Source organism: Malania oleifera, chromosome 5 (assembly GCF_029873635.1).
Source record: "Malania oleifera isolate guangnan ecotype guangnan chromosome 5, ASM2987363v1, whole genome shotgun sequence".
Taxonomy (NCBI): Eukaryota; Viridiplantae; Streptophyta; class Magnoliopsida; order Santalales; family Ximeniaceae; genus Malania; species Malania oleifera.
In genome coordinates this window covers 534,298-606,386 of record NC_080421.1, presented here as the reverse complement: position 1 = coordinate 606,386, position 72,089 = coordinate 534,298, and the positions used below count along the sequence as shown (strand labels likewise).

Here is a 72,089-nt window from a genome sequence, read left to right as displayed (position 1 = left end):
ATTCAAAATGATTTGTGCAAACATAATATAGTTTTCCTTCCAAAAAAGATGCTAAGGTATCATCATTGGCCGCAATTAAAAACAAAAAGAAACAAAGTTATGCTAAAATAAAGCATACTTTTATAAGGCAAATGATAAAAATGCCAAAGGGATGGGCAAAGAGAACTACCGTTATCATGAAAAGAAAGCTTGATTTATTTGATCAGTTGTTTCCAGGAGGCAAATGAACAGACACAATTGCAACTTGTAAAACGTTAAAAACGAGTCTTCAGATTAACTAAAATTAAGAAGTCTAGACCTAAGCCATACAGCACCAAATATAACGGTTCAAATTATTCATATTATATATATTTTATCTTTTAGAGTTATCAGTATAGACTATGAAGCAACTTCTTGAATGAAAATTGAATTCCTATATTCCCCATACTATACAAATTTTAAAAAATATTCCATATCAATGCCCAACTCAAACACAACAATAATGCAAATCAACATGTAAATGAAAAACAACACAAAAACAACAAAAATTTATGTTGTCTACTTTGAAAGCTTACACCCAGGGAAGAGGGAAGGGAATTTTATTATCAATCAAATGAAAGGTATAATGAATATCAGAATTACAAAAATGATCAAACCAAAATCCCAAACACAGTCAATCTAGTGCAGATGATGAGAAAAGCATCCAAATGTTACAGACATAACATATTCAGCATGGACAAAAATGGACATGTCAACAATTTTTAACAGAAGCTTCACTTCAATTCAGCAATGAATGTTTATGCATGGGATCTAGTCAATTTGGGCATGCACTTATGCTCCATGTTTCATACATTAGCATGCCTACAGCCCATAAGGTCAGACACCATGCGGACTCAAACACAAGGAGACGGTGCCATTAGAAGTTTTAAATGGCTCAAACAAATATACTAGACCTGTAATTGAGCACAATAAAGTTAGTTTCAATTATGCACGACCAACAGGCTTTATAATACACCTTTTAAAAGCTAACTACTCAGCATGTTAACATATAACCCACTTTTCCTCCACTATTGCAGTGTTTGGGTTGGAGTGTCTGCCTGTAAAGGCAGGTTATAATGTCTAGAAGCCACGCATTTCTCATTTGTTTGTCTAGGATAGCGTTGATAAGAAAAGAAGACTATATTAAAAAATATCTACTTAGATAAAGTAACATGGCTTTTGGTCACCAACCCTCTAAAATAAAGTTGCACTTGGTGTTTTCTAGCAAGTAAATTTTGAAGGAAAATGCAAGTGAAAATTTTTGTTCACTATATAACAAAATGCCCCAAATAAGTATGTATTCTATTTGTTGATAGACAGCCATGGGAGTAATTCTAAATAAACTTGACTTCAGTTCATTTCTTTAACTTTAAGCTGCCCCAGTGGTCCTCAAACTTCAGATGTGAACTTCCAAGCTTTTTTCCAATATATCAAAAAACAATCAACTGCCAGAACCCTCGTGAACTTCCTTATCAAAATAGGAATCAAAGATTAAAGTATACCCCATAAGTAATGGACTCACTCTTTGAGACTAAAAATGGCAGCTTGGTGCCCAAAGCTCCCACGTATGTGGGGTCAGGGGAAGGGCAGACCACAATGGGTATAACTAGATAAAAATACAGAACTGCTCCAAAAAAAATATTGAATGGATAATTATGCATATACATTAAGTTATTCAGTAAGGAAGTTGAATAAAAATATTGAATGAGGCTAGATTTTGGAGGTCAGTGGTACACGCATGCATATCTCACATTGCATGAAGCTAGGTTAAAAAGTTTGCATTTTTAAAGTCTCATCAGTAATTGTCAGATTTTCCCATCAGATATTCGGTCAGTAGCACACTGATTAGAAATAAAAGGGAGCAAAAATAAAAATCCACACATTGACTTGCCTTCAACTTTGCATCGCTTGAGAAAACACATCTTGATGTGATAGCATGCCCACTATCTAACATCCATCCCACCTCACCACATGTTTCACCACCAACCGCTTCATTTAATGAACACCACAATTGCTTCGGCAGAAATATGATATCACGTTCATCTCTTACCAACTTCTGCACACTCTCATCTGTAAATTCTTGAAATATATTCTGGGGTAATCAAGGTTAGTCCAGAATAGAGAGAGACCAAACAATGCACTTAAAAATTATTTGCATCAGATATTCAAAATTCATGTTCATCAGTTGCTGGTGGTGACTTGAGGCAATTTTACACAGAAGATTAAACACTACATTCAAAAAGAAACAACGAAACTATCATTGTTTAGGAATGAATTGTCCAATAAATGAACCAATGAAGTGTAAATCTTCCAGGCTAGATTAAAAGTCAGATAATCCTTGAAACTCAGCATGCAATTCTTCCTCATTTATATGTGAACACTAACTAGTTCATTGCAAACTTTCATAGTCTTCACTTGATTTATAATTCTTTTAATTCGTCAGATAATTTCATTCAAGTTAACTAGCAGGGTCATGATAAATTTGACGCAGTAAGATGTGTAATTTGATTTTCATAACCTCAAAGCTTGATAAAGAAACTGAAATTCAGAAATGAAAAATTAAAGAGAAAACAGAAAAATTATATTTGGAAATGAAAAATTATTTCTACTCAAGTCACTGATTTCTAAAGAAGGAAGAAAGAAAAAGAAGGAAGAAGTTTGAACTTTGAACTATAGGACATGTGCCATGGACCCCCAAGTTAAACTCAATCAAGGGGCCACGTGGCACTCGTCGAGGCTCTCCCTCAACAGAGTCAGCCAACAACTAACCGTTCCAACCTGCATTCATGAGCACCAGAGAGGTTACGAAAGCCATTCGTAATCACGAAATATTAGTTCCAACAATATTGAATCATGAAGGCAAGCGACATTCATACTCAATGACAAGTGGAACTGTTTGTTTTGTTCAATCAACAAAACAACCACACAAGACATCATCAGAGTAATTTGACACCCAGTATAAAAATCCCTAGCGAGGATAGGTGAAGCCATCTCACCTTCCCATTTAACCGAGATCAAACTGCCAGCCCCTAACTCCCCCACTCACTCTATTGACGTCCTCATTGATGTACTGTAAGAAGTCTTCCCACTATTGTCGTTGACAACTTTCGTCATTGACTACTTGTCTACAGGGCAACATATTTAGTCTCTACTCTGTATGACTCATTCACTGTGTGAGGGAACTACGACTACCGACTTGTAAAGAGCTGAAAATGGATACGACTCATCCACGGTGTGAGATCACTACGACTACTGACTTGCAAAGAGCTGAAAAGATATACAACTCATCAACTGTGTGAGCTAACAACGACTACTAACTGGTAAAGAGCTGAAAAGGGATACGACTCATCCACTGTGTAAGGTCACTGCGACTACAGACCGGTAAAGAGCTGAAAAAGATAATACAACTCATCCACTGCATGAGGTAACTACGACTGCTGATTGGTAAATAGCTGAAAAAGGGACTCGACTCATCCACTGTAGTTGGTTGTCTTTTGGGAATGAATAATCTGAGTAATTCGACACCCAGTATAAAAATCCCTGGCAAGGACAGGTGAAGCCATCGCACCTTCCCATTTAACCAAGATCAAACTGTCAGCCCCTAACAACATGCTCTAAAAATAACTATAATATCTGGATTCTCATCAACAAAAAGAATACCATATGATGGAGGACAAGAAGACCGACCTTGGGAAGAGCCATGTTGGAGAATAATTAAGAAGAATTGGGTTAAGGGATTGTTGGGTTTAATTAGTAGTTTATTATGTATTTAGTTTAATTAGTGTAATATTATGTGTATTTTGGGGGCTTGTTTGTAATATTTGTGTAAAGTATGAGTTTGTTCGTCCTCTCTCCTCCCTTCCCTTTCCCACCTCTCCTCTTTCTCCCATGGTTGCAGAACCTTGATGCTGTCCCTGCATCATTTGGTATCAGAGCCCAACTTCGATCTCCAATATTCCATTTCAATCCCACCATTGTCCCCTTCTCTCTTCTCTTCTGCCTTGTTCTTCTCCCCACTCTCTTCTTCTTCTCTTCTAATTTTCTCTCCTAATTCTCTCTATTTCTGATTTCTTCTCTTCTTCTCCTCCTCTCTTCTCTGTTCTGATCTACTATTCTGTCCCTAATCCTCTGCTGCCCAGCAACCTTCTGCCCTCTTTCTTCTTCTCTGTTTCTCTTTTCTTTCTTCTTCTTCTTCTTCTCTTTAATTATCTCCCATGATCCGATCAACTCTCTTCCAACCTTCCATTTTCTTCTTTTCTCTCTCCTTCAGTTTTTTAACTCTCTCTCTCTCTCTCTCTCTGAATTTCAGTTTTTAAAAATAAAAAAAAAAATGAAAAGTTGCTCTGCAGTTTCTGAACATTTTCTGAAATTCCATCCATGTCTCCATTTTTCACAAACCACCTTCTAGACCGCTTCCTGCAACACCATCCATCCCGTTGAAAGCAAACCCCACCCCCACAAAAAACCCTCACCCTTAAGTTTTCATTGCCAACCAACCACCAGAAGAACCCCCAAGCCCCAGCTAAAACATCTCCAGCTGTTGGCTCTTTGAAAGCCCTATCCTCCTGTGCATTTCTCATCACACCACCAACACCATTGTACTCCCCATTCATTGATCTCCCTTCGCCACAAAAATAATTGCTGGAAAGTTTCCACCGGCGACTCATGCGCCCCACGCGCCGGTGACTCTGAGTGGGGTCCTGCCAGACTCCCCCCCTGCTGCCAGAATCACCAGAAATTGGTTCCCAACTATGCGAATTGGTGTTTTCTCTACGATATTTTGATGTGCAGCATGGTATTTTGATCGCGGACACAACATAATGCAAGCAGGTGCAATAATTTTACACAGAACACTAGAAATTGAAGAATTGAACCATCAGCACTTTGGAGCATGGAGTTGTCACTGCCAACAATAACAAATAAGTTTGCATAGCTGTGTTTGTGAGTTTTCTTTGTGAATTTGTTTCATTTCAGCACCATAATCAATATCAAAGGTGAATTGAAGATAGTTTTTGAGAAATTAAGACCAAGGGTTGTGGGCAATTGTGTTAAGGCTTTAGGTGATATATAGTTGCAGTATATATGAATAAATCCAGCAATATGGTGACAGCTTACTAGAAAAATGAAGGGCTTTTGTCATACTCTAAGAATAATATAAGCCATTCCATACCTTTCTTAAGTATGGGGAAAAAGTATGCAAATTCATTTTTGATGGAAGATGCCCTATGAATGTGATTTCTAGAAACGGAGTTACTCATTTGCAACTTCATTTGAATCCCCATCCAAAACCTTATGAAATATCTTGGATTGATAACTCTACATATATGTTTGTGAAAGATGTTTGGTTCCTACCCAAATGGGTGACTATTTTGATAATGTTTGGTGTGACATCATACATATGATGATTGGCCATGTACTTCTTGGTTCTCCTTGGTTGGATGATTTGGGTGGACATGAGAACACATATGTCTTTCATTATAATGGAAAGAAAATCACTTTAAAGCCTGCTCTACCAACCAACCAAGACAAAGCTTGAAGACACTACAAGCAAGGCAATGAATGTGTATGAAGACATCCAAAGTCCTTCAAACATTCATGTTGTAGAGTTTGTGATCCCCGACGAGTTCATTGATTCCAATTCTCAAGTCAAGTTTATGGTACTACCAATGGAACCTAGTTTCTTGTCTCATTCAAGTGCTAGCTTTCAAAGAGTCCAAGTTTGCTTCCCCTTTCCAACATTTCAAAATTCAAGGCCAATTTTTTCCTAATTGGGGGAGAGTTGATGTAGGACAAGAAGCAAGACCTTGGGAAGAGCCATGTTGGAGAATAATTAAGAAGAATTGGGTTAAGGGATCTTTGGGTTCAATAAGTAGTTTATTATGTATTTTGTTTAATTTGTGTAATATTATGTGTATTTTGGGGACTTGCTTGTAATATTTGTGTAAAGTATTAGTTTGTTTGTAATTCATGTAGTTTTAGGGGAATGTGTGTAATTATATGTGTTTAGGCTTTCTTATAAATAGTGTGTGAAAGACATGTTGTAAGTTAGTTGGAATTGAACATGAGTTTCCCCTTGGTATCTCCTCTCTCCTCCCTTCCTTTTCCTTCCTCTCTTCTTTCTCCTATGGCTGCAGAACCTTAATGTTGCCACATCACCATATAGCTTTTCCCTTCAAATCTGTAGACCATGAGAATGTACATGCACAACAGATTTCTTTCATGGATACTGAAGTTGTCGCATGGAAACTAGAACAAAGAAAGATGTTTAGGGTTGATGATGTACAAAATATCTACAATAGATGAAAAGTCGCTTAAGGTGTGACTTGAGGGGGTTAAAGAATATGTTATTGAAGGGCCTTTAACTCATGAATAAAGGGGGAATAAAGAGAGTAATTCTCATAACCCCCTTTACATTCAGGCACCCGATATTGACTACCAAAGAGGGTTCTTGCTACTATAAAAGGGAACCATAGGGAAGAGGTAATATATCTCACAATTTGACAATTACATACTCTCTATACTACTTTCTCAATTATGCACTCTCCATGTTATTCCCCATTTCTTATTCCTTGATTTTGACTTGAGCATCAAGGAAGGCCCCCGAAGACAACTAAGGGTCTCCCCAGCTCCCTTTTTTTATTGGTTGCAAGTGATCATCACATACTACGGATGTGAAGATTAAGTTCGGTTTTTGACATCAACAGTTTAGCGCCGCCTGTGAGAACTTTGCTTCCCTTATGAGGATCCTTGTAACAAGAGGGAGAAAAAAAAAAAAAGTGGAACGGGGGACAACTTGACCAGTCCCAAATTGGGAGTACCTTAACCCCAAGGCTTGAAGAGGCCAAATAACCAAGGACCTAAAGCTATCAACTATTTGTAAGTACCTTGAATTATCCAAGGAACTTGAAGTCTTCCTCTAATTTATTTATTGGCTTGCAAAAAATATATATTTTAATATGAAAAAATAAATTGAATAGTCATTTAGTCATGCTAACATGGATGTCACATTAGGTAACCTGATTTTAAATAATGGGTATCCTCTTTTTAGTGATGTTTGAATGCAAGAAAATACATTTCAAAGAATTTCTAAAAAAGGTTGCAAGATTAGTTCAACGGGCCAAATAGGCTTCTTGGGTGGAAAAACCAAGGACAAATAAGCTTTACTCAGAGACAGATAAACCTTGTTCATACCGGTAGATGAGCTTTACTCATAAAACAGATGAGGTTTAGTGATAAGACAAATTAACTCTACTAATAGACAGATAAGGACTGCTCAAATTGACATATGAATCATGCCTATTAAATAGATGAGCGATGCTCATACTAACAAATGAACTCTGCTCATAGACAGATGAGCCTTGCTCATATCTACAGATGAGCCCTACTAATAAGACAGATGAGCCCTGCTCATAACAACACATGAGCTTTGCTTATGGACAGATGAACCCTATTCAACAGCAATCAACAGAAAATGAGGCCTAGTCGACAGATTTCAACGAAAAAAGAAGTGAAAAAAAAAAAAAAATCAAAACAAAAAATATATAGGGACCTTCTTGTTGGCTAGAAGGAAGGGAGCCAAACTTCTTAGTCAACATGGAGAGAAGGCTGCTTGGTTTCAAAAAAACAACAGGCTGCTTGGCTTGAAGAGAAAGACCCTACTTTGGCAATTGTATGCTCTGCACAACTCAATTACAAAGAAAAAAAAAGGGGGGAACCAGCAAATATTCAGCTTGGTAACAATCTTGAGATTGGCTGACAGGTGAACCTGGTACATGCTTGGGTAATGATCGTGCATGATTATGTGGTGGCACAAAGTATCATGAATTTTTAGATTCAAAATTATCATGTGTTGCCACTCTTCATCCATGTCATAGGCAAATGTTGACCCCACAAAAGCATGTTTTGTTAACCTATTTTTCCATTAACTTATATCAAAGTTGATATTTAAGTGATCCTAACGTTTACGTGTTAGCTTAATGATTGCTCAACTTACTATGTGAGAAAGTTGATGATTCTAAAATACTCTTGGTCTTGAAAATTAATGTCAATACCTAGGAGTGGGGTTCAACAGATGAGAGATAAAATATCTATAAGGAAGAGATGAAAAGTCCCTTAAGGTGTAACATAAGGGGATTAAAGAATAGGTTACTAAAGGACCTATAATTCATGAATAAAGGGGGAATAAAGAGAAAGTAACTCTTATAACTCCCTTTACATAGGCACCCAATATTGATTACGAAAGAGGGTTCTTGCTACTCTAAAAGGGAATCCTAGGAAAAATATAAGACATCTCACAATTTGACAATCACGCACTCTTTAATAGTCCCTATACTAATCTCTCAATTACATACTCTCCATGTTATTACCCATTTCTTAATCCTTGGCCTTGATTGAAGCGTCAGAGAAGGCCCCTAGAGACCACCAGGGGTCTCCCATGCTTCCTTTTTCTAATTGGTTGCAAGTGACCGTCACATACAGCGGGCGCAGAGATTAGGTTTGATTTTTGTCGTCAACATAACTTCTGCACCAAACTACAGTGAACAAAATGGTACTTGAAGGGTGAGCATGCAATCATTTTGAAGAAACAAATTCACATAGAAAGACATCATGTTAGAGAAAATAAATAATATATTCACATTGCACAACATCATCTCAGAGAAAGTAACAATAAAAAATTTATTTCCAAAACTCACAGCTTCAGAACTTTGGAATCTGGCAACAGAAACAGGGCCCTGCCAAACACCATTAATTTCTGAACCTTTCATTGTGTCTGTTGAAGCAAATCCAGATTCATGAACAGCACATCCACCAAGCTGTTCCCCATTCCGGAAAGGCCCATACCACTGCTCACGAAAAACTTTGACATTCTGCAGCACCATCTTTGTGTTATCAACACGAACAGACTGAATTATCCTCACGCGCGACTCACGATTTTTAGGATCCACCAAACAGTGCTCTAACTCCAGTAAACTAGATGTCCCATCAATTTGTGGATTCTCCATCAGCCACACAGCCACATAACATCCGCTAGATTGATATGCAAAGGCAGAAATTCTATTATCACTACCTCCAATTTTCCTTTCATCAATGCTATATTGTGTGGCAGCATCAGCTTCACAACCAACAGTAGGAAGCAGCTTTATCAGTTTGTATGTAACTAGAAGCTCCTCCGGTTGCGCAAGAGTTGGGCACTGAGTCTGCCAATCAAACACCTTAACTTCCCACTCCCTGAAAGCTTCGGGAACAACAGATTCTGGAAGTTCAATTGGCTTACCATCGGTTGAGAAATATGCTCCATAGCCATCCCATTCACCAGACACATTTCTAGAAAATTCGGACCATCCTTAACAAAAGAAAGAGAAAATGAATCATAAGAAAACCAGCTAAAACTGAACTTGAAGAACCCCATTTTTGGCTTCACTTAGAAGTGGGGAAAAAAGAAAGGCAAAACCTTTTTTTTATTTTCAGGTTCCACAAAATCAAAACAGAAAACAATAGAAGGTCCTTCAAGAAATGGGGTAATGAAATTCAAGCATAATGGAGGCTTAAGCATTGCTAAAGTCTATTTGAAATTGGAGGAAAGTTGTCATTTTGACTGGGTTGCTGGAGTTGGGTTTAATGCAACACTAGCATACAATTAATCCTGTGGCAAGTTCTAAAAAAAAAAAAAAAAGTCATAAGCGGAAAATGTAGACCATACTTGATTTACTCTGCCTAGTTAAAGAACCAAATTATAGAAGCACTTCACCACCAATGGAAATGATTGTCAAATTGACCTACAATATTACCAAAGCACCATCCCAAAACACTAATTTACCATTAGCTTGCAAGACAGAAGCACAGATATAAAAAATTTAAAAGAAAAAGCAAACTAGGAAGAACTGAAACTAAATATATGGAAGTACATAGCTTTCCTATCAAATTTTATAGCACTTATAATGGGAATGGAAAAGTTTAGTTCATAGAAAATAATAACGAGAACAATAATGGAACATCTCAAAAATAAGAATGATATTGTTTTTGCAACATTGTACACAGCCCAAACCCTCCTCAACCTCTCCATTAGGTTGCTCAAGCGCCTTCTGCATTTAATTTGCTCTTCTCAACTCCCAAGTCTTTTGCACTTGACCAGTTGTCACATGTGAATTGTTCTATAATTGTCTTTCTCATTGGCCCCACTTTCATATGGTATCCTTTTATTGATCAGTGACAATTGGACACATGCTACAATTCTTGTAGTACCCCTTTTCATACTAATTTGCTCTTCTTAACTCCTAATTATTGTGTGCTTGGCCATTTCTCACACGCAAACTGGGTCTATAATTGTCTTTTTCATTGGCCACGCTAGTATGTAAAATGTTTTCATTGATCAGTGACAACTGAACCCTTGCTACAACTCCTCTAAATACCCCTTCTCATCTCTCATTTAGGTGTTCCTGGCATCCTTGTTATCCCTCTCACTCTCTTTCTCAAGAATTCTTCCCTACCACGTGGAACTCTCCCAGCTCTGCAGCTACAAGAAACACTCTCAGAAACCACTTTTTCACACTTGAACTTCTTGAAGATTGCTTAGTCCTCCTCTCTCTATTACATCCCTTGCTTGTCTACAAAGCAATCTCTCCTCTCATCTCAAGAGCCCCCCCTTACAATAGGGACACAAGACCAAAACTTGCTAAACGAAAATTGATAGAAGAGAGGTTTGAGAATGAAAGGTTTCCTTTGTTTTGGTTGTATCTGTGAAAGTAAAGCCCCTTTATTTTAATAATAAATGTGGGTTGATGAAGCAGGTTTGAGGGCAGCCCATGTGAAGACCTGCATGCACAGGAGCCCATATCCTGCATGCCCATCCTCTCTTGGAGACCTACAGCAATAAATAAATGCTGCCCATCCCATGTCATATGCTCCATACCATCCAAGTGAAATTGCAGCCGCACCATACCATTCCTGCATGTGAAGCCATTTTGTTTTATGCAATAAATGTGTCACAGGAGCCCATGCCCATCTCCAGCCCACGCCAATCTATGTTGCGGATGAGAAGCCCGCGTGAAGTACTTTGAGTATGTCCAAATGCCTATTTAAAGGGCATGTTTGTTGTTCAAATACATAACCCGAAGCATCTCCAATTTTGTGTAGTTTCTCCTATTATAATTAGAGAGATTAGTGTACTCCAAATTCAAGAAAGAGATATCATTGTTCTCTTCTTGCAATTAGAGAGAAATTGTATCATCCCAATTTTATAGTGAATTCCTTCTAGCCTTACTCGTGGTTTTTCCCTCAATTTGTTTGGGAGTTTTTCATGTAAATCTTGGCGTCAATTCTTATTTTCTAATTTCTTATTTTAGCTGTACAATATTGTTCCTACCCATTCAATTTCCTAACAGTGGTATCAAAGCCTTAGGTTACGGCCTTTGGGTTGGGGTTACTATTCACACGTGTCACCGGATACTTTTACAGGATTATGAACGTATACGAGATTTGTTCAAGTATATAGTTCCATTCATTTATGATACTATTCACGTATACGGTATTGATCACGGTGAAAAAGCGGGAGCCGATTTAATAGAGAAACAAATCTTATCTACTACAATGGCAGCAAAGTACGTAATTGAGAAGTTCAATGAGGGTAATTTCTCCCTTTGGAAATTGAAGATGAAGGCAATCTTGAGAAAGGATAATTGCTTAGCGGCAATTAGAGACACACCAACAGGGATAACTAATGAAAAATGAAATGAGATGGATAACAATGTTATGACCAATCTTCATCTAGTATTGGAAAATTCAATGTTATCAAGCATTGCGGAGAAGAAGTCAGCAAAAGAAATTTGGGATGCGCTGAAAGAACTCTATGAGATTAAGTCACTTCACAATAAAATCTTATTAAAGAGGCGAATCTACACTCTTCGAATGAGTGAGTCCACATCGGTCACTGATCACATCAACAATCTTAATACGTTGTTCTCCCAACTGACAACATTACACCATAAGATTGAGCCAACCGAATGAGTGGAGCTTCTACTCCAAAGTCTACCAGATTCGTATGATCAACTCATCATCAACATAATAAATAATATTCAGTAAGATAATCTAGTCTTCGATAATGTTGCAGCGGCTGTTCTAGAAGAGGAATCCAGATGCAAAAACAAGAAAGACAGATCGTTTAGTTCTCAACAAGTTGAGGCACTACCGATGACGAAAGGAAGATCAACAAAATGTGGCTCTAGAGGGAGTCAAAATCTTGGTAGATCAAAGTCAGGGAGTAAGAAAAATTTTAAATGCTACAATTTTGGCAAAAGGGGGCACATCTCAAAGGATTGTCGACACAAAAAGAAGAATGTAGGGAAAGCTCCTGAGGAGAAAACTTCTCAAGGATGCGCTGCGAGTACCTTTAGTGATGGCGAAATCCTGTACAGCGAAGCAGAAACTATCTCTAAAGGTGGTAAGAAACTCACTGATGTATGGATCATGGATTCGGGAGCAACCTGGCACATGACCTCTCGCCGAGATTGGTTCCATTCATTGTTTCAGGGGGATCTGTGTTCATGGGTAATGATCATGCCTTAAAGATCACTGGTGTTGGTAATATCAAACTAGAGATGTACGACGGTACAATTCGCAAAATTCAAGGGGTACAACATCAGAAGGGCTTGAAGAAAAATTTATTGTCTCTTGGACAGTTGGATGACCTCGGCTGCAAGACCCATATTGAAAAGGGATCTTGAAGGTTATCATCAAGGGCGTACTTGTAGTGATGGGCAAAAAAGATCGTGGCAAATCCATACACACTACTGGGAAATATTGTACAACAAGGAGACGCATTAGTTGCATCAACCCAGGAAGAATCAACAATAATGTGTCATCGCAGACTTGGCCACATGTCTGAACGTGGTTCGAAGATCCTTTCAAATCGTAATCTTCTTCCCGGGCTCAAATCAGTAAGTCTACCTTTCTGTGAGCACTGTATTACAAGTAAGCAGCATAAATTAAAATTTGATAGATCTACTGCCAGGAGCAAACATATTTTAGACTTAATTCACTCAGATGTTGGGGAATCACCAATTGCATCCCTAGGAGGAGCAAATTATTTTGTGTCATTTATTGATGGTTATTCCAGGAAGTTATGGGTATTTCCAATTAAGAAGAAGTCTAATATGTTTCTAGTATTTAAAGAATTCAAAGTTCGGATGAAACTTGAATCTGAAAAAAGAATCAAGTATTTAAGGACAGATAATGGAGGAGAATATACAGACGACAATTTTATTTCATTTTGCAAGCAAAAAGGTATTCAAAGGCAGTTCACTATTGCACATACACCTCAGCAAAATGGTGTAGCAAAGCGGATGAAAAAAACCCTATTGGAGAGAACTAGAGTGATGTTGAAGACTAGAGATCTAGCCAAGTCATTTTGGACTGAAGTAGTCAAAACCGCTTGTTATGTGATAAATCGGTCACCGTCAACAGCAATTGGTTTGAAGACACCAATGGAGGTGTGGACCGGTAAGCCAGCCCAGTATTCTTCTCTTCACATATTTGGATGTTCTACATATGTAATGTATAATACCCAGGAAAGAACTAAACTGGACCCAAAGTCCAAGAAATGCATATTCTTCGGTTATGCTGACGGAGTCAAGGGGTATCGCCTGTGGGATCCCACTGCCCGCAAGTTCGTAGTCAGCAGGGGTGTGATATTTACAGAAAATGAACTACAAAATAAAGAAAACAACAACACTTCGGAAACGACTATTATTGTTCAAATAGAAGAAAAGAAAGATTCTTTTGAAGCCGCACCAGAGCGTGAGGAACAAGAACCAAATGAGACAAATGATACAGAAATTCGACATTCAGTAAGTGCGACAAAGAAACCATCATGGCACTCAGATTATGTCATGATAAACAATATTGCATATTGTCTTCTAACAGAAGATGGAGAGTCATCAACTTTCCATGAGGCTATTAGTAGCACTAATGTTTCTTTGTGGATGACAGCAATGCAGGAAGAAATTGAAGCCCTGTACAAAAATAATACATGAGGCGATTAGTAGCACTGATGTTTCTTTGTGGATGACAGCAATGTAGGAAGAAATTGAAGCCCTGTACAAAAATAATACATGGGAGCTTGTTCCATTACCACACGGACGTAAAGCCATTGGAAATAAATGGGTTATAAGATCAAGCGTGATGGCAATGATCAAGTGGAGTGATATCACGCAAGACTGGTAGTGAAAGGGTATGCTCAAAAAGAAGGTATTGATTTTAATGAGATATTTTCTCCAGTTGTTAGACTTACTACTATCAGAACTGTATTGGCTATGTGTGTTGTGTTTAATTTAGATTTAGAGTAGTTAGATGTGAAAACTGTCTTTCTTCATGGAGAAATTGAAGAAGAGATTTTCATGCTCCAACCAGAAGGTTTTGAAGAAAAAGAAAAAGAAAATTTGGTTTGCAGGTTAACTAAATCTCTGTACGACTTAAAGCAGGCACCAAGATGTTGGTACAAAGATTTGATTCCTTCATAATTAGCCTCAGATACAACAGACTCAGTTTAGACCATTGTACGTACTACAAAAGGTTTGGTAATAATGATTTCATTATTTTGTTGTTGTATGTGGATGATATGTTGGTTGTAGGTCCCAACAAAGAAAGAGACCAAGAATTGAAGGCACAATTGGCTAGAGAGTTTGATATGAAGAATTTGGGAACAGCAAACAAGATTTTAGGGATGCAAACTAACCAAGACAGAAAAGAAAAAAAGATTTGGCTTTCTCAAAAGAATTATTTGAAAAAATTCTTGCGATGCTTCAACATGCAAGATTATAAGCCAATTTCTACCCCACTTCCTGTCAATTATAAATTATCCTCATATATGTGTCATAACAATGAAGCAGAGAGGATGGAAATGTCTCGAGTGCCATACACATCAGCAGTGTAAAACCTAATGTATGCTATGATATGTACGAGACTAGATATTGCTCAGGAAATCAGTGCAGTCAGTCGGTTCATGGCAAATCCTGGTAGAGAGCATTGGAATGTTGTGCAGAGGGTCCTAAGATACATCAAAGGGACCTTAGATGCTGCATTATGTTACGAAGGATCAAAATTCACTATTAGGGAATATGTTGATTTAGATTTTGCAGGTGATTTTGACAAAAGAAAATCCACTATAGGTTATGCATTTACTCTTGTAGGAGGCGCAGTAAGCCGGGTATCAAAGTTGCATATTGTTGTGGCATTGTCAACAACTGAAGCCGAATACATGGCAGCTACTCAGGCTTGCAAGGAGACAATCTGGATTAAAAGGTTAATGGAAGAACTCGGGCACACGCAAGAGAGGACTCTTTTGTATTGTGACAATCAGAATGCCTTGCATATTGCAAGGAATTTAGCTTTTCATTCCATGACAAAATACATCGGAGTACAGTATCACTTCGTTCGAGAAGTTGTGGAGGAAGGAAATGTTAACTTGCAAAAGATTCACACCAAAGACAACCTAGCATATGTTATGACAAAACCAATGAACGCTGACAAGTTCATATGGTGTAGATCCTCTTATTGCCTTACAAAAAAGTAAGTGACATAAAACTGGCAAGACTCAAAATGATGAAAATATGTTTGAAAGTGGCTTTAAGTGGGAGAATGTGAAAGAAAAGCCCCTTTATTTTAATAATAAATGTGGGTTGATGGAGCAGGTCTGAGGGCGGCCCATGTGAAGGCCTGCATGCACAGGAGCCCATGTACTGCATGCCCATCCTCTCTTGGAGACTTGCAGCAATAAATAAATGTTGCCCATCCTATGTCATATGCTCCATACCATCCAAGTGAAATTGCAGCCGCACCATACCATTCCTGCATGTGAAGCCGTTTTGTTTTATGCAATAAATGTGTCACAAGAGCCCATGCCGATCTCCAGCCCAAGCCAACCTATGCTGTGGATGAGAAGCCCACATGAAGTACTTTGAGTATGCCCGAATGCCTATTTAAAGGACATGCTTGTTGTTCAAATACATAACCCGATGTATCTCCAATTTTATGCAGTTTCTCCTATTATAATTAGAGAGATTTGTATACTCCTAATTCAAGAAAGAGATATCATTGTTCTCTTCTTGTAATTAAAGAGAAGTTGTATCATCCCAATTTTATAGTGAATTCCTTCTAGCCTTATCCGTGATTTTTTCCTCAATTTTTTTGGAAATTTTTCACCTAAATCTTGGTGCCGATTCCTATTTTCTAAATTTTTATTTTAGCTGTACAATATTGTTCCTACCCATTCAATTTCCTAACAGTATCTTGGTTTGCATGCTTGTCCGCTCTAAGAATTAGTATCATGGCCCTTGGTTATTTCTAATAAACTGTACTCACTCAAGCCTCTCACGATCTCACCCCCATCACCTCCTCTCCCCACTCCCCCCCCCCCCCAATTCTCAAAACAAACACGAGGCAGGGCAGAGGGGGGCGGGGGTGTAACAGAGGCAAAAATGGGGGAAAAGCTATAGCGAAGGGTTTCCAGTTTATGATTATCAAGCAGTATGCAAACAAAGAAGAAACATTTAAAAAAAGACAAAAAACAAAAGAAAGAGAGAATCATATGGGAATGGGGGCAGGGAAGGACTCACTAGCGGTGGCGGCTGAAGGTAAGCCGTTATTGGGGTCGCCGACTTGCAGATGCGGAAGGGTCTCGGTTGTGGAGGACGAAGAGGCAGAGATGATGATGACGCGAGGATGCGAGAGAGAATAAGAGGGGGAGCAGTAAGGAAGAAGGCGCTTGGAGGATGGGAAAGTAGGAGCAAATAGGATGGTTCCATTCGCTGACAATAAGAAAGCCATTTGCCCCCTCTCTGCTTCACTACCCAAAGTCCAAAGATTGCTGCATTTCGCGGGAGAATAGATAAAGAGATATCATCTGTCCTTCCCCACCCCTGCAAATTAGTGTGCCTTTTTTATAAATAAATAAATTTGTACATAATGCAATTAAAAAAAAATTCCTTAACATTTTTTAGTTTATTCCTTAAGAATCAAATATTTTGATTTCCCATACCCTTAGATTTCATTTGGAACTCGAAAACATAAGAAAGCAAAGCAAAGGAAAACATCAAATAAAAAATATATCAAATCTATAATATATATTATTAATATTTGAATTTTTCATATTTTTTATCATATTAAAATAAATTTTCATTTTTAATAGTATTTAATATAAGAAAAAAATATAATGAAAAATGAGTTTCCTCCTCCTTTTCATTGTCCTTTCTTTTCTCAAGTAAAATCTTTAATCCAAACATACCCTTAGGGTCGGTTTGGATTAAGCATTTTATTTGAAAAAAAGAAAAAAAAGAAAAGGAAAAATATTATTTTTTATTATATTTTCTTTCTATATGTAATAAACATTATGTAAAAATTCATATTATAGTGAAGTGACAAATTTTACACAGGCTTACAGCTATCTAACGCAACCCTTCTCTTTTTAAAAATAAAAGTTTGTTTTAATATGATTAAAAATTAGAAAAAATTAAATATTAATGATTTGTAAAATCAAATTTTTGTTTATAAATTTAATATATTTTTACTTTTCTTAATAACTAAATATGAAAATGTGAATATCTTGATATTTTGCAAGTTTCAAATTGGGCCTTAGGGTTCCTTTAGATCGAGAATTTTGATGGGAAAAAGGAAAAGAAAGGAAAATAAGTAGGAAATTTATTTTCAATTATATGTAAACCAAATATACTAAAATTGAAATTTTATTTTAATATGTTCAAAATTAAGAAAAAGTAAATATTAATGATGTATAAAATTAATTTTTTATTTATAGATTTATTATATTTTATAATCATATATAAAAATGTGAACTCTTTGATATTTTTCTTTGCTTTCCGTAATATTTTCCAAATTTAGGGACTTAGGGTTTGCTTGGATTAAGGATTTTACTTGGAAAAAAAAAATGAAAGAAAAGGAAAATAAGAAAATTCATATTCCCTTGTATTTTCTTTATTCATTAAATGCTATTAAAAATGAAAGTTTGTGTTAATATGACTAAATATTAAGAAAAAAGAAATATTAATGATGCGTAAAATTAAATTTTAGTCCATAAATTTTGTATATTTTTTATTTTCTTTATCATTTTTCTTAATATAATCAAATGTGAAAATGTAAATTTCTTGACATTTTCTTCTTTTTTTTCCTAATATTTTTTGAGTTCCACATAGAATATTAATAATTACTTATAAGAGAAACAAAAAATTTAAAAGATCTCTCATGATTTTTGAGGTCTTTTTCATTGTGTATCTGTGTTATACGGAGTTCTTTTTTATTTTTTATTCTATGTTTTGGAAGACATTAGATTTAGAATTGTAGTAATTTAAATAAGATGTAAAATTATGCTTAAATTTGTTCAAATTTAAAGCTAATATCTAAAATCTATACTTCAAAATATAGTCATAGTTTATGTTTTTTATAAACCCGATAAGGTTGCTCCCCAAGCTTGATCTTCATGGTCCTAAACAGTCCCTTTGAGCTTAGTCTGCATGGCCTAGTAGGTTACTTATTAATCTTTAATTTTTTACTAGTATGGCTACTCTTTAGAGCTTGGTCCATCAGAAACTACTAGGGTTCTCCCAAACTCTTTTTTTTTTTTTATTATTATGATTCAATTGTTGGTATTAACGAGTCCATGCTTCTATATCTTATGACATATTTAAGACAAATAATAATTCATTTTTAGCAAATTTCTTTTGTCTAATAAATATCATAACCATAAAAAATAAAATTTTCACATAATATTGTACAGTGTTATTAATTAATTCAGTGAAATCTTAAGTTAGCTATTGTACTATTATCTAAAACTTATTTTAAATAAAATATGTTTAATTAGTAGAATTGAAGGCTTGTACTTACTAATTTGACATAATTATATTAATTATCATCCAAAAATTAAGTTTGATGGTATAAGGTAAACTTGTTAAGGTGTACACAAAATATTAATTTGACATTATATTATTGTACTTTGCTAAATATTTGCTACAAGTAATTGTGGCAAATAAAATATAACTCAAAAATATCTATATCAATCTAAGTAATTTTAGAAATAATATTAAAATTTTTACCATGACAATTGTAGTTACATTGTATAAAATAAAGTAATTGTTCTAATTAAAGAAAATGTATGGGAATTAAAATGGGTCTCACTGAATAAAAACACCATTAACTCATCTTGAGTTACTTTTACATCCATCATTTGTAAGTGTTAAATTTTGATAGCAACTTTCAATATTGAGGATGCATTTTAGAAATAATGTGCATGGAATGAAAAGAAATAATAATAATAATAATAATAATAATAATAATAATAATAATAATAATAATATCCGCGCTATTAAAATTTCCCGAAATTCAAGAATAAATGAATCCAATTCATGGAAACTCAGTATATAGGAGACAGTTGAAAATCAGCATATACGTACGTGCAAGTACAAATCTATAAACAATATTATTAGAATATGGAAAGAATTGAACAAACAAAATTAAGATTTTATCAAAGAAAACTCAAACACTGACATCAAAACAATAATTCTCTCTCTACAGATAAAGAATGACCATGATGATCTAATTCTCTCTATGCATATATAGAATGACTATGATGATCCACCACAGGCAGTAGTCTTTCCAAGCTCTTCTGAACATTATTAATTCTGGGGGCGACGGTGATGATGATCACGATCAATCTTCAACTGGATTCAATTCTATATATATATCCCCTCTCGGAAAACGTACAGTACCACATTGAAAGAAGTGGATGGCGCAAAAAATAGACAAGCAATGCATTAATGATAGGAGAAAGTAATAAATTTAATTGAGAACGTAGTAGTAATATTCAAATGTAGCTTATCTAATTTGATGAGATGGATGCAGTGATCGTGGGTGACCAGGGTACTCCAGGATCGAACAGGGAGACGGGCTGCACGGCAGGGGGTTAGTTTAGTTTGGAACGGACAGAGGGAGGCGATGGTGAGAATTGGGAGAAGAAGAACTGAAAAGAGTGGTGAGGTGAGAGCTGATCAGGTTGTGGAAGGCGTGCAGTCTCAGTGTCCAGCACCCACGAAGACGTCCCGTGGGCGGCGCCACCCTTCGTTCTACTTGATGATCACACTCGGCGTTCATGGACGACGACGATGTCATCATCATCTCCAGATCTACTACTTTGGGGAATAATAATGATGATGCGGAATGCTGCTGCTGCTGGATCCAGCCCCGCACCCATTCCCACCATTTCCCCATCATATTGGTGGATCTGGATCTAATTGGAAATAATATTGCGTATATTGGAAATCGTAGTACTGCGGAGGAGACCCCCTTCCACGAATTAGAAGATGATGAAGCAGCTGCAGTAGTAGTATTAGTAGCGGTACTATTCGCTGACGGCTGAGAGAACAGTCTTCGGCGCAGGCTACCGGCCTCCTGCTGCTGCCCTGATGATGATGATGATGCTGATGAGATGGAGAGAGGGAGACGTAATTGATCATCTTTGGAATGTTTATTAATATAATAAGCCGGAAACAAGGAACGTCGTTTCTGCTGTATGCTGCTCTGCTCATTGATGATCATTACGGATTCAGCCATTGATTCAGATCTGATGGATCGATCAATTGAAGAAGAATGATCTGATGGGTCACGAACGATGATATATATGACCGAGGAGCGGATGATGAAAGAAACTGAGAACCAATTGAGCTGAGGCCGGAAGGAGAATTGAAGAAATTAATTAACAGAGAAGCTAGGCAGGTATCACGCGCCAAGAGGGAATTGAAGGTGGCCGGGGACGGTAGACCAGATTGAATTAATTAAGATGGAGATAGAGATGGAGGTGGAGACGGTGAGCAGCAGTTGTACGTACGTAGTAGTAGTGATAGGCGTAGACGTAGATCGAATGTGGTCAGTGGTCGGAGTCTCACTGCTAGCTAGTGGTTAGCTAGCAACACACACACACACACACACACATACATTCATTGATTCCAGGTTGTCTTAATATTGCCGAGTCCAGGTTGGACAGCGTATATCGGACGGAGGGAGGTTGGGGTTGTGGCCTGGTGGGAATAAATTACAGCTAGATAGCAAGCAGACAGCTCCAGCTGGAGGGCCACATCTGACTCTGATGGTCTCACCTTCCCAGCTCAGTTTCCCTTACCTTCGGCCACCGACACGCGCTTTGTACCGCTGTACGCTAACACGCCGGTTATTTAATTTATTTAACATTACTGTGTGCGTCTCTCTCTCTCTCCCTCTCTCTCTCTATATATACTACCCCCCACCTTCAAAGATTATACAAGAAATAAGAAATTAATTCACTGAACAACCAAAAAACAATTCCAACTTTCCTATATAAGTTTAAAAATTTTGAAACCAAGTTGACATTTCTTTAATTATTTGAAAAATGAAAAAACATTTTTTTGCAAGCCAATACTATCAAATTTTAAATTGTTTTAAAATTTATTGTACAATTTCTTTTACAAAAACTAAAAAATAATTGATTTTTTTTTTTATAAATTTTCCATAACTACCCAAACATGCCCTTACCAATGAATAAGACGTTGATTAAGAAACAAGACAGAGATTACTTTCAAAACAAAACACATGATTAATTCAATTAATCAAGCATGCATCTATAAATTCTAATCTTTCCAAGGCAAGATCACTCTAGTTCAAAACCTATAGCTACCTACATTAACTTCTGGTATTATTTTTTTAACCTTTTAAATCCCTTTGCTTTAGTGAAATTTGAGTCCAGTTTTTGGTTTTATAAGGTGAGTTTGCATTATCACATAAATAAATTTTTCATCTCATATAACGTTATTTTGTGTTATCTTAATTTGTGTGTCTCCTTATAGTATGATGACAATTGGCCAGTTAAGGTGTATGAATTGCAATAGGAAGTCTCCTTATAGTACATTGTGCGAATTACAATAATAAATTATTTATATCTCAAAATCACAAAATTGTCAAATTTTATTTGATCGCCTAACATCTTCCAGCCCTAACATGTTGTTACGTTGCTATTAGTTTTGTTACTATTATCGGCGTCAACAATGCTCACTCAAAAAACGACTATTTTTTCTTTACTTTTTGAAACATATTATCTAGTAAGGGTTGTAATCATTTTTTAAAAAAAGGCCTTTAGGGCTAGAATTGTAGTTCTTATTGGTAAGGGTCGAGATCACCATTTCTTTTCTTTTCTTTTTTAATAAACTTAATAAATTTGTTAAACCCATGTTATATATATTTTTAATGGCTATGATGAGATTTACGAAAGTTGAATTAGAAGCATACATATATTAATTAATAATTATAATTAGTAAGATTAAGTCATCATAAAATTATTCAACTACAAAAATAGAGGTCAATGGCACTCTCTACAAATGTTAGCAAGAATGAACACTCAAATGGGTGGATACTTATAGCTCTAAATTATGCTTTTGTTATACTAATTGGCCGCTTCTTTTATTTTATTCGTCTATTAATAGAAGCTAGATAGAAGTTTATTTCTCGATTTAGCTCATGGATGAAGAGCTTTCTATAACAGATATAAAGCTTTACACAAGTATCAATCTAGATGAACTTAGGGATATATCAAATGAAGATCAATTAAATATTGAAGGTAAATATCTTTTGGAAGAAAGCAATATTGCAATAAAGATTGATAGGGATCACCATGCCTTGTCTATCTCTTTTGTCGACATGGTGACACGTGTATGACCTCTTGATGTCCACTCCTTTGTTGATATGGTGACATGTGGACGACCTCTAGATGTCCACTATTGTTCATATCTATTTTGTAGGAACACATGTGATTAATTGAAGATCATACTTGAAGATCTTCTACTTCTTTGTTATGGAAGACTTTGCTATTGTGTTGATTTCATACTATGTTTGGATATGTTATTACACGACTATTAGGTGCTTGAAGATTCAAAGTGAAGTGTTGAAGTAAGAAGATGTTGACTTTTTGAGTTTGATCCCTCTTTTGATGCTGACAAAGCACTCACACACATAAGGGAAAGAACATGGAAATTTGAAGGACTTAAAGCTCATACTCTTAGCGTATTCCACGGGAAAATGAAGAGCAAAGAAAAGAAAACATGTATTTTTAATTTGTAATGCATTTAGGTTTTTAGTCTGTAATAATGTAGTTCTTGCATGATATGAATAAAAGCTCAAAAGACCATAGACTAACCTTAGGGGACCTAACCTTTCATCAAAAACCATTTTCATAAAAGCTAAAATCAAAAAAAAAATTTGGACTTGTTTTAGGGTTAAAATGAGGGCAAAATGTAGAGACCCGAAGAATTATAGAAATTTAAAAAAGAAAAGGATTTTTCAAAAAGATGATTCAGCAGGGCCTCATCGATGAGTGCAACAAATAGGCTTCTTGGGCTCGTCAACGTGGACTCGTGTCTCGTCGATGAAAACTTACTGAGATAGGGTTTGGCAGAGCCTGAAGTTTGTCGACGAGGGTTACTAGTTTGTTGATGAACTCCTTTCACGGATTTGTTGAAGAGGTGACGTGACTTGTTGATGAATCTGCATTTTATAAATATACCAACCTCGAGATTTCTGTGTGAAAATTTTGCATGAAACCCTTTCTCTCTCTAAATTTCATCTCCCCCTCTTTCTCTCTTCATTTTCGACTTCAATTCTCATCGGTTTGACGATCGAAAGCCGTCATGCTACTCTTGGGAAGATTCTCTTTAAGTCTACTGGAATAGTTTGTTGGTTAAGCCAACTTGGGCATCATCCCAAAATCTGGGTAAGTTGGTTATTCTGGGTTTTATAAGGTATTTGGTGTTTCTGGACTAAGAAAAATGCTTTAGATAGTATAATACTGAAGTTTTGATGGGAAAAATGTAATTTTAGAGTGTTGTGTTGGGGAACACACAAGTGTAAGTTTGGTTTAAATTGTGGATTTCGCAGTAAGTCAGGTAAAGGAATAAATTAAGTCGGTCTTTTTTATGAAATTATTTATTATTATACAACATTTATTTTCAGGAAAATATGTATGTCATAGAACTATGTTTGGAAATACTGTTGTTGAACAGGGAAATGATTTTAACACATTTTATAAGAAAATATGATTTTAGAGCAAATTATGAGTTTAGAAGGCTATTTACATTTGTGTGGCATGAGTATAACATTTCCATGAAAATTATGTTTTATTGAAATATTATGATTTTTCCAAGATAAACAATTATAGTAGTTTTATGGAAAATCCTAAAAACAGTACAGGAACTATGGTTTTAAGATTATGTTAAATAGTGTAAGAATTTATATTTATTACGTTATGAGTTATGCCGGTGTAAATGCCATGATTTCTACATTATGAATTATGTCGGTTTAAATGCCGTGATTTTTACGTTATGAATTATGCCGACGTAAATGTCGTGATTTTTACGTTATGAATTATGCCAACATTGATGTCGTGATTATGTATGATATGTAAGAAATCGTGGAATATGTTTATGTCAAAAATTACTCTAAATTACAGAACAATTATGTTTTAATATGGAATATATTATATGTTATCAGAACCTGGATAGCTTAATTCAGTTTTATAAGGCATGGTACCGTAGCTATATATGTTCACGATTATGAATATGTTAGTGCTACCACACATCTTAGTTCCCTTGGTATTCTGGGAGATGGCAGTCGATGTGGCTTTATGGGAGTATCGTAGTTCCCTTGGTATTCTGGCTCAGGTGGAACAGGCCCATTGTACTTACACATCTATGTTTGACTTGGCATGTTCGGCCAACCATTGCTAGGTCTCACCTTCGAGCCGTACAACCCTGTCATGTGGGGGGTAAGACATGACAATAACTAACTATCTATTTTGGGTAATAATCCAAGTATGATATGATTATACAAGATGACTTTTTTTTTTTCAGTATAGAAATGTAGTATGTTAAACTATGTTATGATAAATCAATATTATGATATGAATAACAGACGAAACTGTGTAGCATATGAGTTACTGAGAATATGTTTGAAACTGGGTTGTGTGAGCTGCATGATGAATTATGAGAATATGAGATAAAAATATATTGAAATGTTTTTATGTAGAAAAGAATATGAGAGGAACCCAATGATGTTTTATACCAAACTATAATGATAAGAGAATTGTTTTATTGAGAAATGTTGAGATATGCGAAATGAGATATATATTATTATGAGAATGGAATGTGTATTGAAAAGATGGGAAAGAAAGAGAGAATGTTGAGAATATTTGTAGTGACTCGAAAAATAATAATATTTTAATAATAAGAGGGAGAGAAAATAGAAACAAAAACAAAAGGAGGCCGTAGACTTTGTCGACAAACGCGAATGTCGACGACATTGCATTTTAGAGATAATATTAAATAATCAAAATTTCGGGAAACTACCAAGCTTCGTCGACAAACACAGGGTTTCGTCGACGAGAAAATACCGAGAGAGGTTCTGGGGTGATCTGAATTTCGTCGACTAATACAGGTCTTCGTCGACGAATTTATTGAAGGATTCGTCAACGAATCTGGCAGTATATAAGGCGGGAAACCAGGATATTTCTCATTTCTCTCGCCGCTCTCTCTCTCTCTCTCCTACAACTCTCTCTATCTTCTCTCTTAGTTTATGGCCCCACCAGTTGCTGGATCAACAATCCAAAGCTACCACGACGCTCCTGGTGGAATTCTCTACATGTTTGCTGGAGCGGATTGTCTAGGAAACGAAATTGGATTTCATCCCAAATTCAGGGTAAGGTCTTTTGTTGAGTTTTTGACTTCCTGGCAATTATAGAAAATGATGTAGACTAAGAAATACTGATATTTTGTTCTGAAACATTGTGTTTTCAGGATGTTGAGTTAGGAATCCTGCGGGTATAGAACCAGATTTTTATAGTGGCTTTTCAAAGTTGAAGTAAGGGAAATATGTTATGCTAGGAATTTTTATAAAGTTTTTAAAGATTTTATAGACATATATTCATATCAGTTTATTATTTAGTTTATACAGAATTTACAGGATATGAGTTAAATGCTTGTGTGGCCTGAGTAGATTCCCATGAGATAAAGAATTTATATAGTTTTGTGATGTATCATACTATACTGAATACACAGTTATTGACAGTACATACAATTTACATAGTTTTTCCAGTATATGGTTTACACAGAATATACAGATATAGATTTATATTCACAGAGAAATATACATGCTTATACAGCTTATATATGAATGGTTTCATGAAACAGATATATACATATATCCATATACATGTATAAAGATACTCAGATCAGTATTTTATATTATAGCTTTATATAGAACAGTATAAATATATATATACAGTGTTATAGCATGTCATGTTTTCCTATTACCATAACATACAGAACACACAGACAGAGTATATATATAGAATACACAGATAGATATACAGAGGTAGCATCAAGATGCTACAGATACAGTATTTACAGTATAGAAAGATAGAGTTATGGTAATTTTGAAATCATGATGAAAACAGTAAAAGAGTATATATGTATATATGTATATAGTATCAGATCCCTGAGGAAAGATACACAGACAGATACAGATTATAAAGCACGGTACCGTTGCTAGATACAAATAGAGTGCAACCACATATCTCAGATAGTATGTGGGTACCGTCAACCGTGCTCGGAGAGTATGCAGCTCCCCAGTACACTGGGTTAAGGGGGCCAGTTTGACGAGGTAGTAGCCAGTCCCAAGCTTAGGAGAGGATACAGTTTGGCCGGGATGAGGTAGTGTAGAGTATGATGACTTATCTGGAGGGTTGACCAGATAGAGCCCCGCCTACGGGTCGCACAACCCTGTCATGAGGGTTCAAATCATAACGTACAGAGTTCTAAGGATACAGAATAGTTATATGTATGAAAACAGTTTTACAGCATATGATGAGAATAGTATGATATATTATCAGTATGAAAAGTAGAAAACATATAACACAGTATATTTTAATTGAGAAAGAAAGAAATGTTTGAAAGATATGTTTTACGAATTATTTATTGTATTACAGTTCAGTTGCTATTTTTAAGTATTCTAAACTTAGTTGACACACACTAGCAATAGCATATTTCCACTTACTGAGCGTCGACTCACCCTATCATTTTACCATTTTTCAGGTGAGCCAGCTAGGCGAGCAAATTAGGCTCACGGATAGGAAGTAGTTAGATCACCCTGGTTATAGGGTGAGTTTTTGTCAGAGCTGTATATATTTTTGAGTAGATGACACTGGGGAATATTTTTGTATCGTCTGTATATTCTGGATTCTGGTATTGTACAGTTTATGTATAAATGGTTTTTATGATTTGTGTTTTCGCTGCGTAGGAATGTTTATTGTATATAAAATAAAAAAATAAAAAAAAATGAATGAAAAATGATAAGAATTTTGAGGTTGTTACAATATTGATTGTAATGACCCGAAGAATAATGGTATTTAAATAATAAAAAGAAAGGGAAATGGAAACAAGAACAGAAGGAGGCAGTCGACTTTGTCGACGAACGCATTAGATGGGATAATCCTGAGGAAATTTTCAGCTCCTCGTTGACGAACACAGGGGACTCGTCGACGAGGGTATAAGAGGAGCTATCGTCATTCCGAGAAAAACACGAAATACCGCCGACAAGGGTCTAGCAACAGAACAACTCTCAACCAACACTACCCACATCCAACATCCTATATTCTGGTATGTACTCACAGCTAAGTCTAACCAAGTCTATAAGACCTAACAACCTGGTTAGCTCTGATACCAAGTTGTCACGCCTCGAACTTGAAAATGGGTCCCAAGTGTGAAAATATAAACCAATCAGTCCCTGTATCATACAAAACATCCAAGATACAGAGCAAATGATGAGGGTCCGACCCTGTGGAGTTCCCAGGCACCCTATACACATCCAAACATAACAAAATGTACGCAGCGGAATAAGGTCATTCTATATACATACAATACCATACCAGAGTCTATACAAGGATAGAATCAAGGTTTTATCAAATAACATACAAACGGGTGCCCAACATATCTCAAAATGGCAACCCACAAAATACAAGTCCTAGCATTTACCCAAGTACTACCTGCAGTACATCGGCCACTACGCTCCCGACACAAGGACGTTAGTTCCGGTTACTTAAAGGACCTTTAAAAATATGTACGTAGAGTAGGGGTGAGACACCTCTCAGTAAGGAAGAATATAGGTTATATTAGTGTGTGGCATTTGAGTGTTATCATGATGCAACATACACGCAGTTAAATGTAGTTCCAGTATTAATTTCACAACAGTGCATACACGCACAACACACATATACGCATGCCCATGATCTACCCAATGTCGTCACACCCCTCAACACGAAACCAATCAGCGATATCCGGCGTTAGCCCGTAGCCAACCCGCGATACACGGCGCCACCGGCACATGGCTAGTCCTAGACTACCATGGCATCGTACCAGCGCTAACTGGTGGATCCACACCCTTCGGTGATCATCTAGTATAGGCTCACGCCCTTGGATATGCAGCCGAACACTCTTGCCTACGTGGCAGGCGATAAACACACACCCTCGGATATAGAGCCGGACACTCTCAGTACCTAGAACAAATTCGAAACCGCGTTCCTACTAGCATTTCAACCAATCACACACACATGCATACTCATATAACCAAACAAACCACATCCATTTGATAATCTAAAATCATGGTTTTCCAAACACATACGGTTTAAACAAGTCAAGGCACGACCATCCTTATATTACAACCAATCACACACACATGCATGCTCATATAACCAAACAAACCACATCCATTTGGTAATCTAAAATCATGGTTTTCCAAATACATACAGTTTAAACAAGTCAAGGCATGACCATTCTTATATCACAGTATAAATCATCATATACACACGATTTCAACAAAACCAAGGATGCAGCCTGTCGCCCCCTTTTCCCAAAACTGTAATCATGAAAAATCCATAGTTTTCCCCTTTAGATCCCTACCAAATGAGTAGCCAAAACACACATAGGACCGTGAATCACAGTTCCACCGAGTATGATTTAAAAAATAACCGATATAAACACAATTCCCCTTAACTTTCCCTCGAATGACAAATCCCGAACTCTAAGGCTCCTAAATAGCGAACCAAATTCCAAAATCTACAAATCACAGTACAGAAGATACTCACAACTCCATCCTCTACCAAACTACTGGATCAGAAAAGAAAATCGAGCCTTATTTTAAGCAGAAACCCAAAAATCTCTGAAACGGGATTCCGATCCGTAGGTTTTGTAGAAAATCCTTCCCCGATCCTCGTGGTAACTTCAGATTAATGATTCTCACGACGAACGATGAAGAAATCTAGAGAGATAGAAAATAGGGAGAGTTCTAGAGAAAGAGAAAATTTTTAGATTTCTTAGCTTGGAAGTAAAGAGAACTTATATTTATAGCCCTTTGACTCGGGTGTTCTCGTCGACGAAATGGTGTACTCGTTGACGAGGTCATATAGATAACTCGTCGATGAGACGATGGATTCGTCGACGAATCCAGATATCACCAGTTTCCTGAAATCTCTTAACTTCTCCTCGTTGACGAGCCTCTGAACTTCGTCGATGAGACTTACATGGGCTTCGTCGATGAAATCTACTAAATTCCCAATTTACCCCTCTCTTATTTATTTAAACCCATATATCACGGTTCGAGTTCTTACAGTCTGACCATGTGTCCAGTTCAAATTTTCAAAACATTAAGGAACATCAAAAGACTTAACCCTAAAATTCAGTCATCTGAACACTATTAACGGTTAGAAATTTTAAATGTTTTAAATTTAAAATAATGGTTGCTTGTGCCCCAAAATTAATGAAAACTTGGGAAATACTCCAAGTAAACTTGGGCATCACGAAAACACTTTTTTAAGCCTATAAATATATGGTTTTGAAAATCAAAATTAATCAAGAATAAATCGAGAATTAAAAATCTGCTGAAAGCTTTCTTGCAAACAAAGTTCTCTCTTACTCTCTATCTTGCAATACTCTTTTGCTGAGCAATTGAAGTGCTGATCATCTCAAATCTAGTTCCTACTACTGATATTCATCTAGAGAAGGAATTGGTGAATTCTATACTTGAGTTTCAATCTTATTTCATTTTGATATTTAATTATTGAAGTATATAGTGCTGAATTTGTACTAATCTGCTCTTTGAGAGAGTATTCTTATACGCATCGATTATCTTGTATTCTTGGAGTGTTTTTTAACAATTCTAGGTTGTTGAATTGTTGACCAAGCGTCGGGTATCGCTTGGAGAGGCATAACTCTCACCTACTTAAGGAGTGTTTGAGCGTGGGGTATTGCTTGTAACGGTTTTTTTCCGCCCGAAAAGGAACAGGTATAGTGGAATCCTTAGATGGTTTGCGTAAGGCGAGGACGTAGGCTGGGGATAAGCCGAACCTCGTAAAAAAAATGGTGTCATTCTCTTTCCCTTACTCTCTTTATTTTTCAGCATACCTATAAATTGCGTGGATGATTTAAATTCTTGATCATATATACTGTAAAGACTCGAATTTAAAATGGAATTTAGATAATAAAGAGAAGGGGAAATGAAAACCGGAAACAGAAGGAAGCAGTCGACTTTGTCGATGAACGCTTCGTGTTCGTTGACGACATTGAACTTTGGGAGGAATAACTGAGGGGAGGTCATCAGGGCTTTGTCGACGAATACAGGGGATTCGTCGACGAAGGCTTAAGAGAATTCGTCGACGAATATAGGGGTTTCGTCAATGAAGAAATACCGAGAAGGGGTTTTGAGCTGACTGAATTTCGTCGACGAAATTATAAAGAATTCATTGACGAAGGATGTGGCTCATCGACGAAATCCCATGTTCTATAAATATGAAAATCCGGATTTTGACTTCCTAAAGAAGCTAAGTTTTCCCTCTCTCTCTCTCTCCTCTTTGGTTTTCTCTCTCTCTCTCTCTCTCTCTCTTCGATTTTGGGCCAAATCTTCGCCGGATCGATAGTTTGAAGTCACCACGACGCGCCTAGGGAAGTTTTATCCAAATCTGCTAGAGCAGATCGTTGGTGAAAATAAGTTGGGAATCATCCCTAAGTTGAGGTAATGTTTTTTAAGTCAAATTTGACTTTGTGGCAATTATAGAAAATGTTGTACGTACGAAAATACTAAACTTTAATATTGGGAGTTCTCATTTTCAGGGTGTTGAGTTGGGAACCCTGCGGGTGCGAGAAAGATTTTCTTAGGGGCTTTTCAGGAACCAAGTAAGGGGATAAACTAAGCTAGTTTTGTTTTGAGAAAATGCATGTATTTATATATATAGCATCTGGATTCGGGAAAAATAAATATATACATATATATATATATGATTTATATTTGGAATATATTGTGAAAATGATCGTTTGTTGAATATATGAAAATCTGTTAGTGTGGCATGAGTATAAAATGTTATGAGATACTGTTTCTGGGAAATGTGTTTATGATATGGATTTTTATGATGAAAAACTGGCATACGGCCAAGATTTTTATATGTTTTGCCGGCGTACGGACCATGCTAGGTGACTGTGATTTGTCAGCGTACGGGCTGTGCTATGATTTTCTGGCATATGGGCCATGCTATGTGGATATGATTTGCCGGCGTATGGGCCGTGCTATGTGGATGTGATTTGCCAACGTATGAGTTGTGCTATGATTTGCCGGCGTACGGGCCGAGTTATGATAAAATGTGTAATACCGGCATACGGGCCGATGATTTTCATGATACACATATATATATGAAAAATGTTATGATCGATGTGGAAATAAATTATATGAGTTATCTATGTATCACAATTTTAGTATATGTTATATGGTATCAGAACCTGGTTGACTTGGTCTAGGCTAGCACTTGCATGGTACTATTGCTATGTATTCATGGTCTTTGTGATCATGATATTTGTGTTAACGCCGCTGTATGGAGTGGTGTGAGATTGGATGGTCGATGTGGCTTTTAAAAAGTGTGTGTGATCGCCCCTAGTGTACGGACCAGGTCAGGCAGGCCCATCGGACTTACAGATTGTATGTTTGACTTGACAGTGGTTGGCCAACCATTGTCAGGTCCCACCTTCGGGTCACACAACCCAATCATGTGGGGGTAATACATGACAACAATCAGCTAACCTACCAAGAATGTTTTTATGTTATTATTATTGTATGAGATGAGATATGTTTATGAAAATGCAGTATGTTCTATCATGTGTTGATATATATATATATATATATGTTTTCCAGATTTGACGAAACAGTATTGAATATGTTATATATGGTATATGTATAACACGAAATACTCATGTTGCCACACACTGGTATTAGTTTATTTTCTTTACTGAGAGGTGTCTCAACCCTAAATTTTATAAACTTTTCAGGAGCCCCAGATAGGAGAGCGGGAAAAGCCTCGCAGAATTAGTGTTATTTATCTGCCCTCTGTGAAGGGTAAGGTTTTGTAGGGACAGTTAGATTTTGGGGGAAAATGTCTCTAGATATGATTTTTGGGATATATTTTCTAAGATACAGTGATTGTAGTAACTATGATATATTGCGATGTATGACATGATGGTATGTATATGATTGTATATTTTCTACTGCTTAGACTTCCGTTTTGTGTTCTGATGTACCCCTGGTACCCACGGGTTCAGGTGGATGGTGACCTGCTGAGATGTATGACGATGATGTTATTATATATATATATATATATATATAAATATGTGGAAAATGAGCAGGTCGTGACACGTAGGCTAGGGATAAGCCGAACCTCGTAAAAAAAAATGGTGTCATTCTCTTTCCCTTACTCTCTTTATTTTTCAACATACCTATAAATTGCGTGGATGATTTAAATTCTTGATCATATATACTAAGTATTTTGGAAATTAAATAAGTCAAAGATTAATTTGTTTTTTAGCTTGTGGAAATCGAAAGGGAGTACGTTGGTTGATCAATAATTTGCAAAAATCGTAAAGAAGTACGTTGATTGGTTGACACCTAAAGACTCTATAACTGAATGTTTATTTAAAGTCTAAACTTTTGAAAAGAGTGTTGGATTTTATATTACATATCATATTGAGAAAGCAAAATCAAATATCTACAGGACTTGCCTATATACACAGGGCTACCCACAAAAATTGAGAGTTGTCAAAGTGCTGAATATTGTATTTTGTAATTGATTACTTTAGTTGATGATTGGTTGAATGTTTGTTTGAGTCTTGGCTTACTTATATTGTGTTGAAGTATTGACTTGTGGTTTAAATAATCAATTTAGTACTTGGTGGGTGTCAGTTGAATTAATAAAAGGTTGATAATTCATAAAAAAATTAAAAGAAATTTTAATAATCCAATTTACTCTCTTTTGAGAATACACCTTAGTTTTCAGAATGTACTCCCGAACTCTAAATCTGATTTTTCCTAAACCTTTTGTAGGAATTTTCTCCGTTTTTCCAACAACTCCGTTTTTCAAAATATTTTTATACCTATTCATTTAAACTCCCTTTTTCTTTTTTTTGGAGACCGCCACTTTGTTAGCACTGCCAAACAGAATATGGCGTCACACATGCAAAGCTTGCACTTCAAATATTTTTTGAGATAAAAAATACCTTAATTTTTATAAAAGGCGGAATAGACTAGGCTTGCCCGCCAGTTACGCGAATGTAGACTAGAATTGTCAGTCAGAGCATCAATTTTATATTAGGCAAGCAGCGTGTTTAATTGTTTGATTAGAGTTCCAGTAGCACGTTTTGCTGCTTGTTCCAGGCTTGGCAGTCTTTTCTTTCTTGCACAAGCCATATTGATTAAATTTCTCTGAAGACCATCTGCTTCGTAGAACAAGAACAGCAAATTAATGCGGGCATGGCACAGTAAAAAGGTATTAGCATGTAAGAAGAAGCATCATGTGTTTGAACTCAGTAGACACACAATGTGTGGCCTGAAGAGCGGATTTGTTGAACATCCAATCGGCATCCAAAAGCTGTGACCGCATTCTAATTTACCTGAGTGTCGCATCAAGAGGGGAAGGTAGCTGTCCACAGGAGTTTGGTGTCGTACCGAGGAGTTCAAAGGACTCGTCAGTGACTAGAGTTTTCATTAATAAATAAATAAAAATAGCAAATTAAGGCATTACATGCATGTAGAAGGAATTGAAGGGAACCATGCCTTTGCCGCCTTTAATTATTACAGCTCAACATCAAGACTCAATCGATCATTGACACATATATATTCATGAGTAGTTCGATGTATTTCCTAGGTTTTTTTTTTTTTTTTTTTCCATCAACATCTGTTTCTTTGCTACACCTGAAAATTTGAGGATGTATCAATGACATAAATTAGATACAAAAATGGGATGGGATGGGATGACGACTAGCTGGTGCTCAGAAATATTTTTCCAGCTGCTATTGAATTTTCATAGAGAGATCGAGTGAGAGGAGAGAATTCTGGACTGGTATTTCACTACATATCTCTTGTAATATACAAGCTGACTTTCAGTAAAATATTTGAGATTCATGTGTAAATTAATTTTGGAACTGTTTTCCTTCAAATGCCTGACCAAACCGCCAATCTGCAGGGGCCACACTGTAGGATGCGACTGTTTTTCCGCCATTGACGGTCACCTCGAAAGATATAGGCTGCCCGAGGAGGTTGATATTGCAGTGCCAGTTCTGTCCCCAGTTCCTACCCATAGGCATCCACCCTGTTCTTGATCCCTTCACTTTCACTGCAGCCACTTCTCCATCTGACCCTACGTTGGTTACTAAGACTTGAAAGAATTGATTGCTTCCGTGCACTGTAAATCTCATCCCCCCTCTTCTCTGGCAACCCACCCTGCAAAAATCGGTAGGGAAAATGGAATTCAGTACGTAATTTCTTTAACTTTTACCTAGATATATATATTATAGAGACACACACACACACACACACACACACACACACACCACACCTCCTGTATTGAATTGGCACTATATCAGCTTTTATGTGAGCAATAGCAGCAAAGGTCGCCTGGGACATCTCAAAGTGTTTCTGGGGGAAATTGCACCATCCACCATAGTCGGATGAGAGGCCATAATTTGGGGGACAGAAATCTGTAGCAGTGAGAACAACAGAAGGGCTCCCGGGCAGGCACCATCGGATATGATCAACGCATCTCACTTCGAAGCAACCCCCACAGGCACTCCCTCTGTTGAATAGCGTGCTACTTAGGCCAGCGTTGTATTCTCCGTAACTCTTGTGAAGATCCCCATAACCACAAGCACCTTCTGCAGCAGGATTTACCAAAATAGGGATAAGAGCACCAATTAACACCCACCATAAATAATATGTATTAGCAGAAAAAATAATTAATCAACCCATCCTATATATATCTTTGTGCAGTTAAAGCCAGAGGATCTTACATTTACACAGTGCAACTAGAGAAACAGATAGAGAGAGAGAGAAGAAAGGGAAGTAATTTTAATCACCCGTGCTGGTCCGGCCATCATCTGCGTCCCTGGAGTACGTTGCAGTAGCAGACTTCCATTCCCTTTCTTTGGCAGTAACAATACCACTGGATAAATGCAATAAAATGAAGTAGACAAGTGTGGTTTGGAGAACTGCTGCCATTTGAGAATGAAAACCCTCGTTAATTATATTATTACTGATTTGAAGCTTCTGGGATTCCTTTTTTCTTTGTTCCCTCTCCTTTTCCTCTTCTGCCCTTGCTTTTTCTTCTTTCTTTCTTATTAACTATAGGGGGGGATGTATAGCTAGTTAGAGGTAATTATAAGTTGAGGACTCCATGAATTGAAATTTGAAACACTATTTATTTAATATTAGTCGAAAAGAAAATAATCAGACAAAAGCTGACTAAGGAATCCTATCGCTATCCAGGGTTTACATTGCAGGAGTTGTTATTATTCAAGGAGGACGATGCGCGTGTTTTCTTTTCCCTCTTCATTTTTATTTCTTCTTCAAAAATTTGAAAAAAAAAATTAAAAGCCGAGGAAAACGCAGAGTTGCATACTAAATAGCAATAATAAAAATAAATAAATAAAATGAAGAGAGGTTGGATCAATTTGAAGTTTTGGGTTTGTGTCAGGCAGGAAAAGCGGAAAGCCATGGAAAAAAAAAAAAAAACCTTCTTTTGCCTCTTCTCCAGTGAACTGGTCTGTCCTCGTCCCTGTTTGCTTGGGCGTGGGTCGTGCTTATCTCTCTAATCTGATGGAATATGTTTATGTTTGTGGGACAGTATTGGGATCTTCTTTTGAGAAGAAAGCTATGATAACTCGGCGGGAGAGCTTGGCGGGAAATTCTTTTTGACTTTAGGAAGCATTCTTTTGTTGTTTTTGGTCCACCGCTTAAACTTTTGTTTTTTTGTTAGCAGATTTCAACAGGTAAACAGGGCCACATCTCTCTCTCTCTCTCTCTCTCTCTCTCTACAAAGCATCATATTCGGCTCATTACCAATTTACGAGCAGAGGTTGGGGTTGTGACCATTTTTGGACACAATCTAATCTAATGGGGTCATCTAATGGGCTTGATTATTTTATTACATATTTGTTGTGTGAGAATAAGATGAAATTTAATGGAATCAAATCAGAATTAAAATTAGGGTAAAAGATGTTAGTCTTTTTTGATGTTTGACAAAAAAATTAGAATCTCTTTTACCATTTTAAAAACCCTAAAAATCTTCCTTAAGATTTCAAGAATTTCAGTAAGCTCTCATAAAATTTGCTAAAAAAATACATACTTCTTATATTTAGCTAAAATACAAGTCTTTTGAAAAGAGATTTGTATCTTTTTATCAAATCTTAAGAAAAGATTTATAATACTTTTGAAATCCCGAGGAACATCAATGAAATTTTTAAAAATTTTTAAAAAATCATCCCTGAAGTGCAAATGGTTTGATTTCAATATATAGTTTTTGGATTCCAAATTTGGAGGGATCATACTACATTCAAAGAGATGTTATTATTACCATCAAAAAGAACTATGGTATTGAGCACGGGTAAAAGAAAAGGGGAAGCACTTGAAATATTGAATATGATTATTAATAAGTTAATGTAGAATGACCATGCTTTAAAAGAAAAAAAAATAGGTTTTTAAAATTGATCAAGATAACCAAACTATATCATAATATTCTTCAATGGAACCACACATCCAACGGTAGTATTGTCGCCCTTGTTACGAATTAGGACGGACTTGTAATACCCATTAGAAATGGCAACTTCAGCCGTAGTGATGGAAGAGGTACCATTAAAACTGTTGTGGAGGCGATAGAGATTGTAGGCGGGTTCGTCTAATGTTCCTTCTCTGTATACAAATACACTATCATCTTCTTCCATCCGACGTAATTTCTTATTCTTGTCATGTACACAATGCAACGGCATTCCCCTGCCCATTATATTACATCAATTTCAAAGAATGGTTTTTTGAAAAAATAAAAAATGAAAATATGGAAGAAAAATTATCAAATTGCACAAGAATATAGCATAAGCTAAATACATTAAAGTTGTTTAGGAGCACATATTTCAAATTTCAAATTTATACGTATAAATTCAAATTAAATTTTAACTCAAAGTTTTTGTAAGATTACTATTTTACCTAAAAATTTAAACTGTTAGGTTGTGAGTCAAAAATGTATATCAAGCTTTAAACTCCCTTGCATGTGTAGTCCGATAATACGTGAAAAGATAAACACATGATAAATAGTACCTATGATAGAAAACACAATATTTATTTTTTAAATATCACACAATAAACGCGAGTAACAAGACTAGAATTTAGGACCTTTTGATAACTAACTCTGATACCATATTAGATAACACTTTACCTAAGAACTTAAGTTGTTAGGTTGTGCGCTAATAATATAAATAAAAAAAATAAGGAAGAGGAAGCCAGGTTTCATGACCATTAAAATTCAAGAAAGCATCTTCTTGAGGTTCAATAGCAGCTTGACAATACTGTTGGGGTTATCCCACATCGGTTGTGGAAAGGGCATGTGTTAGGCTTTGTGGAGCCTAGTTGCGTTTGATCCGAATAATGATCCGACTTGAAATGATGTTGCTTGGTTTTTTAATAAGAGATGTATATCCTAAGGCTTAGTCCATGGAACGAAAGCTTGGGCCGCCCAATAAATTTTTTTGGGCTCGTTTTGTAGCCCATTATTATGCGCATGATATAAAATCATTCTTTTGGTGATTAGGGTTTGTAGGTCGTCATAGTTTGAGAGAGAGAGAGAGAGAGAGAGAGAGAGAGAGAGAGAGAGAGACGCAATTTTTGAGAGCCGCACTCTATAATTTTTTCCCTACTAATAGTGAAATCCCTACAACTCCGTGGACGTAGGCAAATTATCGAACCACGTAAATACTATCTTGTGTGTGTGATTGTTTTTCTTTGGCGTGGTTATGTTTTCTCTATTTTGTTTTCTCACAAGATTTGGAAATTTCATGTTAATTCCCCTACAACTGGTGGTCTGTTATTAAGTGTGAGGGAAAACATCACCCCATGAGCTAGCTTTTGGGATTGAGAAGACCCAAGACCACCTAACACTGGTATCAGAGTCAAGGTACATGGGGCCACCTATTTGGAACTTGATATGTAAGGGGGAGATTGTTGGGATTATCTCACATCGGTTGTGGAATGGGCTGGTAGTTAGTTATTAAGTGTGAGAAAAAGTCTCACCTCATGAGCTAACTTTTTGGGTTGACAAGACCCAAGACCACCTAACACATCCCAACAAGTGGTATCAGAGCCAGGTTTATATAAAATATGGAAGACAACGTAGGTACTATGTGCAAGCTCATAGCTTCAAATTATTCAATTTGAAAACCAAAGATGGAGAATATTCTGTATTGTAAGAATTTATTTGATCTGATTGAGTTGGGTAACGATAAGCCGGGAAAACAAATTGAAGCTGACTGGAAGAAAATGCATAGGAAAGTAGTTGGCATAATCAGACAGTGGGTGGATAATAGTGTTTTTCATTATGTGGCTCTATAGACAGATGCCCAAATACTTTGAAAGAAGTTGGAGAGTCTTTATGAGAAAAAAACTGCTCCCAACAAAATTTTTACAATCAGAAAGCTTGTAAATTTGAAGCTTAGCAAAGGAAAATATGTTACTGAACATTTGACCAATTTCCAAAATTTGGTAAAACAGTTAACCAACATGAAGATAATTTTAGATGATGAACTACAAGCCTTGTTGCTATTAAGTTATGTGCCAAAGAGTTGGGAGACTCTTGTAATATCTCTTAGCAACACTCCCCCAAATGGTGTGTTGACCCTATCATTTGTTAAAAATAGCTTGTTTAATGAAGAGACCAGAAGAAAAGAAACGGGTATAGATAATACCCAGGTACTTGTTACAAAAGATAGGGGGAGAAGATGATACAAAAATGAAAGGGGTAGAAGTAAAAGTAGAAGCAAGTCAAGATCAAGATTTAAAAATCTTGAGTGTCATTATTGTGGTAAAAATGGTCATATCAAGAAATACTATTACAAGTAGAAAAGAGAAAATAAAAGTAACAATGACAAGCAAAAAAATAAGGATCAGAATAATAATGATCGTGTTGCTACTACTTTTGGAGATGATTTGGTTCTTACTTATGATGATAATGTAATTAGTGTTGCATGTAATGAAATTAATTGGGTGGTTGACAATGGTGCCTCTTTTCACATGACATCAAGGAAGGATTTCTTCAATTCATATACTTCCAGTGACTTTGGAGTGTTGAAGATGGGAAACAGTGTAGTGGTACCAATAGTTGACACTGGAACTGTTTGCTTAAAGACCAACATTGGAACGGAATTGGTACTCAATAATGTTAGACATGCTCCTAGTGTTTGTCTGTATTTGATCTCTACTAGAAGACTTGATAATGATGGATATTACAACTTCTTTGGTAATGGACAATGGAGACTTACCAGAGGAAATTTAATAATGGCCCAAGGTAACAAATTTTCTAATTTATATTTTATGAATGCTTCTATTTGCTTGAATTATGTGAATGCAGTTGATAACAATATTACATCAGAGTTATGGCACAAGTGACTCAGTCACATAAGTGAGAAAGGACTCGATTGCTTGGCCAAGAAGAATTTGCGGTCAGACTTAAATGGTGCAAAACTAAAAAGATGTGTTCACTGTTTGGCCGAGAAGCAGAAAAGGGTTTCATTTTAGAGTCATCCTCCTTCCTAAAAAATAGAGCTACTTGAGTTGATTCATTCAGATGTTTGTGGCCCAATGAAGGTAAAGACACTTCGTGGTGCACTTTATTTTGTTACTTTTATTGATAATCATTCAAGAAAGCTTTGGGTTTATACTTTGAAATCCAAAGATTAGGTGCTTGATATGTTTAAAGATTTTCAGGCTTTAGTTAAGAGAGAAACATGAAAGAAGATAAAATGTATTCGCACTGATAATGGTGGTGAGTATTGTGGTCCATTTGATATGTGCTGTAAACAACGGGGCATCTGACATCATAAGACACCTCCTAAGACTCCTCAATTGAATGGTTTGGCAGAAAGGATGAATAAAACAATGGTAGAGAGAGTTAGATGTTTGCTTTCAGAAACAAAACTACTTGGATCATTTTGGGGTGAGGCATTATATATTGTTGTTCATGTAATTAACTTGGCTCCTACTGTTGCGTTGCATATTGATGTCCCTGATAGAATCTGATATGGGAAGCATGTTTCCTATGACCATCTACGTGTGTTTGGCTGCAAAGCCTTTGTTCATGTGCCTAAAGATGAAAGGTTCGAGTTAGATGTCAAGGCAAGACAGTGCATTTTTATTGGGTACGGTCAGGATGAGTTTGGCTACAGGTTTTATGATCTAGTGGAAAAGAAACTTATAAGAAGTCGTGATGTAGTCTTCATGGAGGATCAAACCATTGAAGACATTGGCAAGACATAAAATTCTCAGTTTCAGGATAGTGATGGCTCAGTTGACTTGGATTCGATTCCTTCTGAATATTTTCCTAATACAGTTGAGATTGGCAATCAGTATGATACAGAGACAGATGTTTAGAATGATCATGTGGTGAAAGATCACGAAATTGTTGATGAGGAAGGCACTTCGACTATTGAACCACCTGCAACTTACTCAGGAGGTCTACCAGAGATCGAAAACCATCCACGAGATATCCTATAGATGAGTATGTTCTTCTAACTGATGAAGGAGAACTAGAGTGTTATGAAGAAGCCATTGAAAATGAGTAGAAGCAACAATAGTTTAGTGCAATGGAAGATGACATGAAATCTCTACATGACAACCACACTTTTGAGTAAAATTACCGAAAGGTAAGAGAGCTTTGAAAAATCGATGGGTCTGTAGATTAAAACAGGAAAAGAATTCTTTACTCCCACAGTAGAAAGCTAGATTAGTTGTCAAAGGCTTCAGTCGGGAAAAGGGGACTGATTTGTGGGAGATTTTCTCACCGGTAGTGAAAATGTCGTCAATTCGTGTTGTTTTGGGTTTAGTTGCTAGTCTTGATTTGGAAGTTGAGCAGATGGATGTGAAAACTACTTTCCTCAATGGCGATCTTGAGGAAGAAATTTATATGAACCAGCCTGAGAGTTTTGTGGTGAAAGGTAAGGAGAATTATGTTTGTAGATTGAAGAAGAGCTTGTATGGCCTGAAATAAGTTCCTAGACAGTGGTATAAGAAGTTTGAGTCTGTCATGGTTCAACAAGACTACAGTAAGACGACTTCAGACCATTATGTATTTGTTCAAAAATTCTCTAATGATGATTTCATTATTTTGTTACTTTATGTTGATGACATGCTCATTATTGGTCACAATGCTTCTAGAATTGACAGGTTAAAGCACGTGTTGAGTAAGTCTTTTGCCATGAAAGACTTGGGACCAACGAAACAGATTCTTAGCATGAGAATCTCACGTGACAGAAGTGCTAAGAAGTTATGGTTATCTCTTACTTTGAAAAATTCAAAAGTAGGAAAAACACGTGGGTTAATCGTGAGTGACAGAGAGGAGGAAACCCTAGCTGTTCACGCACACAGCCGCTAGCGCGCCAATGCACTATGTAACCATAACCGGCCAACGAAAGTCGCCGGCGATCTATCCCACAGTTGCTAGTGCACTGCCCGTCTCCTACGTAACCTAGCTATTCATTCACACCGCCACCAGCGACTCACACTGTCGTCGATAACCCGTTATACCAAAAGCTTTCGTTCAATCACCGATTACCAGGAATCGTTCTCCACTTGCAAGTCCCTCTCGCTGCTGCGCTCCATGACAGACCACCTTACGCTATCCTTGCCACTCATCGTCAAAGTTGATGTTTGTCGCTCATCATCAACATTGGCACCGCTGCCCATAGTTCATCGTTACTGTACTTCTTCGCCACTGACTTTTGTCTTCATTTTCCGCTATTGTGGCCGACGCTACAACCATCTTATTTCATAACTACAGTCTATCCAATCAACGGAACTAACCATTGTAGTCTCCTCCACTCACTGGGATACTCGTTGCTGCTGTTCGCCATTGGCATGAAGATCGTTGTCGCTACTGTTGTCGAAGGAGAAAATCATTGATGTTGTTCGCTGTTGCCGTGGAGATCGTTGCCACTGCTGTTGCTGAAGGACAAAATCCTGCCGCTGCCGTACATCATCGTCGTTACAACATATCTTTGCCGCTGCCATTGACTCGGTTGTTGGTTCCATTGTCGCGCTACAACCACTTTCTTCAAAACTGTAGCCTCTCCAATGGACAGAACTGACCGCTACCTTCTCCGCCACTCACTAAGATACTTGTTGCTGCTATTCGCCGACTACTCTTGAATAAGGTTGGGTTTTTTTTTTTTCCTTCTCTTTTGTTAGATGCGTGGTTGAATCCGCTAACCAAAGGATTTAGACATAGAGGCTGCCCCTACACCTCCGTTGGCACCGCCGTTGGTGGGGGTTGTTGCTATTAAAAAAACCTTTGTTCAGGTTGTGGCTAACACGTCTAATTCATCTTCAGGATTTAAACTACCTATGAGACATCTGGTTGAGATTCATGGTGAAAAACGATTTGTTTTTTTCCTATATCTGAGATGGTTAAGGCTGCTGATGATTATAAGAATGCTTTGGTGATTAAATTTACAAGATTGAGACCGTTCATTGATGTTGCACGTCGAATCGTGGTGAAAACTTGGGGTTTGTTGGAGGTGCCAACTGTGAGTGTGATGGATGACTTTCATGTGCTGCTACAGTTAAGAAGTGAACGTGATTTTACGCATGCATGGTCTCGGGAAGGAAGAATTTTGGCAGGGGCATCATTCTGTTTATTTCACTGGACAAAGGACTTTGATTTGTAGAAGGAACCTCCTTTTGTAACCCAATGGATTTTTCTTCTAGGTTTGCCCCTTCATCTTTACCGTTTCGACTACTTGCAAATATTTGCAACTAGGTTTGGAAGGTATTTGGGTACCGATCATGCAACGTTGTACAAGACCATAGCATCGGGAGCTAGGATGTGCGTGAAAGTGGATTTATCCATGGAACCGATGCAACGATTTCCCATTGTTGTTTCGGCTAATAGAACTATTTGGCAAAAAGTTAAGTATTAAAAACCTGGGTTCTATTGTTCCAATTGCCACAAGAAGGGGCATACCTCGCAAGTTTGTAGGATGGGATTGTGTTATACTGTTGGGAAGAAGGAGGAGAATATGGATAAACCTGCTTTGGCTCTAAAGAAAATATGGCAGGAGAAACAGAGTGTTAAAGGAAAAGAAGTGAGTCTTCCAGAACCGATTCCACATATAGAACTTATTATGGGGAATACAGAGTTCGAACAAGGAGGGGCCTCAATTTCAGGTGGAGTTAAATATAGGCTAGCGGATACTATTGTTGAGGAGATGCAAGAGGTTATGAATTAGGAGCTCGGCTATGATAACTTGGATGATGAGGAAAAAGATGAGGAGATGGAATGTGAAGCTGATCCACGGGGTGTTGTCACTGCTTTTCAAACTATATTTTCAGAGATAGTTGCTTGTGATGCCGCGGTTAATTATCGTGCCGAAAATTTGTTTGCTTATATGGTGAGTAAAGGCCCGACTATGGATGTGGAAGATGGTCAGTGTGGTATTGTTTCAGAAGTTTTGGCTCTCGAAGGTGAGGGAATGATGGTTGATAAAGGAAAATTAAAGTTGAATGAATGTGATTACTCGTCGAATAGGGAGGAAGCTAGAGACGAAAATTTGATGAAAGCCAAAAATTATGAGACGGATCCAACAGTTTTAAGGTCTTCAAAGAAAAAGAATCAGGGGAACATGGGGAGTGGTGCTTATTGGGACACACGGGTTGTAACTCGTTCCTTAAAAAATTATTTATGATTGACACCATTTTAGTGTGGAACATAAGAGGGTTAGGTCGTTCTTGGAGTTGTATGAAAGCTATTATTCAGAAGTTTCATGTTGCAGTGGTTGCATTCTTGAACCACTTCATAATTGGGTTGCTATGCCAAGGTTAGGTTCTTTTTTGGGTTTTCCAAATTTCTGTTGCAATGAGGATTTGGGAGGGAAAATCTGGATTTTGTGGAAAAAAAGTTATCAGGTGGAGATCATTCACTCTTCGGACCAAGCCTTGTCAAGTTGGGTTCATTTTAATTCTAGGAAAATTTTGGTTTCTTTTGTCTATGCTAAGTGTTCTCATGTAGAGCGACATCTCCATTGGGAGGATTGTCAGAATTTATGTGATGGGGAGTCTCCATGGTTAGTGGTTGGAGATTTTAATGTCATCCGTAATTATACTGAACATATTGGGGGTAATCAACGTCCGATGGTGGTGATGTTAGAATTTAATAATTGTTTGCATTACTGTAAACTTCTTGAGATGAGATTTCAAGATCATAGTATGTCCTAGTGCAATGGGCATATATGGAGGTCTCGTAGTTAGGCTATGCGTTGGTTAATGTTGCTTTTAAGAGTTTATTTCATTCGGCTTATATGAAATATTTGCGTAGAAAGTCTTCTGATCATTGTCTGATGGTGGTTCATTTGTGGGCTCCTCGGGTTCCATATAGCCCGTCTCCTTTTAAATTCCAAAATATGCGGTGTTCTCACGATTCTTTTTTGGGCTCTGTGAAGAAGGTGTGGAAGCTGCCGGAAAATTCGAGTGGTTTATTTAAACTAGCGGCAAATCTTTAAAAACTGAAAAATGTGTTAAAGACTTGGAATAAACTGACCTTCGGCTGGGTGAATCTTAATATTCAGGCACTTGAAGAAAAGTTAGAGTTTTTTGAGTTTCAACTACAGGCTCAGTTCAACCCGCACGTTGAGGCTGATTTTTTGAGTACCAAAATGGAGTTGGTGGAATGGGACACAAGAGAAGAAGCCTATTGAGCTCATAAAGCTAAGAAGAAGTGGCTTCTTCAAGGAGATCAAATCTCGAGGTTTTTCCATGCTTCTGTTAAGCAGAGATGGAAAAAATCTATGATGACTAGTATGCACTTGGAAGATGGCTCCGTTCTGTCTTCTCCAGAGGAAATTCACCAAGGGGCTATTTATTACTTCAATAATTTTCTGACTGAGGAGCAAGAAGTTATTCATGCGGAGTTGGAGCCTTTTATTCAACCAACCTTAACTGGAGAGGAAAATTCCATGCTCACTGTGGATCCTACGATTGAGGAAGTTCTTGCTGTGGTTTTCTCTATTCCGAAACACAGCTCCCTTGGTCCTGATGGATTTGGGTCCGGTTTCTATATGGCTTGTTAGGATATTGTAAAAGATGATGTTGTTGAAGCAACGACGAAGTTTTTCAAGGAGACAGTGCTTCCCAAGTTCTATTCGTCTTCTTTTATTGTGTTGATTCCTAAAGTGTTGGATCTAAAGAGTTTTGATAAGTTTAGACCTATAAGTTTGTGCTCTTTGGCATATAAAATTTTTTCGAAGATTTTAGTGACTCAGTTGACAAGGGTTTTACATAAGATGATATCGCTTTTATTTCAGGGCGTAGTATTTTTGAAAATATTACTTTGGCCCAGGAGGTGGTGCATTCAATCCACGGGAAAAATCAGAGTGGCAATGTGATGCTCAAGATTGATATGGCTAAGGCTTATGACCGAATTAACTGGGGTTTTCTTTTAGACATCCTTATGGCTTTTGGTTTTGAAGATAAATTTTGCAGGATTATAACAAATTGTATTCAGTCTCCTTGGTTCTGTATTATGCTTAATGACACCTTCAAAGGTTTTTTTAAATCAACGAGGGGATTACGACAAAGGGATCCTCTTTCTCCTCACCTCTTTATTTTGATGGAAGAAGTCCTATCCAGATTGCTACAACATAATTATATGTCTAGCAAGATTGGTAGATTTTTTCATCCTGTTGGTGCTCCTATTGTCTCTTATCTTCTTTATGCAAATGATTTATTGATTTTTTCTAATGGAGATGCAAGGTAGGGGTGAGCATAATTCGGGGAAACCCGAATTAACCGACCAAAATTGGTCGGTTCGGTTTGGTTAAAAAAACCAATTCGGTCGGTTTGGTTATGCCTTCCAACATTTCGGTGAATCGGGTTTCGGTTCGGTGAATAGAAAATATTAATTCGGTTAACCGATTAACCAATTTAATAAGGATACTCAAAACCCGAGCTTGGTGAAGAACCACCCATTTTTGCCGGCCTTGAATCTCTCCTTGAGCTTGGCCTTGGTTTCTTTGGTGGCGATGATCTTCTTGTTGCAAGACTGAAGGGTTTCGAGTGTGACGATGTCCTTGAGATCGATGTCGAAGGTGTACAGTGTGGGCATAACGTGGTTGTAATTCACTAGCTTGATGAAGGCCTTCACACGGGACTTCTTCTCGGTCTTCTTGGCAGAGTCCTTGCAGTTTGCAGATCACCTTCTTCGGGTACTTGGCTATCCCGGCAACCAAAAAGTGCCCGTATGAACGGTCACAAGGGCCATCGTCGAACGATCGGAAGATCACCGCTTTGCGGCCGGCATAGCGACCTTGGAGGAGGACCACTGCCTTGTTTGGTTTCAAAAACTTCACCATTCTCTCCCTATCCCCCCCCCCTCTCTCTCTCTCTCTCTCTCTCTGAGCAAAACCCTAAGCAACTCAACAAGCTCAATTCAAATTTTGGGTCACAAATGAAAGAACCCACCAGCTCGGAAGAAGAATTTGAGCTGGTAATTGAGTACACAGCTCCATGGCTAAACCGGAAGCGCGTTATGTAGACGAAGGGTATGTACTCCGGCGCTAGCCCCTCGTGCCCCATCTCTCTCTCTCTCTCTGAGTTTGAAAAATGGAGATGACTCTGCGCTTCAATCAGCTCGTGCCATTGATTTTGGTTTTCTTCCTTCTGTTTTCCTTCTCTCTCACTGTCAGATCTTCAAGCAATGGAAGTATAGAGAAGGAAAAAACATTAGCCATGATAAAACCTGATGGATTATTGGGTAATTAACTACACGAATGAGATAAAGAAAGTTATTTTTTATTCTGGCTTTGAAATTATCAAGGAAATCAAGTTCAACTTGATGAGGATAGTGCTGCAAGATTTTATGCCGAGCATTCTTTGAAGAGCTTCTTTCCAAGCCTTATCAAATACATAAACCTGCCTTTCGGTTAAATTCAGTTAATCGAATTACCCAAAAAAAAATTCGGTCGGGTTTAGTTCGATTCGGCTCAGCAATTCAATCGGTTCGGTTAACAGTATTCTTTAACCAAAAATTTCGGTTAATTAACCGAATTTGGCCTAACCGACCGTTTGCTCACCCCTAATGCAAGGTCCTTTCGAAATTTGTTGAAGACTCTTGAGATGTACGAAAAATGGTCAGGTCAACATATTAACAAAGAGAAATATGTTGTGTTTTTTTATAAGCTCATCAATATTTCAAGGCATAGTGAGATTATGAGGACCTCGGGTTTTCTTGAAGGATCCTTTCCTACAACATACTTGGGAGTTCCGCTTGTGTCTGGTCGACTTAAAGCAAGGACTTTAGATCCTTTGGTGAATAAAATCCAATCAAAGGTAGCAAGTTGGAAGCTTAAGATTTTGTCGCAAGGTGGTAGGTTAATTTGGTTGAAACATGTTTAGTCATCTATACCATCTCATTTACTGGTTGTGCTTGATGTTCCTTGCTCTACCTTGAAGAAGGTAAACTCTATTTTATCATCGTTCTTTTGAGGAGAGGAAAATGGAAAATTTAAGCATATATGGCAGGCTTGAAAAAATTTATGCGTTCCTCAGTTGGAATGAGGTTTGGGAATTAGAGATTTTGAGGAGGTGCAGAGATCTCTTCATATGAAGTTTGTTTGGCGTTTATTGAAAATGGATAATTTATGGACGTGATTTTTTAAGGCTAAATATGTTAAAAAAAAGGTCATCTTTCTTTGACTAGCAACAATTTAGTTTGTTCAAGATTTTGGAAGTCCTTAATGAAGGTTTTTCCGGATGTTTGTGAGAATACCATTAGGAGAGTTCGTGATGGACTGGTTTCCTTTTGGTTTGTTCGCTGGCTAAATTCTGGACCACTTTATTTAAAGGTTGAGAACATTTCCTGTCCTCTTATTCAGGTAAGAAATTGCTGGGATGAGAATGGGTGGAATTTTAAGAGAATGTAAGATCTTATTGTTCCTGAGTTGTTGGGAGACATTTTGCTCTCGTTGCCTATTAAGAAACAGGGTCTAGATGTTCTAATTTGGAAGCCAACCTTGGATGGAAATTTTTCATCTTCTAGTGCTTGGGATATTATCAGAATAAAGCAAGACAAATACCCAAGTATGGAGTGGATCTGGCATAAGCTTCTCCCCAAAAAAAATTTTAGTGTGCATGTGGAAGGCACAATTCAATTGTATGTCGGTGGACATGTGTGTTCAGCATTGTGGTATTTATCTTGCTTCAAGATGTGATTGTTGTCTTAACAGGAAGATTGAAACGCTTGACCATGTGCTGAGTTCAAAGGAGGTGGTTTCATTTGTTTGGGAAAGAGCTACTTGTATTTTGGGCTTACCGAACTGCATTTCGGGAACCTGGTGGGGGCATGTCTTTCATTGGTTTTCGTTAGCAAAAAAATCTTCTCAATGTGGCATTTGTATTGGGTTGATTCCCTCTATCATCACTTGGTGACTTTGGCAATTTCAGTGCAAAGCTAGGATGGAAGGTACAGTGGAGTCTACAGAGGTGGTTTGGCATTCCATTTGGTTTTGAATTAGGCGTATTTTGGTAGAGCACTTTGTTTACAGTTGTTTGGGAGAAACCACAAACAGGTTTTGTGAAGTTGAATGTAGATGGAAGCTGTAGAGGTAATCTGGGTCCATGTGGGGAAGGAAGTACTATTCGAGATTCCTCTAGCAAGCTCAAAGGTGCATTTTCTTCTTATTTTGGCCAAGGTACGAATAATGAAGCTGAGCTTCGTGCTTAGCACATGGGAGTGTTGTTATGTAAGGATTTGGGTTTTTATAACATTATTATTGAATGTGATTCTAAACTGATTGTTGATTGGATCAAGAATGATAAATGCACAATGTGGTATTTATGGGATTTTTGGGAGGAGATTATTTCGGAACTTCAAGGTCTTCAGTTCTCTATTGAACACATTTATAGAGAAGGTAATCAAGCTGCTGACTTCCTAGCACATCAAAGTGAAGAAGGTATGATATTTCAATTTGAGGAAGGGGATGAGCTTCCGAGAAAGCTTAGAGGTATATTAAGACTTGATAGCCTTGGCTTCCCTAACATTAGATGTTAATGTTTTCCCTTTCTTTCAGTTAGTTTTATGTAGTTTGCTTGGATGTTTGAGTTAGGCTTGTTTAGTTTGGATAGTTTGGTTAGTGTCGTTTAGTTTTGATTTCTTTTTGTTTATGGTTTATGTTTGTGGTTTGTTTTTAGGAGGGTTTTTGTAATCTCCTAAAGGCTTTGAAATGTAACCACGGTTTTCCTCCGTCACAAGTGAGAGTTTATTAATAAATTTGAGATGGTGCCACTATGTGGGTGGCTACCGGCTCTTTGTTAAAAAAAAAGTTATGGTTATCTCAGAAAAAGTATATTGAGAAGGTACTTCAATGGTTTTACATGGAGAAAGCCAAAGTGATAAGTACTCATCTTGCTACACATTTCAAGTTAAGTAGTAAACAGTATCCTTCTAATGATTAAAAAAAGAGAGACATGGAAAGTATTCCATATACATCTGTAGTTGGCAGCTTAATGTATGTCATGGTTTGCACAAGACCTGATTTAACTCATGCAGTTGGTACAGTTAGTAGATTTCTCTCTAATCCAAGTAGAGAGCATTGAAATGCTATGAAGTGGATTATGAGGTATCTTCGTGGTACAGCTAATTTGAAACTCTGTTTTGGTTATAAAAAACCTGTCATGGTTAGCTATACAGATTTAGACATGACTGGAGATTCGGACTCAAGAAAATCTACTTCAGGTTATTTGATTACCCTTGCAGGGGGAACAGTGTCTTGGCAATCCAAGTTGCAGAAATGTGTTTCTTTGTCCACTATAGAAGTTGAGTTCATTGCAACTACTATGGCATGTAAATAGTTATTGTGGATGAAGAAATTGGTTCGTGAACTTGGATTCACTCAGAAGAGATATGTGTTATTTTGTGATAATCAAAGTGTTATTCATCTCAGTAGATTTCATTGGATTCGAGATGTTTTGGATTCTAAGTTGCTTAAACTTGAGAAGATCCACACTGATAAGAATGTTATTGATTTGATGACAAAGGTGGTGCCTCGTGCAAAGCTTGAGTTGTGTGTCGAGGCAACCGATATCAAAATTGTTTGATAATCTTAACGAATGTCTCATTCCTCTTATGGGCTGGAGGGGGAGATTTGTTGTGTCTAGCACACATAAGATAATAATAAAAAATAAAATAAAAAAAAGGAAGCCCATGTGCTTGAAGCCCATTAGGGCAATTAAAGGAAGCGGCAATGTGGAGTGCCGCTACAAGGAGAAAAAAAAAATTGGAGAGCCGCAACAGTGAAAAAGAAGTGTGTGTGTGTGTGTGTGTGTGTGTGGTAGTGTGCGAGGCAACAGTAGTGTGTTGTGCAGTCTTTATCAACTCGACGATCGAAAGGTCTTTTGTGGTCCGATTTTGCTAAAATTTGGAAAGCACATTCAAGATTTGTCGACCTTCCATCTGGACGGTGAAGACCTGTTTCAGAACTTTAGAGGACCTGATTTTGTAGTACTAACAGTAACTACGTTCAGGTGACTTCTTTCCGCTCATTCTTATTTTATCGCGATTCATTTGAGAATTTTTTTCGCTCTAAGTTTGTGAGCATTTTTTTTTTTTGTGATTGTACTGCTATAATTTTTACCTCTATTATAGTGGAAATTTTATTTGATCCCATAGGCCCCGTGGTTTTTACTCTTCACATTGAAGGAGTTTTCCACGTTAAAAATTGTGGTGTTCGTATTGTGGTGTGTGATTTATTATTTTGTTGGTTGGTTATTTTTGCTTGTCACAGATTCAATTTTTGGGAAAGATTTATCCATTGCGCTAGTTGTCTTATTATTTTCCCTACAAGTGGTATCAAAATCGACGATTCGATTTGTAACTATGGGTGAGCGACATCGTTAAAGTCGAGACGTGAAACTAATTATCCTGACGTGCTAATAGTTAGAGGACCAAGTGTGTGATTGAGGTCAATAGGATCATCTAAACTGGGGATGGATCCGAATAGGGTCAAGACATGAGAGATAGGATTGGTTCGGAAGCACGTGGAATGCAATCCGACGCACGTAAGGCACTAGTGGTAAGGTCCACTTGAGCAATTATTGGGAATTAGGCTTACTTTAGGGAAACATATTCTGTTCAAGGGGGAGCAATTGGAACTCACAAGTGAGGAGGAGATTGTTGAGAATTCCACTTATGAGCTTGTCCCACATTAGAAAATTTGAGTGGATGACGAGTGCTTATATACATCGTTGGGCCCAATACCCAATATGCTTAAACTTTTAGGTCAAGTTGGTGTTCACTCATGTATATCGAACTCATCCATAGGCTCCTTCAATGCTAACAAGATATGAGCTCCTTCGGTCATAAAAAATACTACTGCTTAAAGGCAAATTTTCGCCTCTAAAATTCCTTTTAAAGCAACCTTAATAAGCAAATATTTCTCATAATATATTCATCGTTGTGGTGCATTCTCCCCGTTGACTTTGCTGTCAATGCCGACCCCACTCTTCCCTTCTCTCTCTCTCTCTCTCTCTCTCTCTCTCTCTCTCCTATGTCCTAAACGTCTTTGTTAATTTAATTATTTATTTATCAAGACAATATTCCTACGTAAACATACATATTATATATATACTGAATTTTAAATTATTATAATTGTTTTATATTGTCCAAATATTCTATCCGACATCTTGGCCCTATTTGGCTACCTACCCCTACCCCTTGCCAATTCCAAGAATCTTGACAAAAATACTGTCAATCAAGGGATATTTAATGGATTGCTCATCTCCTAATAATATTTTCACTCCATTCACATTCATAAATTTCTAAGAACATGTCCAGAATTCTCATCTCAAAATTTTAGTTTAACATCATAATTCAGGCAAACATTTGACATATGTATAACTATTATATAAAAAATAATTATATTTTTTTAATATAAAACCTACTAAGAATACATATTTAATTAAATCATGTCCTAAAATTTCAATAATCATAAATTTTTTAAAAAAATTTAACACTTATATTGTCCTAGTATTTTGTAAAAATATTAAGGGTAGCACAAGTATTCAAAAAAAAAGGAAATGGTTTTTTCAGAAAGAAAAATCATATGGATTTTACCTCAGATTGAATTTTTAGAATTAAAAATTTGATGAAGTAAAGAGGAACTTCAGCCTCATATAGCTGAAAGGTTATGTAATTTTCCTAATGAATTTGAAAACAGAAGTCAGTGTCAATACTTTTTAAGAATATTAAATTATATTAGGAAATTTATTAAGAATTTAGCAAAAAGGACAGAACCAATTCAGTAAAAAGTTTCAGTAAAGAATCCTTGGAATTAGACTTCGGAAGATACTAAAGTAGTAAAAGTTTTGAAAAAAGAAGTTCAGAATCTACCAAAATTAGAATATTCAAATGATACAGAGTTAGATATAATTCTGAAAATCGATATTTCAGGTATTGCATGGAATTGTGTTTTAAAAATTAGAAAAATTGACAACATAGAACACCTCAACGGGTATTGGAGTGGATGTTTTAATGAAACAGAATTAAATTACCCAATTCATGAAAAAGAATTATTAGCAGTCCTTAAAAGAATTAGGACTAATGAACTTTTCTTGGGTAAATCATTCATCGTTAGGACAGTTCATGGGAATTAAGTTAAAACGACGCACTCAAACAAGATTGGTTAGATGGAGAAATGAATTACAATATTACTCTTCTAATGTAGAATAAATTAAATGAAGAGATAATATTATTGTTGATACTCTAACCATATATTTGAATTCTTGCAGAGCTAATGGTAAGCAGTAGCAGTAGCAGCCAGCTAAATTGTGTAATTTGTCAAGAAAGGTATAAGGTGGCAGATTGCCCAGTTGCAAAATTTGTTGACAAACAAAGACAGTTAACTTCTAGCCTCATAAAGGGAGAAGGAAGTAACAAAGGAAAAGGAAGTATTTCTCAGAAAAGAGAACGTCCAGTTCTAGTTCCAGTTCTAGAACAAAACCAGATAAAGAAACAAAGCTCATCTAAAAAAGATAAAAAATCCAGTGACAAGTGTAAAGACCTGGTGAATTATATTAATTTAATAATAAGGGAAGAGAGAGAGAAAGTAAATTGAATTTGGAAATTCAACAGGGGTCTCGTCGACGAACATAGCAGGTTCATCGACGAACACACTCAATGGGATCGTCGACGGGGACATGAGTCTCGTTGACGAGAAAATACCAAGAGGCTATTTTCAACTCTAAATTTCGTCGACGAGGAATGAGCATTTGTCGACGAACTCCCTCCGTGGCCTCGTCGACGAAGTGACATGACTCGTCAACGAGTGCAGGTGTATAAATAGTCTAAACTCGATTTTTCTCTCAAAAATCACGCAAAGAACCTCCCTCTCTCTCTCTCTCTCTCTCTCTCTCTCTCCTGTTCGTCCCCTCTCCCTTCTCTCTAAGATTTTGGGCAGTCTCTTGCCGATTTGACGATCCAAGGCCACTACGACACTCTTGGGAAGTTTCTCTTCGAGTCTACTAGAGTAGATCGTTAATGGGGTTCACTTGGACTCCATCCCAAATTCAAAGTAAGACTTTTTATTTAGTATTTGGCTTTCTTACAGTTGTAGAAAATGTAGTGTTCGAAGAAATACTGAAATTTTGTTCAGGGCAATGTTGTTTTCAGGGTATTGAATAGGGAACCCTGCGGATGTAGGACTAGTGGTTTTAGGGACTTTCTAGTAGTCAGGTAAGGGAGTAAATTAAAGGCAGTAATTTTCCATGAAAATTATTATTATTTAGTAGTAAATTAATTTTCAGAAAGCATGTATTATATATGAGTATATTTGAAAAAATGTTTGGAAAAATACTACTATTACACAGGAATATATATATATATATATATATACATATTTTTAATATGAAACATCAGGAAATGTGATTTCATAACAAAATTCATGATTTTATTCAGTATTGTGTGGCATGAATATTATTTTACGCATTTTGTATTATGTTAATCCAATTTTACAGAAAAAACATGTTTCAGTTATTTTCAGAAATAACATGATAATACAATAAACTATGATTTCAAAATAAATGATAAATAGTACATTTATTCATATTAGTATGTATGATATGTTTAGCGCAAGGCCGTGATTGATAGCCGGTGCAAGGCATGGTACCGTAGCTATACAGTTTAGTTCAGTTCAGACTTGTGCTAACTGTCTCTGCCAGTAGAGGGGGTGGGAGATGGATAGTCGATGTGGCTTTCAATGTAGAGTTGTAGACGTCTACCTGACAGTCTGGATCAGGGTGAGGTGGGCTCATCGTACTTACAGACATTTTTGACTCGACAATGGTCGACCAACCATTGTTGGGTCCAACCTTCGGACTGCACAACCCGTCATAGGGGGTAATACATGACATCAGCTAGCTATTCATCTTGGGTAAATTTCAGAATTACTAGTTATATTAGATGATTTTATGAACAATAGAATACGGTATGATTTAGTAAAACTATGAAATTGTATGTTTACTCAGTTAAGATATTATTAGTGTTTTCAAGCATGTCATATGTACTGTATATTTATTATAGCACTAAATATTCATGTTGTCACACAGCTATATTTAGTTTATTTCTCTTACGAAATGTGTCTCACCCCACCTTAAACTATTTCAGGGAACCTAGAAAAACAGGTGGACCGAGCCCCACGCCGTTGAGGCAGCTATGCTACCTCGCTAGGAGGGTGAGTCTTTAGAACTAGGGTCAGTTGGTTTTTGATGTAGACCCTAATTTTACCTTTTGATGTTTTGAGGATTGTATATATATGTTTATAGTACATGGTGAAAATGTAGGCAACTCTCGTATATTGTATTCTGTGGTTGGGTGAATGAAATTTATGTTTACTACTGCTTAAGTTTCCGCTATGTATGACAGGTGTGTCCCCGTTACCCACGGGTTCGGGTTGACTTTGTTATATTTTAAGTTAATGATAATTAATATGGTTGATTATGTAGTAAATTAAGCAGGTCGTTACACAAGAGTCATATTCAATGTTTGATTTGTAGCCATTATGATCATTACAACACACAGTGCATCCAAAATCCTAGAACCAGGAGGGTAAAAAGAGAAAGCATGTTGGCAATCAAAGAAAAACAGAAAAATGACTCAGTTCTTATCAACAAGAAAGTTCAGAATCCAGTAAGGATAGAGAAACAATCGAGGTTAATTTTGTTATTGAAAATTTTCTGGGAAGGACTCCAAAAATCTCTAAAGAAAAGAGAAATTTGCTAGAAGGGATAATTAATAATCCAGCAATTCCAGCAAATGTATCTTTTTCAGTCTGTTTAAAAGAAGTAATTGAAATAATGGAGGAATTTGAAGCCACTATTTCAAAAAACTTCAAAGTAGTTAACAGGGAAAATACATAGAACTCATTCATCAGCAGATCAAGCTTAAGGTAGAGATGGATATTCAACTTAAAAAATACAAATTTACTACCCAAGTAGTAATTGGAATTTTGGAGTACCCAGAATTAAAGCAGTTTTGGATGAGAAGTGGATTGTGCATTCCAAAGCTACACATTCCCAGCAATATAAACCCTGTTAACTACTTTGAAATTTTCTGAAATAGTGGCTTCAAATTCCTCCATTATTTCAATTACTTCTTTTAAACACACTGAAAAAGATACATTCGCTAGAATTGCTAGATTATTAATTATCTCTTCTAGCAAATTTCTCTTTTCTTTGGAGATTTCTGGAGTCCTTCCCAAAAAATATTTAATAACAAAATCAACCTCGATTATTTCTCTATCCATATTGGATTCTAAAACTTTCTTGTTGATAACAATTAAGTCATTTTCTATTTTTCTTTGATTGCCAACATGCTTTCTCCTTTTACCCTCCTGGTTTTAGGATTCTGGATACACTGTGTGTTGTAATGACCACACTGGCTACAAATAAAACATTGAATATGACTCTTGTCACTAGATTTTTCATCTTTTCTAGATGAGCTTCCTTTCTTCATCTGACTTTGTTCTAGAACTAGAACTAGAACTGGACGTTCTCTCTTCTGAAAAACACTTCCTCTTCCTTTGTTACTTCCTTCTCCCTTTCTGAGGCTGGAAGTTAATTGCCTCTGTTTGTCAACAAATTTTGCAACTGGGCAATCTACCACCTTATACCTTTCTTGACAAATTACACAATTTAGCTAGCTGCTGTTGCTACTGCTACTGCTTACCATTAGTTCTGCAAGAATTCAAATATATGGTTAGAGTATCAGCAATAATATTATCTCTTCCTTTAATTTATTCTACATTAGAAGAGTAATATTGTAATTCATTTCTCCATCTAACCAATCTTGCTTGAGTGCGTCGTTTTAGCTTAATTCCCATGAATTGTCCTAACGATGAATGGTTTACCCAAGAAAAGTTCATTAGCCCTAATTCCTTTAAAAACTGCCAATAATTCTTTTTCATGAACTGAGTAATTTAATTGTGCTTCATTAAAATGTCCACTCCAATACCTGCTGAGGTGTTCTGTGTTGTCAATTTTTCTAATTTTTAAAACACAAACTCATGCAATATCTAAAGCATCAGTTTCCAGAATTATATCTAACTATGTACCATCTGGATATTCTAATTTTGGTAGATTCTGAACTTCTTTTTTCAAAGCTTTTACTATTTCGGTATCTTCTGAAGTCCAATTCCAAGGATTCTTTATTGAAACTTTTTTCTGAATTGATGCTGCCTTTTCTGCTTAATTCTTAATAAATTTCCTAATGTAATTTAATATTCCTAGAAACCATTGACATTGCCTTCTGTTTTCAAATTCATTAAGAAAATCACAGTCTTTCTGCTATATGAGGCTGAAGTTCCTATTCACTTTCTCTAATTTTTAATTCTAAAAATTCAATATGAGGTAAAATCCATATGATTTTTCTTTCTGAAAGAACCATTCCCTCTTTTTTGAATACTTGCGCTACCTGCTTCAAATGTTCTAAATGGTCCTTAATATTTTTACTAAATATTAGGACATCATCAATATAAATTGCAACAAATCCAGTCATTCCTTCAAAAGTCCTATCCATCCTTCTTTGGAAAGTTCCTGGGGCATTTTTCAATCCAAATGACATAACTAACCATTCGAAAAGTCCAATTGGTGTAATGAAGGTTATGAGAGCTACTAGTCTTTCTTTTACTTTTATTTGCCAATATCCTGATTTGAGATTGAATTTAAAATAAATCAAGGGTTTCTCCCTTCTTATTCTATTTCTAAGAGATTCTTGATTAGGTAAATTGTACCCATCATCTCTTGTTTTTCTATTTAGATCTCTATAATCTATTACCATCCTGGCTTTACCTCGCTCCTGTTCGACATGATTTGTTACCATAAATGCAGCACTTCTGTGCTCACTTTTACTATATTTAATGAGTCCCAAATTAATAATTCAGGAATTTGTTTCTCAAATTCCTTTACCATTTCATTTAGATTAGCAATTTTTTACTTTTTATAACTGTATCAGAATTTTTAAGCACAATATCTACTTCTGGCATAACTTTCTGCCATAATGCTTGTGGGTTCTCTAACCAATTATCTGAAAGTAGCTTCTTGATTTCTTCAAGATTACTTTCTTCTTTTGATTGATTTACTTTTAGGATACTTCCTTATACCAATTCTTTCCAATTATCAAGTTTCTCCTGATAATTAGATTTTCTTTCTTCTATTATATAATTCCTTATAGTTCCTAAAGATTTTGGAATAAAATGGTTATCTAGAATTATTCCTCTTGAGAATATCGTAAATGGTTGATATTTCTTAAGGAATTTATTTCCCAAAGGAAAATCATCTGGTAACTCTAGGATTAAGCAAAGAATATGTTCTTCAAAGTTTTTTGCCATTTATCGATATTCTTACATTTCTTGCAATTTCTCCTATTTGAAGAATTGCACTATTTCTCATTGTTACCTGAAGATTAGCATGTTCCCATGTCACTTCTAGAAAATGAATCTTCGTACAAGACCACATACATCCTGTATCTATTAGAGCAATACAGTTTATCTTACTAATAGAAATATTAATGAGTGTTCCCCATTCTTCTAACTTAGCACTCAGGATTGACGTTCCCATATATGTTACATGAGTCTGATTTTCATCTTCATCAGAGTGTATAGGAATCTGAATAGTTCTATGGCGCACTATTCTCATATTACTTGATGAACCAATTTCAGATAGTTTTTCTGCCCTTATTTCTGAATTTTCTGAATTATCTTCTCTGGATATACTTACCCTACTGGTAGTAATATCTCTAAGAGGATCAGAAATAATCAATCTATTTGCCTCTTGTCTTATTGACTCTGGCAAAAGTGATTTTAACCTCTCTTTTGATCTAGGTGTAACCCAAATCTGTGGCTAACTCAAGTCTTTGGGATTAACTATTTCTAGTTGTATCCCTCTAACTGAGTCAATCGCTTGACTTGTCTCGAAGAGTTGTGTGAATCTACTGATTCCCCTTCGTAATGCAAGTCTTCCTGTATTGTAAAATTTTAAATACAATCCGGCCATGGTTCTAACACATCTCCTTTCTAGACTACAATTTAACATGTTTTGCCAATCTCTTGTATTTATTCTTACCTACAAAGTCTTTTCTATACTTTTATCATGTAAGTCTACATGTAAATCTGGTATTACCTTAATCCAGGCTGCTCCTAAATGAAGGTTTGCCCTAGCTCCTCCAAGTAAGGCTCTGCTGAAATTTCTAATGCTTCCATCCATAGCTGCAATAAGGATGGGTAAATCCTGTCCTTTCCTTACCAATGGATCTATACCTATCTGGATAATTCCAAAATGAATATATCTAGCCTTTTTATCCATTGCCTTATGGATTTCTTGTGTAGAAAGCAGTGGTAAAATAAAAGTTCATGCGTTTGTTTTTTATACTTCTGCAGTTACTTCTTCCTCTATTACCTTTACAGTTTCTCTGTAAGGTATGCATGATGTCTGATATGCTTCGCCCCAACTTGCTTGAGGCATTCTCCATTCTTGACAATCCCTACTTTCTGACGAGATTTCCATATATGTCGTCTGCACTACATTTTCTTCTTCTCCTGATAGAGAAACTAAATTTGGTGCTTTGTTAGATACTCTCATCATTGCTAATCTTAACTGATTTAGCTTGAGATAATAAGGAGATTCTTCTTCTGAATCATTTTCTCCATCTTCTGATTCAAAGTATTCTGAAAAAATAGAGTAAATACTTTCATCATCTGAATCTATTTCCTCTCCCCAAATTGGCTCATATAACAATTCTGAGGAATCTACCATTAAAATCCTTTTAAGGCTTCCTTTCCTTTTTTTCCGCTTCTGGACAATTATTAGCTTTATGGCCCTTCTTGCCACAAAACCAACAACAATCACTATTTTCTAGGGATTTCCCTTGCAGACATTTAGGATATCGTTCATACTTTTTTTTGAACGATTCCTTGACATCTTCTCTAACCCTACTAGGTCTAAGATATCTTTTTTCTGGATATTTCTGCCCTTTTTTAGAGCTTTTCCTTTTTCCAATTTTTTTCCAGATTTTTCCTTTGAACTTGGATGATTTAATCCTTTTATGGCAAACACCTCCTGCACAACTAGTTTCTACTCCTTCTAAGTATCTAGTTGACCTCTGGTTACAACCATACCCACTCATCTTAGGGCAATAGTCAGGATTCATATAATGTATGTTTCGTACATCTTGAAACATTTGTCACTGCATACAATAAAGTCTTATCATTTGTCTTACTGTTTCAGCTCTGACTCCAAGAGTATTTTATACTTCTGTTGCTTTACCACTTCTGGCCAATTACCCGGTAATTTGTTTATAAAGACTTCCTTAGCGTATGTTTGATCTTACGGTTCAAGCTTATAGAACCAATATCGAAAGTCACAAAGATATTCTTCAAAGTAACACATATCACAAATATGGATCTTTGTGAGAGCCATTCTGACCTTTTCAACTAGCTCGTCACCTCTATCAACTAGTGAATATCCTACAAACTCCTGTTTGAGGAAATCTACTATAATAGCTATTATTTTATCTAAAGTTTTGATGGTATTTAAGATAATGGTACTCACATCCGAGTTTCTTTGAAGTATTTCCCAAAAATCTCCAGCATTTCCTCTTAATGTGGCTACTGCAAATTTATATGCTTGCTCCACCAACCAATTTTCAATTCCTCAACTAAGGATATGATATCTGATGTCCATAGCCCAATCATCAATTGCAACTGCATAATCTTTTTCACAATTGAGCCTAAGAATTGTTCCATTCTAGGATACTCCTTCCAGAACACTTTTCTTTAGTCTAAATTGTTCCTAAATTCTTCCTAGATAGTTCAAAACAAACTTCTACTGTTTTGCCATGGTTTGGAGCATTTCCTTGAAAGATACATTCTTTCATTCCCATGGGTGTGGTTCCATTCTTAGAGACTGTCATACTAGCTTAGCATCCCAAGATGAAACTTCTGGAAAGCTCACTTGTATTATTTCCTCTTAATGAGGCAATATGTCTCAATATTAACCATTATATTCTGTTTCATTATTATAACATAATAATATTACCTTATTTTATTAATAATTTTTTTAATTTAGATATAAAAATATATTATAGTTATACTATTTTATAGGGAGCTTATTGTCCAACTCACCAAAATAGTGAGGATAATTTGCCCCTAAAAGTAAGATTCTCATGAAACTTATCCATAAGGAAGAGTGGACATACGATGATCATATTTTACGAGTATTTTACATTCCTAAAATATGTTAAAATGCCTAACATGTAAGATTTCATACCCACACAAATGTAAGAATGAGATATCATGAATATTACATTTCCAAAATGTTGAAAGATGTGTGAACCAAATGTTGACATGGGGATCTCCTATTTTGAAGGAATTTTACATTACTAAAAATGTTACGATGTCTGACACATAGGATTTAGGTGTCCAAACAAATGTAAGAATGTGATAACATGAATATTATATTTCCGAAATGTTGAAAGTTGTGTAAACCAAATGTTTACATGGGGATCGTTTGCAACTATTTATTAAAAAGTGTTTTAAAAAAATTGTTAAATTTGATAAGTGCTAATTTAAAAAGTGTTGAAAATCATAATATTAGTTGGTAATGTTTAGAAATAAGGATACTCCTAAAATAAGTGTTGTTTTGATATTGACCTTTATTATAGGTGTTGTATGAATCCAAACTATTATCTTATGAATACAACATAAATAGCAACAAACCAAACCTTGAGTTTCTTATTAAATGGAATTGACATTATTATTATATGAATAATGGTATTATATTTCAATACATAATTAATATAGTAACATTTTATAATGAATAAAATAATATTTGATTATCATTTTTAATTAACAGTAATGTTATTATTAATTTAATACTGTATCTATAATATTATTAATTTTGTTACATTTCTTATAATACATCATTCCTTTCTAATTGATAAAATAGAAATTCATTTGGGAAAAACAGAGGGACGGGCAGGGGGCAAGAGAGGGAGAGAAGCGTGGCAGGGGGTTGAGATTCGGCGGAGCAGCTCGGTGGCGGCGGCATAGGAGTGTTATAAGTTTATAACCATGAACAGGCAGCGATATAGCTCCATCACGGCGGAGGTGGAGGTGAAGGATGAGGGTTTTCCGCAATTGGTTTATTAGTTATGTCAAAATCAAATCCCTATTCCTATGTTTGGTTTGACAGAATAGTTTTTGGCAAAAAATATCAATTTTCATTTTAATTTTCAAAACTATCCAAAACACACTGCACAATGCAATATTTATATTCTTGGTTTAATCTTCTGTATAAGCTTTTAGATAAAATAATTTTAAAATTCAGAAAAATATTCAAAAATACTAGAACTTCAAATGCACTTGTATTAGTAGTATTTAACAATAATGAAAATTATAGGAAGAGAAGAAAGTAGTTCAAGCTTTTATTAAAAAAATTTAAAATATAGTTCTCATACAAAATGAAGTGGCAATTTACAAATAAAAGAAAATTAAAATAATAAAAATTTTCATATTTAGTATAGTATTAAATAAATAATAATTTATTTAAGTTGATTGATTGGGCGAATATGAGAAATGAAAAATTGCATCTCATAACTTGTCATCTGATCACCAAACTCAAACCACCATCACTCTTAACTCCTTCGCCTATCCAAACTCTAACTATCATGTTCCCTACAAATCTCACACCCTTTAGATTTTTTAGCGAGATGAAAAATACAAGAGAAAATAAAGGAAAATATAAGCTACAAAATTATACAGTATAATGTATAGTAAAATTTTTTACGTATGACCTTTGATTTTTCCTCAGATTAATCCTCTTTTGAAATTCCGTTAAGGGCTGTAGTAGCTTGATCTTCAGCAAAGCAAATCTTGTCCAAGTCTTCACTTTGGCGGCAAAGACAATTTTGTACGCGAAACTTTGATCGCGAAGTTGGACGTAATTTTTTTTTTTTTCAAACGAATTAGGTGTCTAACACCTTACACTTTGACCCACAACAAGACACTTGTGCCCAAACTTAAAATACTCACATACACACAATGACAACTCACAAAAACTCTTGGATTGGTGCTTTGGCAGGCTGACACCCACAGCCACACATGCTTAATTGCTCTTTTGGGTCTGTATGCTTACAGAGTATATTTTTATACATATATATTTTGTCACTTGTACTCTTACAAAGCTTATACATATGTATTTGACATTTTTACTTTTATTCATCATTTTTTTTTCTTTTCTTCCATTTTTTTTTTCTTTTCCAAATTTTAGTGTTTACATACCACCTTCGTCACCTCCAATCCCATGGTATTGGCGTGATGGGCTAAGTTGAGCAATTTCAATACTAGTGGCACTAAGTGCAGCAGCGCATCAACAGTGAGTGGAGTGATTGTTAGGGTGTGGCTCGTATTGGTTAGGCAATCGCACCACCCAACAACTTATGTTGATTTTGCTGAGAAGACCAGCAGCCCTCCACCAAACTCTACCTACCATATTTGAAATTCCAGCCACCTTCTATGACTTTCCCCCTCCCATTTGTGTATATACATGTGATGTATGTGTGTGTAATTGTGTGTGGCAAGATTGTGAGTTGCATGATGTGGTGTGTGCAGAGAGAAGGAGTTGCACAGTACAATGTGGTGGTGTGCAGAGTAGTGTGAGGCAGAGTGTGTGCTGTAGAGAGAGCGAGAGAGAGTTGAGTTGAGTTGAGGGCAGTAGCCTCCTCCTCCTTGTAATTCTCCCGGTTATAGTGGATTATGTGTGCTCCCGTGGACGTAGGTCATAGTGGACCGAACCACATAAATCTGGTGTTGTATTGTGGTTATGTATTTTGCTTGCGCGATTGTTGCTCATAGATCCACACCCCCAACAATTGGTATCAGAGCAGGGTTGGAGCAAAATCGCCGGATCGGAGCAAAATTGCAGGATTGGAGCCTCTACCCAATACCTCAAAACTTAGTTTTGAGGCCACCAAAATGTTCCTCTCGTCAAGACGAAGCCAACGGTAGTAACCGAAGCTCAGAGGATGCCACACACGCCGACACGCACCGCAGACAAAAATATCGCACTGCCACGTGCAATGACGCGCCCACTAGTGATCGGCAGGTGGGCTCACGCGCCGGCAAACGTCCGACGAGTGTCTAGAGGTTGAAGATGCTAACGTCAGCTGGGACCGTGCCACGCTAGCGCCACGTCAGCACGTAGGCCCCACGCAACCACATCAATAAGTGGGCCCCACACTGCCACGTCATCAAACAGACCCTACAGTGCCATATCAATAGTGGACCCAGGCGGCGTTAAGTAACGGCGTTGGTGATGGTTAACAACGTCAAGAATATTCCGTTAAACGAAGGAATATTCCATTAAGTTTGACCAAAATTGACCATTTTGACCAAAAGTTTGACCGGGCTTTTCAAAGCCATTTCAAGTCGATTTTTCAAACGGCTTAAACCATTTTTAAGGTTTTCAACCATTCCAAAGCCATTGGCGGTGTCCATTTTGTGAGATTCATAGCAGAATGGCAAGTGTTGGCACTTCAAAATTTAAGGTGGAGAAGTTTGATGGGTGGAATAACTTCAGCTTATGGCAAAGCACAGTGAAGGATATTTTGATTCAACAAGGCTTAATCAAGCTATTGATCGGGAAGAAGCCAGATGATATCAAAGATGATGATTGGACCGAATTGGAGATGAAAACAGTCAGCACAATCCGATTGTGTTTGGCAAATGAAGTCAAATATTCGGTGCTAGACGAAACCTTAACGATGGAGCTCCGGAAGAAATTGGAGCAAAGGTATATGTCGAAGTCCTTACCAATAAGTTGTTTCTAAAAAAGAAACTTTATCAACTCCGAATGAACGAGGGAAGTAGTCTTTTTTATCACATAAATGATTACAACAAGATTTTGACCCAATTATTAAGCCTCGACGTGAAAACTGATGAGGAGGATAAGACGCTTCTACTTTTGTCGTCTCTACCAGCTTCATTTGATGGTCTAGTAACTGCAATGCTCGTGGGGAAGGATACCTTGAAGTTGGATGATGTGATGGCATCACTTCAAGATTTTGTGGCGTTAAGAAAGCTAATTGTGACTTCTCATGAGCAAACTTTGGTGACTAATAGTGAGAGACAAGGAAGAAGTAAAGGTCGAAAGCTCGAAGGTAAACAATGGCGTTCAAAATCAAGAGGACGAGATACGAGCGAGGTCGTATGCTATTGGTGTGATAAAAAAGGACACTTCAAAAGGGACTGTAAAGATCGAAAATCGTATGAAGAAGAAAAGAAGACACGGATGGTGTCAATGTATCGGAGCATGCCACATGGGATGGTAATGATGAGGTCCTTGTAACGACGAGCAGCTTATATCGACAAAATGTGCAGTGTCAATACAGCAAGAAGTACGACCATATGAAGAGGGAGTGCCAAAAATTGATGAGAAAAAACATGAATGCTTGTAGCAGTCCAAATGATGATGGATGGGTTTTGGACTCTGGGAGTTCAGTTCATGTTTGTTTTAAGAAAGAATATTTCCATTTTTTCAAAGAAGTTCGCAGTACAGTATCACTTGGTGATAGGTCTTCATGCGATGTCAGAGGGATTAGATCTGTGAAGCTGAAGACGCCTATTGGAGCGGTCCGTATTTTAGATGATGTAAACTTCGTTCCAAGGATGCGAAGAAATTTGATCTCCCTTAGTCGGTTGGATTCTAAGGGTTGCCAAATCTTTATCGCAGGTGGAGCTATGGAGGTGACCCGACATGACTTAATGATATTTACTAGGAAGGAATCTCGTGGGCTATATCAGTTGATGGGAACCACAGTAGTTGGTGGTTTGACCTCGAATGATGATAGCTGCACGTCGTTGAGAACGAACAGACGAGTTCAGTTTGCCAATGAAGAAGACGATGTTCTTTGCATGGTTTAAACGTTTGAACCAAGTCATGAAGATTTGCCTTGATCGAATTCATATCAAGGCGAAGCTGTGAACTTGGGAGTTGATACTCACCAAGGTGGAGATTGTTAGGGTGTGGCTTGTATTGGTTAGGCAGCCACACTACCCAGTAGCTTATGTTGATTTTGCTGAGAAGACCAGCAACCCTCCACTAAACTCTGCCTACCATGTTTGAAATTGCAGCCACCTTCTGTGACTTTCCCCCTCCCATTTGTGTATACATATGTGATGTATGTGTGTGTAACTGTGTGTGGCAAGATTGTGAGTTGTGTGTTGTAGTGTGTGCAGAGAAAGGGAGTTGTAAAGTGCGGTGTGGTGGTGTGTAGAGTAGTGTGAGGCATAGTGCATGTTGCAGAGAGAGAGAGAGAGAGAGAGTCGAGTTGAGGGCAGTAGCCTCCTCCTCCTTGTCATTCTCCCGATTATAATGGATTGTGTGTGCTCACGTGGATGTAAATCACAGTGGACTGAACCACATAAATCTGGTGTTGTATTGTGTGCTATTATTGCTCATAGATCCACACCTCCAACAGTGATTTCATCGAGTGAGAAAGGATCTCACAACTTGACGTAGGACTCACAATGCCTATAGAGAACATTAATCATGGAGGTGCGGGGAGGCCATAACAGGCTTTGCAGCTAAACAAGTTGTGTAGTGGGCTCATGAGACTAAGGGAGTGTTGCTAGAGATTTTTCCCGAGGAGTGGAGTTGAGTAGCGGGTGCAACTATGGAGGTTGCACAATAGGCAACCAATCAATTGCTTAACTTCTATTTAACTTTGTTCGAACCAATTGAAAGATAAAAAATTAAAAAGTTTGATCAAGTTGGAAGGTATAATCCTAAAACTTACATTGAAGATATTTTGGTGTTTTGATATTCTTGAGCATTGTCTCAGTTGTAGAAAGTTATAATACCACATATAAAATGTAGGCAAATGACATAGAATGGTAATGTGAGATTGTCAAATTCTTACATTTTTATTGTGAAGCACACATGAGCAATGTATTGCATACATATATAATGATAAATAAAGGAGATATAGTGCATACATAAAAAATATTCTTAAATAATCTAAAACTACTATAAAGCATTTAATATCATTCAAATAAATAATAATATGACGTCTAAAAGATAAATATTAAGAATAAAGCTATAAACCTAAAAATACCTTCCACGTAATAAAAACCAGGTATGGTTGAAGTTAAAAGAGAAATTTACCAATGGATCATTGTGTATAAAAAAGAAACAGAAAAAGAAATCAACTATGAAAATGTAGACTAATCAATCACAATTTATGTAAATATTTAATTAATGATAAATATAAGAATTGCTTAACAAAATTATTGAATTTGACTCACTGTACTTCTTTAAGATTCATCAAGGGAAGGTTGGGAGGTTTGCAATCAACATTTTTCCTCATTATTTTGAAAGACCTCTTTTTTTTTCAATCCATTGAAGACTAGGACAGTTAAATTCTTTTGTACTATTCAAAATTATGCAAAATATGAATTCCAAAATGTCTACAAGATAATTAATAAAATTAAAATACCCAGCATTGCATCAGATCTTTCAGAGCCCTTACTCTTCGTGGAATTCAGGTTTATTTGCTGTAAAATAAATATGTTTATGATGATTTAATAAATATGCGGCAATATACTACCGCTCAGGAATTCAGGTTCTGGAATAAAATTCTTACTCCCCTGTTACCAATTTTCCTAAGGCACAGAGAACAGACACAAGAAAATAAGGAGAGAAACAAAAGGAGGTGGGGGATTGAAATCCTTGGAAGAATATTGAGACGAGTAATAAAATGTAGAAAAGGGAGGAGGGAATAAATATGGGAATTGGATCGCGCAGCGCACCTGATATGGAAAAGGACGGAGATGTCAGTCATGTCGAGATAGAAGTTGAGGGCGTCGATGAAGGCTTGATAGGTGTAGATGTGGAGGCCATCGATCCTCGGGTACGGCAGCCGAGGACTAGGCATGAGCAGCTCCGCCGCCGACCTCCCGCCTCCGCAATAGGCGTATGCCTTCCAGACTGTGGCGCTGCCGCCGCCAACGCCAATGGGGGAGGGAGAGGGGGCAAGGGCCACGAAGCCGAGTGTGGCCATGATGGGATCGAGCTCGTCGTGGGTCATGATGGGCTTGAAGGTTCTGGTGTGCCAGAGCGCCAGCTTCCTCATACACACTCTCAGGCACTCTTCCATCTTCCCTAACCCTCTCTCCCTCTGCCCTTTCGGTATCTTGTGGAAAAATATGAATATGAAAATTAAAATATACGAATAGTGATGATAATGGGAAGGATTGTGATATATATATATATATATATATGGGGATTTGGTGTGTATTTTGAAATACAGCGGGAGTTTGAAAAGGGTTTTCAATTTTTGAAGGGGAAATTTGTGATCCAATTTACCATTATACCGTTTTGGGATGACAATTTGGAGTTTTTTTCTATTTTAATATTATTTTATAATAAAACAATAAATAATATTTTATTTGGGATGCAGCGAGATTTAATTTTCTTGTTTTCAAAAATTCAGTTGTAATCGTTTAAAAATTTAAAATGAGAAAAGAAAAAGTGTTTTGTATATTAAACTTATTCTTTATTTTTTAACTTTTCAATGCAAGTCTTGAAAGATTATAAAATAAATTAATATTTATATAACTTTCTAAAATTAATATTAAAAAAAGGAAAAAATAAATTAATATTTTTATAATTATAAATATTTTTCATAATTACCTTCTTCCATATGTAAAATAAGAGCCAAAAATCTAAAATATTTATTAAAAAAAAATGTTTTCCAACTTTTCTATATTTTGTATAATTTGAAAACAATGTGACATTTTAGTAAATATTTGAAAATTTAAAAATAAAAAATAAAACTATTTTCACAAGTTAATAGTGATACTTCTTTTTTTTTTAAATGTAGTTCATTTATTTTAAATAGAAAATTAGCTACACTTTGTCACGCTATAGAATATTTGTCACGCTAGCAAAGAAAAAGTGAATTCATCCATCCAATTTTATTAGCTATTTTAAAATTTTAAAAAATTATGAGTTTTTGTTTTAGTTTCAAAGCAACTCCTAATTATTACATTTTAATTTGCTCCATTTTTAAAGTTATTTACAAACTCGACATTTTTCAAGTCATGTGCTTTAATGTATTTTTCGAAGTTATGTTTCTCAATTTTAAAACATGCGAAGTGATAATTCATTGTAAATTTTATATTTACCATTTAATTTATTTTTAACACTATTCTAAAAAAAAAAAGAAGTGGATGTTTGATTTTAAGGTTTTCCTTAGTTTATATTTTCTTTATTGGAGTAGAATTGCATGTATGATAGGAGGATTAAAATAGTGACGATAATTTTTTGAGATAATTTGCATCACGTGGTTATTTCTTTGATAATGAATAGATTTCAAATCTATTTTTGCATGAATTCGGGTTGTGAAATGCGAAATAAACAATTAAATAAATTATAACACAGGACATTATTATAAGTTAAAAGACGCAAGCATTGTGTTTATATCACTATTAAAAGAATAATTATCACTAATATAACACATCAGCAATAATTATCATGTTAGGGAAAATAGGTGATAACATTGTGTTTCCTTCGAAACTGTCATGCACAACTTTCATTCACATATACATGTTGGGGAAAATGAATAAGCATTATCAATTATACATAAATAATACAACGATGCTATACAAATGAAATGAAAATAATCAATACTATACAAATGAAATAAACATAATGCTATAATACTTAGTGTCGCAACAAGGTCGTCTCTAGGGTCAGGGTGGCTGCCGTTTGCGTCTGCCCTCTCCTTGCTAGTCATCTGCATTTGGTGTCCTATCCCGTTGTCGTCTTGTATGTGGATCATCTCCGCCAAGAGATACTGTATAATCAGCATCCATGCAAAGCGAAAGGGGAGATAATTGATATGATGGCTCTAAACGAGAACGAGGTGACATAGCAGGTGCATCCACCTCCTCCACATCGAAAATGTTGTCCAATAGGTATGACATCGATGGGATAGCAGAAGAGTCAGAAGAGGTGTCAACCTATCTATGGAGACTCAAAAATTTTCACTTAAAATCCTTTGATACCACCTATAATAACTTGAATATTTCATATTATAATAATCTCAGATACAGGCAGCGGAAGACCTTAAATGCAAATTACTAGAGTATTAAACTATTCCAATATAACAATATCAATCACATCATCACAATAAAGATTTGAACTCATTTAAAAACATAAATAAAATAATACAATTCTACACACGACCTTTTATCCCACTACACTATTCTGATTACTGTTTTGCTCCTCATGGTATCTAAAAAAATTAGATAATCAGGGGATAAGACACCTCTCAATAAGACATAATAGATTATTATCAATGTGTGGCAACATGAATTTTAGTGTAATAAAAACACATCTAATAATTAACTTAACTTTAATTAAGAAATCATGTAAAACTGAACTCACACCTATATATTGAAAAATATTTACTTTCTTCTCAAAACATGTTATGGCTTAATAAATTTCCCCGTATACGTAAATTCACATATATGTATAAAAGAACTTCCCTAGATGGAGAAACACACAACGTCATGAATTAACCCCACATGACCGGGTTGTGCAGTCTGAAAATTGGACTTAGCTATGAATGGCCTACCACCAGGCTAAGTCAAATTGTATCTGTATCTGTATCTATAACCATAAGTACGATTTGCCTACCCAACTGGTCCAGACTCCAGGGGGTAACTCTACTATTCACTGGCCAAATCGATTGTATACCACCAACACTCTCACAACAGTGTGGCTGCACTGGTATTTATGAAGCTACGGTACCGTGCTTAGCTATGGCCCATCAGGGTTCTTAAACCATATAATGTGATTTATAAAACAATACAATAACATGATTTCATTTTTACAATTCGGTATAAAATTGTCATACTATAATTTTGTACATAAAATATTGTAATACTGTAACTCAATATAAAACACTATTACACTGTAGTTCTGTATAAAATACTGTCATTCTGTAACTTTGTATAAAATGTTGTCATACTATATTTCTATATAGAACACTATCATTCTGTAACTCCGTATAAAATGTTGTCATACTATAGTTGTATTTAGAACACTATCATCTTGTAACTCTATATAAAAAATCTGTCATATCATAACTCTATATAAAACATTGTCATACTATTACTATGCATTAAACACGGTCATTTTATAACTCTGTTAAATTCTATCATACTATAATTTTGTATAAAAATACTGTCATATCATTATTTTGTATTAATCTCATGTCACACAATTTGAGTTAATAATTCATAATATAATATTTTGCTTGGGATAACTATATTTTTTGCTAAAAACATGGGCATTATTAATTTCCTATTTGATTTAATTCCATTATATTCTAAGAAAACCCGATATACTTAAATCCCAGCAATTTAATTTAATTCCAAAATATTCCCAAAAATCTGATTTAATCAAATCCCTGCAGTTTAATTTAACTCAAGCATATTTTTAAAATAAAAACTTAATATAGATATAACTAATTTCACATACTCAATTTAAATTGGGCATATTTTACTTAACGTAAATCTAATTAAATTCACGTACTCAAAATTTAATCGGGAATATTTTTAATATAAACTTGACATAATGTAAGAACTCGGCTCAAGATAGGTGTATTAAATAAATAAGAAAAAATAAGGAAAATTAAAATGGTAAAAATCAGTAGGGCTCGTCGACGGGGCTTCTCTTCTCGTCGACGAAGTCCCTTATGCAGCTCGGCGATGAGGATCAGTGGTTCGTCGACGAGGAGATGCCGAGAGATTTTGGGAAATCCTGAAATCTTAAGCTCGTCAACA

General features: G+C 36.3%; 3 protein-coding genes and 1 pseudogene across 9 annotated transcripts in view; all 4 read right to left on the bottom strand.

The window, feature by feature from the left end:
- The window catches only part of LOC131155644 (uncharacterized), a 17,463-nt gene extending 523 nt beyond the window's left edge, over positions 1 to 16,940 (bottom strand). The window contains exons 1-4 of one of the 6 annotated variants that reach the window (XM_058108903.1): positions 16,626 to 16,907; positions 9,293 to 9,361; positions 8,712 to 9,215; positions 1,910 to 2,110 (exon numbers count right to left, since the gene is read on the bottom strand). In XM_058108903.1, the coding sequence (XP_057964886.1) occupies positions 1,910 to 2,110; positions 8,712 to 9,215; positions 9,293 to 9,361; positions 16,626 to 16,814 (963 nt within the window). In that variant the 5' untranslated portion in view covers positions 16,815 to 16,907. Of the gene's footprint in view, positions 1 to 1,643; positions 2,248 to 8,711; positions 9,362 to 16,625 lie in introns of those variants that run through there. The other 5 variants (XM_058108901.1, XM_058108900.1, XM_058108906.1 and 2 more) reach the window with 5 other exon arrangements.
- A 17,502-nt stretch (positions 16,941 to 34,442) lies between these two features.
- LOC131155346 (expansin-A20) lies at positions 34,443 to 36,292 on the bottom strand. Of its 2 annotated transcripts, XM_058108407.1 has the most exons (4): positions 36,182 to 36,292; positions 35,526 to 35,790; positions 35,009 to 35,324; positions 34,443 to 34,893 (listed from the first exon to the last, which is right to left on the bottom strand). In XM_058108407.1, exons 2-4 carry the CDS (start codon positions 35,665 to 35,667, stop codon positions 34,584 to 34,586), a joined length of 768 nt encoding a protein of 255 aa, XP_057964390.1. In that variant the 5' UTR covers positions 35,668 to 35,790; positions 36,182 to 36,292; the 3' UTR covers positions 34,443 to 34,583. The 2 variants fall into 2 exon arrangements, with proteins under 2 accessions (XP_057964390.1, XP_057964389.1); XM_058108406.1 differs by having other exon boundaries at positions 35,526 to 36,260.
- A 775-nt stretch (positions 36,293 to 37,067) lies between these two features.
- LOC131155462 (uncharacterized) lies at positions 37,068 to 68,475 on the bottom strand. The gene is made up of 2 exons (XM_058108628.1): positions 68,046 to 68,475; positions 37,068 to 37,437 (listed from the first exon to the last, which is right to left on the bottom strand). Exons 1-2 carry the CDS (start codon positions 68,390 to 68,392, stop codon positions 37,170 to 37,172), a joined length of 615 nt encoding a protein of 204 aa, XP_057964611.1. The 5' UTR covers positions 68,393 to 68,475; the 3' UTR covers positions 37,068 to 37,169.
- LOC131155463 (large ribosomal subunit protein eL27y-like) lies at positions 46,634 to 47,048 on the bottom strand (annotated as a pseudogene).
- Positions 68,476 to 72,089: the final 3,614 nt, after the last annotated feature.

Excerpts from the sequence above, each read along its gene's own strand:
- LOC131155346 (XM_058108407.1), bottom strand. The coding sequence starts at position 35,667 with ATGGCAGCAGTTCTCCAAACCACACTTGTCTACTTCATTTTATTGCAT. Across the intron at positions 35,325-35,525 it reads TGATGGCCGGACCAGCACGG|AAGGTGCTTGTGGTTATGGG; the intron begins GTGATTAAAATT and ends ATCCTGCTGCAG. Across the intron at positions 34,894-35,008 it reads GTGCCAATTCAATACAGGAG|GGTGGGTTGCCAGAGAAGAG; the intron begins GTGTGGTGTGTG and ends CGATTTTTGCAG.
- LOC131155462 (XM_058108628.1), bottom strand. The coding sequence starts at position 68,392 with ATGGAAGAGTGCCTGAGAGTGTGTATGAGGAAGCTGGCGCTCTGGCAC. Across the intron at positions 37,438-68,045 it reads TCCGTCCTTTTCCATATCAG|GGGAATGCCGTTGCATTGTG; the intron begins GTGCGCTGCGCG and ends TATAATGGGCAG.